Source organism: Elaeis guineensis, chromosome 5 (assembly GCF_000442705.2).
Source record: "Elaeis guineensis isolate ETL-2024a chromosome 5, EG11, whole genome shotgun sequence".
Taxonomy (NCBI): Eukaryota; Viridiplantae; Streptophyta; class Magnoliopsida; order Arecales; family Arecaceae; genus Elaeis; species Elaeis guineensis.
Genome location: NC_025997.2, coordinates 111130992 through 111200136, shown reverse-complemented (window position 1 = coordinate 111200136; position 69145 = coordinate 111130992). Strand labels below are relative to the sequence as shown.

The 69145-nt window shown below is 37.1% G+C and overlaps 1 protein-coding gene and 1 pseudogene across 1 annotated transcript; both read left to right on the top strand.

Moving 5' to 3' along the window:
• Positions 1–17789: 17789 nt before the first annotated feature.
• On the top strand, positions 17790–19627 carry LOC105034043 (uncharacterized). Its single transcript, XM_010909066.4, has 2 exons — positions 17790–18394; positions 18765–19627. The coding sequence occupies exon 2, from the start codon at positions 18800–18802 to the stop codon at positions 19526–19528; it is 729 nt and encodes a 242-aa protein (XP_010907368.2). The 5' UTR covers positions 17790–18394; positions 18765–18799; the 3' UTR covers positions 19529–19627.
• Positions 19628–58417: 38790 nt separating this feature from the next.
• LOC140858031 (probable E3 ubiquitin-protein ligase LUL4) lies at positions 58418–62120 on the top strand (annotated as a pseudogene).
• The last annotated feature ends 7025 nt before the right edge of the window (positions 62121–69145 follow it).

The following is a 69145-nucleotide window of genomic DNA, read 5'->3' as shown; positions in this document are numbered from 1 at the left end:
CATCAAATCCCATCTCCTTTTTGTCACCATCCTTCAAAATGAGAACCTTTTGTCCCACCATTATCAACTTTTGTCAAATCCCAACAACTTTATCAAGCCCTAAAGCATCAACTATCTATAAAGATAAATCATCTACCCAGCTTTAGCAAAAGAAAGGCTATATGCTAGACAGCGGATGCATCGAAAGCATAAAGCTCCTGCATGCTAGACAATGAAAGCACTGACCCTTGCCAAAAAAAAAGCATGTCGGACAACGCATGCAAAATAGCTCCCAGACTTGAATCCAAATCAAGTCTACAAAATCTTCTATAAGAGCCTCAGAAGGGAAGAGAACCTTAGAGGTTGGAAAGAGCTTCACCAGTCTAAAAGTCTCTCCTAAAGATCCTTGTAGCTCCCTTTTATATCAAAAATCTCTTATCCTTCACCTAAAACCTCAAAATCCAATCTTGTAGACCCAAGCTTGTAGCATCAATCATCCAGTCTGGACAACCTCAAATTGTGAAGGATTGAGTGTATCTTTTCATAATTTCAAAAAAAATTCAATTTTATCAATTTCATGTGTTAACATCTCTCTCTTTTTTTTTTAACTACAGCATCTAGTTAGCTATCAAGCTTCTTTAATCTCATAAGAAAATGTTTTAAATTTTAATTTTTTTTTGCAATCTTTCAATACTCTTTATGCAATGCAATTTTGCTTTTTCAATTTTATTTCAAATATAAATAAAATTTAAATAATCAATCTAATCTGTGTTCTAAATCAATACCTTTGGGCTCTAGCTTATAGGTTTTAGCTTATAACTAGCTTATATTTAAATCCTATCACCTTATCCAGGTCCCTCACTTCTCGCCTCTAAATTAGGGGTGGCAGTCGGTCGGGTCAGATCATAAATGGATCGGGTCAGATGTCGATTAGATCAAAAAATATCAAAACTGAATCCGACCTATTTATTAAATAGTTAGATTTTTAAATTTGAAAATCTTTATTATCTATTTAATAAATAGATCACCTGATCTGATCATTTAACTCATTTATTAAATAGATAACTTGTTTAACCATCCCGATCTAACCCATTTAACCTATTTAAAATAAATCTGTTAGTCCAATCCAATATTCCAACCCAACCCAACCTGATCCAACCTATTTAATCTATTTAAAATAGAATTGTTGCCTAATCCAACCTAACCCGATCTAACTTGTTTAATCAGCATACATAATTACTAAATAATGAGAACAACAAAGAAGGGAAGAGGAAGAGGAGGCTCAGATTTATTATTTAATCTACAGCTAAATCAAATGACTACAATTGGTCGGTCTGTAGAAGCAGACCGTCCAAGATGTTGCATTTGAAAGTAATTGAATCAGCAAAATTTAATCCAAAATCATCACTGCCTCTTTAACCCAAATCTTAAAATAAAAAATTTGAAGACAAGTATTAAAATTTAAATCCTGGCATACTACAAAATTATCTCAAGTTGGGCTACCACATAATGAATAGGAAATGCTTGCTGCCAGCATTCATGGGAGTTCAAAGAGGATAGAGGATACGGAAAATCTGAGGATCAAAAGTTCAAAAATCCTTCATCTCCCAATTCTTTTCAATCCTATCTAACATTTTGAAAAGCAACGAAACATGCATCAAAGGGTAGGTAAGAGAAATATCTAAATTCTCGATCTCCAAATAATAAGATTTTCATTATAAAAACAAAATCAAAATGGATTGTCGGCATGAAATCACTTAAGACTTATGATTTAAGACAATTAAAGAAAATCAAAGAAAAAAAAATCTAAAAATAGATTTTTCATTGCAAAAATAAAACCACAAATAGATTGTAGGTGTGAAATCACTTGGACTCCATGATTTAAAATGATAAAAAAAAATCAAACAAAAAGATCCAAAAATAGATTTTCTCATTACAAAACAACAAACCACAAACCAAATTGTAGGCATGAAATCACAAAAATAGATTTCTCAAATTTAGTATTTAATCTGTAACTAATCAAAAAGAGAGAGAGGGGAAGAAAGTGACATAAGATGATAAAAAAATTCAAAAAAAAATAGATTAACAACATATAAGATTCTTTTTTTGAAAAGATCTCATAGTTTTTTGGTTGGGGAAGAAAGTGTCGACCACCAAAAGAGGAAAAGGGGGAAGAGAAAAAAACCCTAGTTTTTTGATGACCGACGATGAAGGAGGATCGGTGACGGTCAGGGTGATAATAAGCCCTTCTCTCAAGGATGGGCGATGAAGGAGGACCAAAGGAGGAAACTGGCCATCCCTTGGGAGGAAGTCGAGAGCTCCAGCTAGGCGGCTACCGAAGGAGCCAAAGAGCAGTAGAGGAGCCTCAATGTCGTTGAGAGCAAGCTAGAAGTACTAAGGAGGAGTGGAGCTATGGAGGAGTGAAGGAAGAAATCAAGAAACGAAACCCTAGAAGATGGGCAAGAGGATGGGAGGAGGAAGACTGAAAGAGTTGAAAGACCATAAAAAAATTGCTGAGAGATTGAGAAGGAAGATCGAAATTGAAAGAGAGAGGAATATCAAATATATATGGGAGCCTAAAGGGTTTAAGCTATGTAGGTTTATGAGTTATAATCCAATCTTACCCAACTTGTTCCAACCATTTATTAAATAGGTTAAATAGGTTAAACAGGTTAGCCATCCGAACCTAAACCAAAATTGTTTATTAAACAGGTCAAACAGATCAACCTATTTACAATTCGAACTTGTTTGGCTAAAATCCAAACTATTTATGATGGATCGAATATGGATCAGATTGGGTGGGTCGGATCATATTTTGCCACCCCTAACCTTCCTAGATTTTCAATGGTAATAGGAGGCATCACTGCTGATATCACCATCACTGGCACCATTGTCATCACCGGAGCCACCACATCAACCTAACACTCACTATCAGAGTGTTAGCCCGAGCAATAGCACAAACATATCAAAACTCATATATTTCAAATATTTCAATTGTCCAAGCAACAACAATACCACCAGCAATTTCAGAAGAACAACAGCTCAACCTGACTAGCACTAACCAGTTCCAAAGTTCCAACTCATCCTTAAAAGCATCCTCACCAGCCTATCCAAAATCATCAATTCCACCTGGGTTCGAGATTATCTACAGAAAGAGGCCACAAGGCTGTTTTGGAACCCACTAGAGCCAAAACAATTGAAAAAGAATCAGGTCTATCCAAGGGGAAAAAGCCAGCATCACCAGTAAGGACCGACTCAACAACCCCAAGCAAGCTCTGGAGCGCCAGTTTTTTCTATGGGATATGGGTATCTACAAAATTTCAAAGAGGAATCTTCAGAGTCCTCATAAAGGGACAAGAAAAGGCACCATCCATCAAATCCCATCTCCTTTATATCACCATCCATCAAAAGGACACTACAACAAAACAAGATATTAGCGATGAAAAAATTCATCGCTAACAACGAATTTTCGTCGCTAATAGTTATTAGCAATGAAATTATCATTGCTAATATTTAGTCATAAATAATGATGTTATTGATAATTTTTTACGATGAAAAAAAATTTTCATCGTCAATAATCGATATTACCAATGAAAAATTTTTATCGTTAAAAAAATATTTTTTTGAAGACTATTTATGATGAAAATTTTTGTCATACAAAAAGATAATTGATGCCAAAATATTACATCATTAATAAAAAATAATTATTTATGATAAATTTTATTCATCGCTATTAATTTAATTAAAAATTTTTATAAAAATTAAATTTAAAAAAGTATTAGCGACGTAAATTTTTTATCGCAAATATGATAATTTTTGACATAATTTTTTATCATTAATTAATAGTGATAAAAATATTTCTTCTCTATTATTTTAATTAAAAATTTTTATAAAAATTTAATTTAAAAAAATATTAGTGACGTAAATTTTTCACCATAGATATGATAATTTTGGATGTAAATTTTCATCGATAATACTTATTTACAACTAAAATATTTTATCACTATTAATTTAATTAAAATTTTTTATAAAAATTAAATTTAAAAAATATTAGTGATGTAAATTTTTACATTAAAAATATTATAATTTTTGACATAAATTTTTATTGGTAATAAATTTTAATTATTTATGATGAAAATATTTTTATCACTATTAATTTAATATAAAATTTTGATATATTTAAATTTATTAAAAATTTATTTATGATCAATTTTTCATTGCTAATATATTTTTGGTGATTAATATTTTATCAAAAATAATTCCATCAGTAATAATTTATATATTTTTTTAAAAATAATTTATGAATATATATATTTAATTTATATTATAATATTTTTTATAAATTAAAAATAAAAAATAAAAATAAAAAATTTATATAATAAACTTATAAATAAATTTTATCATTTTATTATATTAAATTAAAATTATAAGATGTCTAAACTAAAAGCTACACAAATAGGCCATCAAGTGTCGGCATTTGCAGAAGGAGAACGGGTTGGGAAAGGAGAGCACTCAAATGAGCTCAGACCGGGCTGCTGCTGCTTATCAGCTGCATCATCTGCTTTATCTATGCTATCTGCTCCATCATCTAGATCTGGAGCCACTGGTACTCGTTGATGCATGCAGTCGACTCATCGCCTACCTCTACACCTTCGCCAGTCGAGCATCGCAAGCATCATGGATGTTAACCCTGGATGAGTGTGAGGATGAGGGAGCAGGGATTCAATGCCCTAGACCCCTAACATAATAGGATCTCGTACTAAGCATCTGATCACAAATCTCATCATCTGTGGGTGTGGTCGAGCCTTCAGGGATAGGTTGGGATCTGATATCTATCATATGATCTTGAAAATTAAAGTTATAGCTATTTTAATTTATACTAAAATCAAACTATGAATAAAAAAATAATTAAAAAAACTTACAAAAGGTTTTCTAACTCCCTATCATCCACTCCCCTGATCGTCACTGGTGGATCCGCTGGTAGATATCGATCCTACCAGAAGCTCGCCACTCTCAGCATCTCTCTACAATTTGAGAATAATTAATTAAAATTTTTTTAAATAGTTAGAGACTTAAAATATATTAATTAAAAATTACTTACGATCTACTCTATGTGACGAGCGAACGACCTCGAACCTCCATAATGCGATAAGATCTATCTCGCCCGATTTGCGGCGTTCTAGTTACATTTTCTCTGTACAGTTAGTAGTCAAATTAATAGGTAATAAACTGAATTTAAGAATAAATGATTCAATCATTAAACTCTAAAGAAAAAGTTTGGATGTGTAACCTGATATATCGGATCCTCGTAATACCAGCATATAAGAGCCCAATCATCCATAGTGATGCTGTCATAGGGCCGCTGCCATGCTGCTCCACCCCATGATCCTGCATCACATGGTACCAATGCTAATGGATACAGTGGGATACTTCTTGAAATGCAAAGATAAATGAGCATCCACAGCTCGTCACACGTGATCTCCTCAAAATCAATAATATCAAATACATCCTTCCAATAACAAATATTAGAAGAACATCGTGCTAATTAAATATTCATAGTATAATTTATTTTATCTGTAACTGGGTATAGAAAATTTTTCTCTGAGCTGGTACAATGTGACGTCAATTGAAAAGTATCACAGGGGCATAGCTGCGGCATATGATGCCTAGCTCGATCTGCCATGGCTCGCACCATCCCCTAATGGGCCTGATGTAGCTATGTGTATCTCGATACGAAGATGCTGTCCCAGGTGCTCGCATCTCCAATGCTCTAGAGCGTGGTTCTTTGATGGACCTCGCCCTCACCTCACTACTAGTAGAGACTAGCTTGAAACAACAATAAATAAATCATTAGTATGATAGCTATTCAAATAAAAAAATCAAATTTTATTATATAAAAGGTATAAATATACCACTTGAACCTGCCTCACTCGGACCCACCTCACTCAGACCTACTATTGCAGGACCCTCTAGTGATGGAGCTAATGCGACAGTGAAAATCGATGAAGGTGCCTCAACCTCTGGGGTAGATTGCGAATGCGAATGTCATCATTTGTCTCTTGGTGCATACCTGTAATTCTTAATATATAAATGAATATAATATTGAACAATAATAATGAAAATAAATTATATTCTAATAAATAGAATTATATCGCATACCATTATTGCAAGAGAAGATTGAACAAAGAATATAGATTTACTCATTAATATTCATATCTTCCTCGATGTGTAGATCCTTCTCCGAATCACAATAATCGACATATGTGTCGTCTTCTATCTCATCGTCATTTATGAACTGATCGTCATCCTCTGACTCATCAAGATTAAATACAAAATCAGCTTCAACTTCGTTGGATGGCAGATCAGCCCTATTCAAAGGAGCTGTTATAAGTTCTTCATCAACAAGAAGCTCAGCTAATATTTGTTCTTCCTCTTGAAAAGTTTCTTCTTCATGTAAATCCAAATTTTCATCCATCTCTAATCGGATTGGTGTGTCATATATACCTCTAGGTGTTATTTTTTATACAACTTGCCAATTACCTCGATACTTTAGATCCTTCAAATATATTACTTGTTTTGCTTGAGTTGCTAATATATGGCTCATTTTGATATCATGTTCGTGCAAAATTTACACTGATAAAATATGGATCGATATGAATACCGATCTTTTTATTGCTAATATCCCACCATTCACACTGAAATAAGATTACAGAATTACTGGACCCATACTTCAGTTATATAATATCTATCAGTACACCATAATATTTAATCTCTTTTTCTCTTTCATATCCTATCATAGCAATCTCACTATTCTCGGTCCGTCATTGCATCTCAAGCTTGCTTATGTGAAATCTCATTCCTCCAATGATACAAGATGCATAGTGGTTAACTCTTCGATCAAGATCATATGCTAAATAATATAATTCATCGATCGCACTCTTTTCTTTATTGAAATACTTAAATTTCATCTATATCATAACATAAAAAATTATATTGATTCAAATAATTATTTTTATAATTATTAAAAATAATATATTACTAGTGCAACTTACAAGATCATCAAACTATTTTGCAAATTTTTTTCTATGTCGATCATCAACATCCATATTATTCTTTCTGCATAGTATACTCTTGTGCTCACTGCAACAAGTCATGATTTTTAATTTTACATCGACATAAAAAAATTACTTAAGACATTAAACAATATGCTAAGATGGTACTTAATAAAATCTTTAATTTCTTCATAATTATTTAGAATGTAGAAGTGTGCCCTAGATAGCTCATTCACGTTCATATCTCCTTCCACCAATAGGTCGAACCGTTTGTTTAGATATAGACAGCATCGGTTCATTGTCACCCCATTCATGGTCTGTATTACGATTTGTACGATTGAATCTTGTTTCGATATCATTAAGATACATCGAGCAGAATATGACACACTCTATAGCTACGTATGTTTCCGCTATAAACCCTTCAGGTTGTGCTTTATTGCGCACATATTTTTTTAAGATACACAAGAATCTATAAATAAAATAAATTTAAATTTTAAAAATATATTTATATTTTATAACTGATATGACAAAGCGCATACAATTTTTTTACCTTTCAATAGGATACATCTACCGATAATGTACCGATCCGGCCAAAAGAGCTTCCTTTGGAAGATGAATAGCCAAATGCACCATAACATCAAAAAATGATGGTGAATTTTTTTTTTTAACTTACAAAGAATGAGTACAATATCCTTCTCAAACTTCTCAAGTAAGTTAATCTTCAATTTTTAGCAACACAGTTTTTGAAAGAACACTCCCAAATCAATCATTAAACATCACCATCCAAATAGTCACACATGACTACAGAAAGCAAGCGTTGCATCATCATATGAGAGTCATGACTTTTCATGTCAGAGATATTACCATCATTGTTTCCAACACACCGTGATATATTTGAAGCGTATGCGTCAGAAAACTTAATAGTTTTGAACCATCTATAGAAACTCTTTTTTTTTCTCATCAAATAGTGAATAACATGCAGGTGGCATCAAAAATCTATCACCTCGATGAACTAAATACAACTTCAGTCGGATTCTCATTTTTTGTAAATCAAGGTAAGCTTTTGTACTATCTTTTATTTTTTCTGAGATATTCAATACAGTACTGATAATATTATCACAAATATTTTTCTCAATGTGTATTACATCCAGATTATGATGAAGTAGTCGCTGCTTCCAATATGGTAGTTTGAAAAAAATACTTCGCTTCATCCAATTTAGCTCAGCTTCAGTACGCTTTCGCTTGTGAGTACTCGATGTTTTCTCAAATTAGATGTTTCCAATGACTTCAAGTTATTCTAAAACTTCTGCTCCACTTAACTCCTTAGGTGGTGGATGTCGGTCGGACTTACCATCAAATTATTGGTTGTAACGGGTCCTCCAAGAATGATTACTAAGTTGAAATCGTCGATGATCCATAAATCATATTTTTTATCCATGCTTTAAATATAAGGAGGATGCATCCTTGTTGCATATTGGACATGCTAGATATCCTTTGGTGCTCCACTCAGATAAGTTTTTATATGCAGAAAAATCATTTATTATCCACAAAATCGAAGCATGCAACTTAAAATTTCTTCGACTCACAGAATCATATGTCTGTACTCTATATTTTTGTAGCCCTTTCAGATCGATGCTTTCAGACTCAAAATCAACAGTGATATAAAAATAAATGATTCTTTCATACACTTCCAATGTGACACATTATATACAACTAGCATCACAGGCCACATGCTGTAGGAAGTATTCAAATTGCCAAAGGGATTAAATCCATCTGTTGCTAGACCAAGTCAGATATTATATGGGTCACTCGCAAAATATGGATGCTTTGCATCAAAGTCCTTCCACACTACAGAATCGATCGAGTGGCTAAGTATGTTTTTCTTTGAAATCCACTGCTCATGATGCCATCTCATTTCTTCTGCTATCTTTGTGGATATATACAGCCTTCGAAGTCTTGGAATCAATGAAAAATACCTCAAAATCTTTTGAGATATCTTTTTTTTCTTTTCTGTTATCGATTTTATACCTAGGCTCACTGTATTTCAAACATTCAGTTGCCTTTTCATTATTCTTATAAAATAATATATAGTTATTTTTGCAAGCATGTATATGAATATAGCCCAATCCCAATTCTCGCATGCATATTTTTGCTTCAGAATATGATTTCGAAAGTCTCTCTCCATCGAAAAGAGCTGTTTTAATCAATATCAAATTTTGATCAAATAATTTCTAACTCTATTGATTCACGATTTTAATATAAGATAATTTTATCAAAAACTCTAACTTAGAAAACTTTGCACAATTTGGATAGAGTGGATCTCATGCATCCCTTATAAGCTTTACAAACTGTTCAGAAGTCCCTTCTATCTCAAGCCAGATATTGTGTTCATGATCAGAATTACCTTCAGATGCACTAGTACTCATGCATACATTTGAACAAATACCCTGATGTAAATCATCCAATAGTTCTCCTATACCACTATGTTTGATAGATTCAGCAGCATCACTATCATCTTCAGTGCCGTCATCATCGTGCATAACTTCATTCGGATCATCTTTTCCATGCCATATCCAGCAAGTATACTTCTTATCCATACCACAACGTAGCAGATGCTCCTCAACAAGTGTTATGTGATGATATACTATATTGATATATCCCTTGCATGGACACTTTATCCGACTAGAACTGTCAGCCTTATGCCGTGCAAAGTCAATAAAATCTCGAACATCTTTTTGATATTCAGGCAAAAAAATATCTTTAGCATTCATCCAATTTTTGTTGATATCCATCTAACAACAAACATGAAAATCATGAACAACAAAGAAATTTTCAGTGGTATTCATCCGAACCAGTTCTCGATCCGAATTTCGGATCGAATCCCAACTCGAATTTTGGATCGAATCCCAACCCAAATTTCGGACCAAATTCCAATCTAGATCCAAACATGGATAATTTTATACAAAACAACATGCATTAAAGAATACAAACTGAATAGTAATACAAAAATTCTCTTTCTATCAATTTAATAAAGAAAAAATACATGATCCTATCTATTTCAAATCATTACTAACAGGTGTGGCCTTATTCCTTTCAAAAAAATAATAATCTTATTATTGTTATTGATCGATATTTTATTTTATTATTTAAAAATTTGAGCAGCATGTCTCTATGGTTCTTCAAGTATACGATGTGAATATGGTGCCTACGCACCCTATCTACCATATATCTGGAGAACAGTGGATAGATAACTGCTGAATACCACATAATGAAATAAAATATTAATTATTAATAATAATAATATTATTATTTTTTCAAAAAATTCGAATACGGGATATCCAAGAGTCGATCTCGATCAAGATCGACTCTTGAACGAAAATCTATGGCTCAATATAATTTAACTACCATTTTTGAACATACATTCAAAGATGGAGTTGTAAATCATCAAAAAAAGAGTAACTATATATTAAAATTTTTTAATAAAAAAATTTAATAGAGTTTTTTTTAAAATAAAAATATTTTTTATATTTAATAATAATAAGCAAAAGTATACAAAATAGTATATAAAATAATTAAATTGTAATAAGCAAAAGCAATGTGTATTGTGCTAGTGGAACAAAAAAATTTATAAATTTCAGCAGTAACACTAAAAAAAATATACAATAAATATAAAATAATTATAAGTAGTTGAGCATGCAAAATAATATTAACGCAAAATAATAACATGAAACCTAATCCCAAGGACTCGATGGTTTTTTATTTTTCTTTCTAAAATATTTTTTACCTAAAAATAATAAATGATTTTTTATTTTTTTAAAATATTTTTTACCTAAAAATATTTTTTTTCTAAATATTTTTTCCCTAAATGAGCTTCGGACTCGACCGCCCACAGCCCCTGCTCCCACGGTGCCGGCACCATCACCCACCCCACGCCGTCCGGACTCGGCCCCCATGACCCCCACTCTCACGATGTCACCATCGTCACCCACCCCTCGCGACCCACCCCTCGCGGCACTGCCATCCTCTCCAACCCCCCGCAACCCAGATCCCAATTCGGATCCTGATCAGATCTCGATCTGGATCCCAATCTGAATCGAGATCTTGATCCGGATCTTGACCTCGATCCAATTTAGATCATGTCTAGATTTTATTTTTATTAATCAAACAATAAAATATATGATTAATATTTTATTTTTTTCACATTTTTTTATTTTTTTTCTTTTTCCCCCCTCATTTTTCTCTTCCCTTCCTCTCTCCCAGCCGTCACCCATCTCTCCCCAACCGACTCCCTCCCCGATTGACCCCCTTCGCTAGCCGACCCCCTCCCCATCCCTACCCCATGTCGCCACCATGTCCATCCCTACCCCGTGTCACCCCCGGCTGCCCACCCCCACCCTGCAACCCCCTCCACTGGCCGAACGACCTCCTCGGCCCTGTGGCACCACTGACCGCCCACGACCCCCTCTCCGCCCCCGTGTCACCCCCAACTGCCCTCGGACCCCATCTCCACCCTCGTGTTGCCCCCGACCACCCACCCCCACCTTGCAACCCACTCCACTGGCTGACCCCCTACCCGGCCCCATGGCATCGCTGGCCACCCACGGCCCCCTGCAACCCCCTCTGCCCCCCGACTTCATCCCCGCCCCCATGTCGCTCTCGATTGCCCACCCCCACTTTACAACCCCCTCTGCCGACCGACCCCCTCCCCAGCCCCATCGCACCGTTGACCACCCACGGCCCCCCCCGCAACCCCCTCCACCCCTCGATGGCCTGATCAATCCAAAAAAAAAGGATTGGAAGAACCCTTACCTCCAATGGACGGCAACTACGGTGCGGCAACGGTGCGGACGGCGAATGATGGCGGCGACAGTGGAGATGGGCTCATCAGTAGGAAGAGAGAAGGGGGAGAGCTCGGAGAGGGAGAGAGGAAAGGGAGAGGGGAGAGGGAGAGAGGAAAGGGAGAGAGGAAAGGAGAGGAGAGAGGGGAAAAGGAAGTGGGTTTCACATGAAGGGACATCGAGTTGACATGCATTGAATGCAGAACTATTAACGACATAAATTTTCATCGCTAATTCTATTATTAGTGGTGAAAAATTATTTTTGTCACCAATAATTTTTGCCAAAAAAATTTTTTGCTAAAAAAAATTTTTCTACAAAAAAAATTATTGGCGATGAAAAAAAAGAATTTCATCGTTAATAATCTTAATAGCAATGAAAATTTAATTTTCATCACCAATAATTCCTGTCAAAAAAATTTTCCCACTTAAAAAATTTTTCCTGTAAAAAATATTATTGATGATGAAAAAAAAGAATTTCATCATTAATAACCTTATTAGTAATGAAAATTTGATTTTTGTCACCAATAATTTCGATCAAAAAAATTTTTCTACTAAAAAATTTTTCTTCTAAAAAAATTTCATCCAAAAATAAATTATTGACGATGAAAAAAAAATTTCATCATTAATAAATTTATTAGCAATAAAAATTTGATTTCCATCACTAATAAATACCATAAAAAATTTTTTTTCTCTCTAACAATTTTCTCTTCAAAAAAATTAAAAAAATTATTTTTAAAATAGTTTTTTCAATGAAAATAATTTTTGTCACTAATAATTTTTTTTTTAATTAACAAATTTTTTGTTCACAAAAATAGATTAAAATAATATTTTTAAAATATGTTTGTCAATAAAAAATATATTTACATCATAAATATATTTTTTTAAAAAATTGATAAAAAATTTAAAGACTATTTACGATGAAAATTTAATTTACATCGTTAATAATAAATATATTTCTAATATCAATTTCAAAATTAATTTGATTTACATTGTTAATAATTTATGTTGCTAATAAAATTAATTTTTTTTAATCTAAAAATTTTTGGTCTAAAAAATTTTTCAAAATAATTTCATCAAAAAAAATATTTTTTTACTAATCAAAAAAATTTATATAAATAGTTAAGTTATGATTTTTTCTTCAAAAAAGGTTTTTTCTTTTAAAAAAATTAGCACATAAAAAATATAATTGTAATAAAAAATTCAATTTACATCGCTAATAATTGTTATAAGAACAGCTCTTCGATTTCCGTAATGGAATGGGCACTATGAGAGATTGATAGCTTTAAGATCTTCGATCTTCATTGAGCTCGTCTTCTTTTTAGAGTCTTCATTCTGAAAGTCAGAGTATGAGAATATCATGGTGATTGTGAGATCATGAAAGAAATCTATCAAGATTGAGATTTGAAGGATATGGTAGGGACAGAAAGTTAAAGGTTCAAAAGCTCGTATATTGTATGCATGTAAAGATTGAGCTTGAGAAATTTGTTAGAAATTATATGAGTATCAAAGATCTAGTAATTAACTAGAATCAAAGCAGACCTGTGGATAGTGCAAGCTGTGTTATAAAGCACAAGCTCATATTTATGCTTTGTATTGTTAGGAAGATAAGTGCTCATATTGTTTGTCTTTTCATGATTGAAACTCCTACAGAGATATATTTGAGTGTTGATCGATGCAAAAAGTGCGGTACCTTTTGAGATTGTAGAAGTCGTGCTAGAATGCACTGCTTAACTATATAGTTTTCGTATGAAAAGAGTCTCCTTTCTACAACTTAAGAAAGATACTCCATCAGAAAGATTCATTGATATCACTAGTAACAGTGATAGCGATGAACAGATGAACTTTACGTTGTAAATAAATATATAGCTTATTTTATTCAAAAAGATCTATTCATTCTAATTCACAAATAATAATCAACTTTTATTTTTTTAAAAATTTTTGATTTTTTTAACTACTGGTGATGAAATTTTTTTGTCAGAAATAATTAAGTATTTATGATGAAAATTATAGTTTCATCGTAAAAACTGCTTATTTATGATGAAAAATTTTTATCACAAATAATAATCAACTTTTGATTTTTTAAATTATTAATTTTTTTTAAAATATTGATGATGAAAATATTTTCTTCATAAATAAGCTATTATTTATGATGAAAATTTTTTTCATCATAAAAAGAAATTATTTACAATAAAAATTTTTCATCACAAACAGTGAGCAATTTTTATTTTTTTAAATTTTTGATTTTTTAACTATTGGCAATGAAAATATTTTTGTTATAAATAATTTAGTATTTAGGATGAAAATTATTTTTCATCATGAATACCAATTATTTATGATGAAAAAGTTTCATCGTAAATAATTTATAATTTTTAAATTTTTTATTTTTTCAAAATATTGGTGATGAAAATATTTTCATCATAAATAATTGAGTATTTATGATAGAAATCATTTTTCATTATAAATACTCAATTATTTATGACATAATATTTTTATTACAAATAATATATAATTTTTTAATTTTAAATTTCTTATTTTTTTTGAAATATTGGTAATAAAAAATTTTCATTGTAAATAATCAAGTATTTATGGTAGAAATAACTTTTTATTGTAAATACTTAATTATTTATGATGCAATATTTTCATCATAAATAATCTATAATTTTTGAATTTTTTAAATTTCTCATTTTTTTAAATATTGGTGATAAAATATTTTCATTGGGAATAATCTTATTTTTGATGAAAAATATTTTTCATTATAAATACTTAAATTATTTATGATGAAAATATTTTTATCAAGAATATTTAAAAATTTAAAATTAAAATAAATGATGTATTATTTATGATGAAAATATTCATCATAAATAATACATATTTATGATGAAACTTTTTTTTCCATCCCTGATAGTAAACTATTTGTGATGAAAAATTATTTTCATCATAAATATTTTATTATTTATGATGAATTTATTTTTTCATCATAAATGCTATTGTTGGCGATGAAAATAATTTTTATTGTAAATAATTTCATCGTAAAAATATTCTTTTTTTGTAGTGGGAGAACCTTTTATCCCATCATTATCAGCTTTTGTCAAATTCCAGCAACTTTATTAAGCCCTAAAGCATCAACTTTCTACAAAGATAAAGCATCTACCCAGCTTTAGCGAAGGCTATGTACCAAACAATGCATGCACCAAAAGCATAAAGCTCCCTATATGCCAAACAATGAAAGAGCTGACCCTCTGCCAAAAGAAAAAGCATACCAGACAATGCATGCAAAACAGCTCCTAGACTTGAATCCAAATCAAGTCCACAAAATCTTCTATAAGAGCCTTAAAAGGGAAGAGAACCTCAGAGGTTGGAAAGAGCTTCTCCAGTCTAAAAAGTCTCTCTTGAGAAATCTTTGTAGCTCCCCTTTATATAAAAAAACTCTTATCCTTCACCCAAAATCTCAAAATCCAATTTTGTAGCTTCAAACTTGGAGACCCAAGCTTGTAGCATCAATTGTCCAGTCTGAACAACCTCAAAATTCAATTTTATCAATTTCATATGGTAACATCTCTCTCTTTTTTTTTAATTGCAGCATCTAGTTAGCTGGTATCAAGCTTCTTCAATCTTGTAAGAAAATGTTTTAAATTTTTTCAAATTTTATTTTTTTGCAATCTTTCAATACTCTTTATGTACTGTAATTTTACTTTTTCAATTTTATTTTAAATATAAAAAAATTTAAATAATCAATCTAATCTGTGGTCTAAATCAATATCTTATCAAGCTTTAGCTTATAACTAGCTTATATTTAAATCCTGTCACCTCATCCAGGACCCTCGCTTCTCGCCTCCAAACTAGGGATGGCAATCGGGTTGTGTCGGATCATAAACTGATTGGATCAGATGTGGGTCAGATCAGAAAATATCAAAACTAAATCCGACCTGTTTATTAAACGATCAATTTTTAAGCCTGAATCTGATTCATTTAATAAACAGATCATTCGACCCAACCCATTTAACCTATTTATTAAATAGATAATCTATTTAATCGACACGATCCAATCTGTTTAACCTGTTTAAAATAGAATCTGTGAGTCTAATCCAATTTTCCAACTCAACCCAATGCAACTTTTGACCCAACCTGTTTCATCTGTTTAAAATAGAATCTATTAGCCCAACCCAGTCCAACCTGATCAACCTGTTTAATCAGCATATATAATTACTAAATAATCAGAACAACAAAGAAGAGAAGAGGAAGAGGAGGCTCAAATTTATTATCTAATCTATAGCTAAATCAAAAGGACTGCAATCAGTCGGTCTGTAGAAGCAGACCATCCAAGATTGTTGCCATTTGAAATAATTGAATTAGTAAAATTTAATCCAAAATCATCACAGCCTCTTCATACAAACCTTAAAACAAAAATCTGAAGATAGGTATTAAAATTTAAATCCCGACATGCTACAAAACTATAGCAAGTTGGGCTACCACATAATGAATAGGAAATGCTTGCTACCAGCATTCATGGAGTTTGAAGAGGGAGAGGATAGGAGAATCTGAGGATCAAAAGTTCAGAAAACCCTTCATCCCCAATTCTTTTCAATCCCATGTAACATTTTGAAAAAACAAAGAAACATGCATCGAAGGGAAGGTAAGAGAAATACCTAAATCCTTGATCTCCAAACAATAGATTTCTCATTGTAAAAACAAAACCACAAATGGATTGTCGGCGTGAAATCACTTAAGACTCATGATTTAAGACAATAAAAAAAATCAAACAAAAAAATTTCAAAAATAGATTTTTCATTGCAAAAATAAAATCACAGACAGATTGTAGGCGTAAAATCACTTGGGACTCATGATTTAAGATGATAAATAAAAATCAAACAAAAAAGATCTAAACATAGATTTCTCATTGCAAAAATAAAATCACAAATAGATTGCAGGCATGAAATTATAAACATAGATTTCTTAGATTTAGTATTTAAACTGCAACTAAATCAAAAAAGGGAAAAGGGGAAGAAAGCGACATAAGATGATAAAAAAATCCAAAAAAAAAAAGATCAACAATATATAAGATTCTTATTTGAAAAGATCTTATAGTTTTTGGTTGGAGAAGAAAGCATCGGCAACGGAAAGAGAAAAAGGGGAAAAGAAAAAAAATTTTAGATCTCGAGGACCGACGATGAAGGAGGACTAGCGACAGTCAGGTGACGACAAGCCCTTCTCTCAAAGATGGGTGATGAAGAAGGACCGAAGAAGAAAACTGGCCATCGTTGGGAAGAAGTTGGGAGCACCAGCTAGGCAGCTATCGAAAGAGCTCAGGAGGAGTAGAGGAGCCTCGATCATCGTTGAGAGCAAGTTGGAAGCATTGGAGGAGGAGTGGAGTTGCGGAGGAGTGAAAGAAGAAATCAAGAAACCAAACCCTAGAAGATGGACTGGAGGATGGGAGGAGGAAAGACCGAAAGAGTCGAAAGGCCATAAAAAAACTGTCTGAGAGACCGAGAGTGAGAGATCGAAACCGAAAGAAAGAGAAATATCAAATATATATGGGAGCCTAATGGATTTAAGCTACGGGAGTTTATGGGTTATAACCTGATCCAACCCAACTTATTCTAACTTATTTATTAAATGGGTTAAACGGGTTAAACAGATTAGTCATATGAAACCTGAATCCGACTTGTTTATTAAACAGGTCAAACTGGTCGATCTGTTTATAACTTGAATCTGTTTAGCCCAAATCCAAATCTATTTATGATAAGTCGAATATAGATCAGATGGATGGATCGGATCATATTTTGCTATCCCTACTCCGAACCTCCTCCTCCCTCCTCCCTGGCCTTCCCTCGTCCCACCTCCCCCTCCCCTCCTTCTCCCAATGCCCTGGTCGTCCCCTGTCCCACCTCCCCCTCCCTTCTGCCTCCTCCCACCCACCTCCCCTCCCCCTCCCTCCTCCTCCTCCTCCTCCTCCTCCTCCTCCTCCTTCCGCCCCAGTCCGGTCCCATCCCGTCCTCCCTCCCACTGCCCGGCCCCCATCCTACCTCCCCCTCCCTTCCTCCCAATGCCCCAGTCGCCCCCCATCCCACCTAAACGCCCCTCCCCCTCCTCTCCTCCTCCTGCTCCTGCTCCTCCTCCTCCCCAACAGTACGGTCCCACCCCGTCCAACCTCCCACCGCCCCCCGTCCCACCTCCTCCTCCCCCTCCCCCACCTCCCACCTCCTCCCATCGCCTTGGCGGTCCCCTGTCCCACCTCCCCCTCCACTTGTCTTCCCTCTGCCCCAGCCATCCCCCATCCCACTTCCTCCTCCTCCTCCCACTGCTCCAGTCGTCCTCTATTTGTACTTGTGTTTGTTCTTGGGCTTTGAAAGCCGAACGTACGTGGAAGGGATTTGGTTTTTGGGTTTCTGTTTGTGTGAAGCCATGGCTGCCTTTCGATTCACTTGCTGTGTCCCAGATCTCTGAAGAGCTGTTCGGAACACATTCCTGGGTTGGCCGTACTATACGGTGAAGAGAATGAGTCAAGAAGATGGCATGAACAAAGCGGTACTTCCTTTTCTTCCTTTCTCATCCTCTCTCTCTTTCCTTCTTCTGAACTCAATGTCATCAAGTGCCTGTTTCCTTGTTCTCTCTCTATCTCGGTGTTAGTTTTTTTTTATTTCCACTATAATTGTGTTTCATGGTTTTTGTGCTTGGTGTGCGTGCTTAGTTTTTATTTCCACTATAAGATTGAAGATATTTCCGCTCGTGCTTGGTGAGAAATTAGTTTCTGTGCTTGTCTAAATTATTAGTTTATTTATTCTTTATGCTAGTATGGTACGGGCTTTTTGTCCAACATCTTGTTTTAAAAATCAACCCGGTCTTCTCTCTGTGTGTCTCTAATTCTTTCTGTTTTCTTTTTGCTGTTGGCTTTCAGGGGTCGACCAGGTCGACATAGATGCAGAGGAGAAGATGGTGACTGTCTCAGGCAATGTTGATCCTGCCATCCTTCTGCAAACGCTAAAAAAGGCTGGTAACTGTGCAGAGCTCTGGGGCTCAGAGGATGGAAAGAACGACGACCAGCTTAAGGATGGGAAAGGGCAGCAGGAAGACAATGGCAAGCCCAAAAAGGGTGGTGGAGGAAGATGTAAAAATATGAAGCTCCCCCACCTGCAGGGCCCGAAGTTGCCCTTCGGCCGAAAGGATAAGAAGTCAGTCAAGTTCGACCTTCCTCCCGAGAATAATGCCGATGAAGAGAGAGGCAGCGATGAGGAGAGAGACCACAATGAGGAGGCTGATGACATCCATGGAGACAACGAGGACAACCAAAACCAGGATGATGACATTGACGGCGACAATGAGGACAACCAAAACCAGGGTGATGACGTTGACGATGACAGTGAGGACAACCCAAACCAGGGTGGTGGTGGTGAAAATGGAGGAGGAAACAATAACAAGGCGGCCCAGCCATATGGGGAATATTCCGGCTGGTGCAGTGCCGGCTGGTTACTTTCATGGAGGCATGGCGGCACCAGAGATGTCTGCTCCTTCTACCAACCCCTACCGGCAGCAATACATGGCTGTCATGATGGAGCAGCAGAGGATGATGATGAGCGGTCAAACTGGCGGCGCTGCAAACCCGCCACTGCCAAATGGTTACGGGACGCCGTACGCGCCACGTCATGTGGACGAAGAAAATGAACCTACTGACGGAGCTGCTGCTCTGCTAGCTTTCATAGACATGTTAATATGTCTTTATAAAGTTGAAGATTATTATAATTATGAAAGCATGTTCCTCTATGATGAGCAAACACTCTGGTGGTCATCCATTTTTCTTTCTATCCTTTTCTTCTTTAAACTGCTAGTCGGGCTTTCATCCTGAATTGGAGTGCAGAAGGTGATTGTGATGCATTGGCGATGTTCTCTGTATTAGACTGAGAGGGATTGGTTGTGCTTGTGGCTGCTATATATGATGATTGGTAATGAAATCTAATATATATATATATATATATTAAAATGGAAATTTCTCAATGGATGAGTCTCTGTTTGACACATGGTATTTTGAAAAGAGTGAGAGAGAGCCACATGGCCAAGCTCGCATGGAAGAAACATTGCATACGAAAGCTTAGACGATGGTTGGGCTTTTGTGTTGGGTATTTCCTTCTTTCCGTTCGTGGAAGTGGATGCCTCCATGTTGATAGAATCTGACTATGATCCGTCCGCCACCAACCACCATGATGACCCATCGGAGTCATCCACCTCCTCATTGGGTCTAGTTCCTCTGCAGGGGGTCATGAGAATAGAACTCCATTGAATATTTGAATGCTCGACCTGCATTGCCCTAGTACGCCGTTGCAAAACCCCCGCTCCAATCTCCCCTACTGCGACCATGGAAGTGGATGCCACCATGTCGACAGAATCCATCCACGATCCAGCCGCAGCCAACCACCATAACAACCCGTCAGAGTCCTCTGCCTCCTTGTTGGGGCTGGTTCCTTCGGAGGGGCTGCCGTCTTAGCAGACCTACTTCATGGTGAATGCGGTCATCGAGAAGGAGGATGGGCTGGGATGGCGGTGTAGGCATTTGCTCACCACCGTCACTACTGTTGGGGAGGAAGGCTTGCCCGGGATAGGGATTCTGTGAAATCTTCTAAAGATTTAATTGGTAGAGGTAATGGAACTGGGTTGAATGTAATCTCCTAAAATAAAGTTTGACTCAAATTCAAAGGTTGGTTTATATCTTTAGTCCAAGGCTAAAACATGTTTGGACAGCTATCCAGCTTTTGCAATTTAAGTCTTAACATATGGTACCATTGCCTTCCCCTGATTCAAGACCTAACTGATGTGATGAGTACTGAAAACTTGTAATATCATTTAAAAGTCCTCTAAATATTACCTTATATAATTAGCTTGTTGAAACCTATAATAAGACTCGGAGCAATTATCAGGAGTATAGATAAATAGCAACATCATTAGCATACCTTGGCACGAGCACGGACATAGAACTGACGACCTATATTTGGACCTTTCTTCATGGACCTTGCAACACAAGGTTCATGATGACCTTTGCAGAGTGGTAAGCTCTTCTTCATTTTCTCTTGAATCCTTCGCGATCCAATATTGCAACACTATCCTTATCTTTTTTATCAGAAAAGGATGGATCTGAATAGCCCTGTTCTTGAACATGTGAACTTATGCTAAAGTCATTCCATTCAGAACTATCTTCGATATTTTCAGTAAATTTTTTACATGGCTCTTCTGTTGCATGGGATAAATCATCTTTCGGTTGTTCGATATCCTTTGGAATAGATGAGCTACCGGTATTCATAGGCTCCTTGCCAATGGTCCTAACTATATTAGGTTTTTGAGAAAAGGAGGCCAGTGTCAGTTGAGAACTGGTACCATGTCCATCCTTTTTCTTTAATTTCAATTTGCAGTGAGATAGAGATCTTGCTGTCTTGATCTTCAGCCTAAGTGATGTGTTTTGAGTACCATCAACAGTGATACTTGAATCTTGAACTACATTTGAGTTGAGAGAAAAATTAGTCGGAAAGAGACTAGAGAGATGACATCGAGTAGGCAAGTCGGGGACCAACAGAGTGCTCTACTTTCAGTTAGAATTTCTGAAACCAGGGTTTTATATAATTGTAGAAAAAATATATTTTTTTCATAGTGGGTTTGATTTTCTATACATTTTAAAGATTCTTTTTGAAAATTTCGAATAAAGTAGAGCTTTCTCTCTTCTATGTATTCAATAGATATAGAGATTGTTATTATAATTCTAAGCACGCCGCATGTAAATAAAAGTGTTTTGAGAATATTTTCACATAAAGGGGGTTCAAAGCAAAAAAAGAAAAAAAAAAAAAACTTCGCACATTGCGTGGGTTAATATGCTAGTAATATTAAACTTGGTGTGTACTTTAACAAAGGGAGTCAAGAACATATCACTGGAAAAGTATAGTGGATATCATGATTTAAGCTATCTTTTTCGGGTGGATATCATTTACGTAATCATTTTATTAAAGAAGACAATCAAATGAAGTTACTCCCCAGTTTTCCTCCCTTTAATTTTGTGGGGTGTGGGAGCGTACACTGAATGATAAGTGCAGTTGTGGTGTATCAACCACACTTGACATTACTTAAACATCAAAGGAGTGGTTTTTCCAGAGTGTAAAATTTGATTTGGGCGATGGAAAACAAATTAGCTTTTGGGACGATACATGGATGGGAAACATTCCGTTAAAAAACTGGTTTCCGATGCTTTATTCAATCACGAAAAATAACTAACTATCACAAATTCTACAGAACACACACTTGAACAGGATCACATAGCATGGAAGTGGAACACAGCCAAAGGATTCACGGTCAGAGACAGTTACAGACTTTTTAGTAATAGAGGAAAATTATCACAGTTTACAAAGATTAACTGGCTCCTACCTCTCCCAGAGAAAACCAAAGTCTTCAACTAGTTAGCTGTTTACGATAAAATTCTAACAAAGGTAAATATGAGGAAAAGGAAATGGTGCCATTCCGCTACATGCGTAATGTGTGGAGAAATGGATGAAACGACAGACCATATTTTCATCGCATGTGCTTACACAAGGATAATATGGGTTCAAATATAGACATGGTTATCAATTACAGCACTCCCAGATACCCTTTTGCATATGTGGAATTCATGGAGAACAAGTACTCCACAACACCTGATGAATGGGAAGCGAGTTCTCTATGGGAAACCTAAAAAAGACAGTCAACCTACTAGAAAGTTAGACCGAAGGATTCAAGGATATACTGGAACACTGAAAACAAGCATCCTAAATCTTATTCGGATGCTCTCCAATTAACCAGACAACGCCGAGTTTCAAGACAAACTTCACAATGGCGACCTCACTGATCCATTACATCTTCTAATTTCTATTTCCTCTAACTTTCTGTACATCCGTATGTGCAATCCCTACCAAAGTCTGAAATCTTGCGTATAGAGTCTGTACAGAACTCTCTCATCAATAAAATTGGGTGGTTATACTCAACCTCCCAACACTTACATCAAAAAAATAAGTGGTAGATACTAAGTAGGATCTTCACACTTCATATTAAGGCAAAAATATTTGCATGGCCCAATTACTCGACGCCTTCAATCTCCTTTATAAACAATTCTATTGTGACAGGCAGGGATAAAAACTAAACAAGAAGGAAAAATAGAGAAAAGAATACATAAAGAACAAAAGCATATAATTTTTATGTAGTTCGGTCTATTGACCTACATCTACTGACAAAGACAATATAAAAGCTTCACCATACAAAAATGAAGATTATAGATTATAAACTTCACAAACTCTAGCTTTCAATATACTCTTCCTTTAAGGTTAAAAGGGATAATGAAATAAAGTTGATTTAGACTCAGCGTCCTAAGTTGATATGGATTTGAATTACTATCCAATATAGACCTTCTAGAAGTTGATATGAACTTGTCCTACTACACTATTAGAAATCAGCCTTTCAATGAGGGACAAAATCCCTTTGTGAAAGTCAAAAATCCCTTAGTGAAGAGATTCATTGAGGGATTTCCAAGGGGAATTTGTTCTTTGAAATATCTGATGTTAGTGAAAGCCTCCCTTAGAAATGCCTAGATAATTATCGAGGGATCGAAAACTTTCAGCGAGAAAATTTTTCTTGGTGAAACTGTAGGCTATTTGCCAAGAATTGACCATTTTTTAAGGGATTCACTAACCAAAATGCACTTGGATATCTCTCAATAATTGCCAAGAGATTCATCGAGGAAATATCTCTCACTAAAAATTAGCCAGCTGAATGATTTATGAGAAAATTATCCCTCGTAGATCCCTCAATGATAACCCCTTATGGTCCCTCGATGATGGTTTGAGGTTTGTTAAAAAATCCTTTGGTAATCCTTTGGTAAGGTTCCATCTAGCATTCTATTTTCCTTGCAAACCCCTTAATAAACTTCACTTAGAAGGCTATTTTGCAAATATAATAGCATGCCTGTATATATCCTAATTCTCAACATATCAACCATAACCTAATATTTTATAATACAAAACAACATAATGACACATTTGAGCAAATGTTAACCGGTCTAATTAGGTCTATAATTAAATAAGTTTAGCATCCATCAAAGTTTCAATCCATAAGTAAATACTATATACATCAAAATATTAAATAATTCAACTCTAGTTAGTACGTACCTAGCATTAAACATAAGACTGCACTTAATAAGTTCATAATCAAACATCAATCACATGGAGGATCAGTTAGAGGATTATCTGACTTGGTTTCTTTTTATAGAGGAGGTGACAACTACTCAGAAAATGTAAAATCAAGACTAGAAATAAGAGATCACAGCATCTCCCGATGTTGAAGATTCATCAAAACTTCCATAATATGTTCTTGTATCATCTCCATTGCTCTTTCGGCAATAGAATATGTAGTGGATGCACTCCCTGAAGGGCCATCTGGTTAAGAAGTAGAGCATGATGTAGGAGTTCTTGCGAGTACCCTAGATGAATATGCATGCGGCCCGAAATAGTACACCTTGTTCTTAGAAACATCTTCTGTGGCTTCTATTCACATAGCAGCATCAAATGAACATTGTGATTTAATCTCCAAGTCATACTTTTCTGCAAGAACAACCTTATATACCTCCTACAACCATACATTGAAAAGGTTCGGACGTTTAAAAAAATTGAATAAGCAAATATGTCTATTTTATGGATGACATGCATAAAAACAAGACAAACAACATAATAATAATTTATTTGTTAATATAATACTCCAACTCTACAAATCTGAATATCTAAAATCTACTAGACATTTCTCAAAAATCATGCAGAGTTTATTCTAAAACTATGATTTTTTAAATAGCAAACACACAACCTGTTAATAAGACGAACCAATCATTTAATTTAATATTCAACCACAACTATAACAACACATCCAAGAATAATTCTCAACCAATATTAGAATAACTTCAAATCTACATTCAAGGCATTTTTAATAGGAAATCTCCATATTAATACAAATAGATATACTTATAAGATATCTCAAAAGAACTTTTCTTGAATGTGGATATACTTATAGATATGCTTATGGATATACGTATGCTAATACATATTAACATATTGATATACTTAGATATAAAATTGAAAACCTATGCTAACTTTTTAGGATTTTACATCCATGAACTCTCCTGTCCCTTTTTTCTTATGGGTGTGGTCATAAAGCCTTGCCATAATAGGTTTTGCATCATTCTCTTGTATCTGTAATAAGTTATTATATTATCAATATATGATTGAACATAAACATCAATAACAATTGCAAAATACTTAATAAATCACCATGCTCCTCTTGTGCATCATGAAAGGAATGGAACCCTCTGAATGCTTGGTGATTGATCCCTCCTTTTGCTTCATTCAATTTTTTCAAGTAGCTTTAGATTTTTACTATCACTTATCCTTAAGCTAATGCTTCTAACACAACTCATCCCATATCTCTTGCTTCATTCAATTTGGATGAACTTTATCGATCGTATCTGCCAGTATGGCTCATGGATTCATCTCCTTTAACTCATCAACACACACTACAACAAAACAGGATATTAACGATGAAAAAATTTTATCGCTAATAATCAATTTTCATCGCTAATATTTAGTCATAGATGATACCGTCATTGATAATTTTTTACAACAAAAAAATTTTCATCGTAAATAATAAATATTATCGATGAAAAATTTTTATCGTTAAAAAAATTATTTTTTTGAAAACTATTTATGATGAAAAATTTTAATCATAAAAAAGATAATTTGTAATGAAATTAATTATTTATGATGAATTTTATTTGTCGCTATTAATTTAATTAAAACTTTTTATAAAAATAAAATTTAAAAAAGTATTAGCGATGTAAATTTTTCATCGCAAATATCATAATTTTGATGCAAATTTTCATCACTAATAAATATTAAATTAATAGTGATGAAAATATTAAATACTTATGCTCATGTGAGGGATGGTAAGCTTGAGCCGAGGGCAAAGAAATGAATATTTCTAGGGTATGCATCTAGAGTGAAAGGCTATAGGTTGTGGTGCAATGATATAAAGTCTCCAGGATTAATAATCAGCAGGGATGTGACATTTAATGAGTCTGCTTTATTGGATAGTCAGAGGAAGAAGTCAATATCACAATCAGATCACGGTATCAGAGAACAGGTGAAGCTTGAGATTGATACTTCAGCAGTTTAGTCCAGTGATCCAGATGATGAGGTACAGGATCCTAATCAAGAAGAGGATGCACCTGAACAACAGCAACAAGAACCATATAGCATTGCAACTGGTAGGAAGAGAAGACAAATCAGACCCCCGCAGAGATATGCATATGCTAGTTGCGTATGCATTATCAGTTGTTGAGATAGTTGATGTGCATGGACCAAGCAATTATAGGGAAGCTATTTCTTGTTCAAATGCAAATCAATGGGTGGGTGCTATGAGTGAAGAAATTGAATCGCTTCACAAGAATCAAACTTGAGAGCTTGTGACATTGCCTAAGGGACAGAAAGTGGTAGGCTGCAAGTGGGTTTTCAAGAAAAAGGAAGGCACTCCAGGGATAGAAGCACCTCGTTACAAGGCACGGTTGGTAGCTAAAGGCTTTACTCAGAGAGAAGGGATTGACTTCAATGAAGTGTTCTCTTCAGTTGTGAAGCACAGTTCCATCAAAGTCCTTCTTGTTATGGTTGCTCTTCATAATCTAGAGCTTGAGCAATTAGATGTGAAGATAATATTTTTGCATGGTGAGTTGGAGGAGCAAATTTATATGACTCAGCCTGAAAGATTTGTCATTCCGAGTATGGAAAATCATGTTTGCTTGCTTAAAAAATCTTTATATGGTTTGAAACAGTCGCCTAGGCAGTGATACAAAAGATTTGATACATTCATGGTTTGTAATGGCTTTATCCGTAGCTCATATGATAGTTGTGTGTATCACAGAAAGCTTTCACATGATTCCTTTATCTATTTATTGTTGTATGTGGATGACATGCTTATTGCCGCTAAAAGCATGTCACAAGTTAATATACTGAAAAAGCAGTTGAGTGATGAATTTGATTTGAAAGATTTGGATACTGCAAAGAAGATTTTGGGATGGAGATTACTCAGGATAGAAGTGTTGGAAAGCTTTTCTTGTCTCAGCAGACTTATGTTGAAAAAGTGCTTCAGCATTTCAATATGAATAATGCTAAGCCTGTAACTATTTCATTTGCTACCCATTTCAAGTTATCTACAGATATGTCACCTAAAACAAATGAGGAGATGGAGCACATGTCCAATGTTCCTTATTCTAGTGCTGTGGGTAGCATCATGTATGCTATGGTTTGCACTCGACTTGACATTTCACATGTAGTCAGTATTGTGAGTAGATACATGGCGTTTCCTAGGAGAGAGCATTGGCAAGTAGTGAAATAGATTCTAAGATATTTAAAGGGTACTATAGATGTTGGTCTGACATTCGATAGGGCCAAGATGAGTGATTCAGTTGTTGGCTATGTAGATTCAGATTTTGCAAGGGACTTAGACAAGAGGAGATCTCTGACAGGTTATTTGTTTACTCTTTCTGATAGTGTTATCAGTTGGAAGGCAATATTGCAAACTACAGTTGCTTTGTCTACCATAGAAGCTGAATATATGGCTCTAACAAAAGCAGTAAAGGAAGCTATATGGTTACAGGATTTGGTGAGTGATCTTGGATTGATGCAGAACAAGCCAATAGTATTTTATGACAGTCAGAATGCCATTCATCTCACAAAGAACTAGATGTACCATGAGCGAACAAAATACATTGATGTCAGATATTACTTCATTCGGGACATTGTATCACAAGGGACTGTAATTGTGCAGAAAGTCTCTACACATGATAATCCGGCAGATATGATGACCAAGACAGTCTCAGTTAGCAAGTTTAGGCATTGCCTAGACTTGGTTGGTGTCTATAGTGCTCAGTAGTGCCCTTGCAAGGGCATTTGGCGAGACAGAGTGTTGAGATGATTTTATTGATGATAGTGAAAATTTAAGCCAAGAGGAAGATTTGTTAATGTGGCTTGAATTTTGGATATTTTTTATGGGCTCGAATTATGATCCGACCTAAAAAGCCCGCATTGCGATCTGAATGAAATTTTTTGGGAGGTCTGTAGTGGTAGCAAAGGGCATGGGCTGATAGGCCCATGCCCGAAGCCCACCACTGACCTCATTGGGGGGTGCAGAGGGCAACGACCCCCATGATACGGACCAGTATAAATATTGTACTTCTGCCAATCTCGATAGTTTTTTGGTGAGAGATTTGGGAAATCAAACTACGGCTAGGATTTGGAGAGTTCTGAGTGATTGTATCTCTCTTTTTCATCATAATAAATTTTTTTCTCTTATGTCTTGCTCGTGGACGTAGGCTTTACAGCCGAACCAAGTAAATCCTGTATCCATTTTTGCTTCTCTTTTCTATTCTATGTGATTGTACGAGTCTGTGTGTGCCCTATTTTTGTACTTGCTGTAACAGCTTTTTTGTCTCCCTTAGCAAAAACAACATCAGATCATGTCCCCGTTAAACTTGAGGTTCAAGCAAAACCTCTGGGTAACAAGGTGATTCCACTTCGAGAATTTTTGGTTTACAGTCTCTGGCTTCGACAGCACGATAAAACACAATGGCCCCAATAGCGAGTGAGGCAGCATCAAATCTGGGGAACAAATTAGGATATCTCAGACAATCTAAAAAGATGGAACCGATCAACAAACAGAAATATCATCAAAAAAAAAGGAAGAGATTAAGAAACAAATTTTTCGGCTTGATGCACAAGAGGACAGCAACACCCTCTCCATTGCTGAAAAGAACAAACGCGAACAGCTGAAACTAGAATTACAGAAACTCCTTCTTCAAGAAAACTAATTTGGAAACAAAGATCCAGAGTCGAATGGTTAAGGTATGGAGACAAAAACACTAAATTCTTCCAGAGTACAGCATCAGCCAGGAAAAGGAAAGATTCGATCGTCTGGATCGAGGACCAAGGAAAATTAATTGACAGTCAAGAGCAGATAGAAGAAACATTCTTCAAGTTTTTTCAGAACTTGCTGGGGATCAATGGCAGTTAAAACATTCAGCTTAACTGGGAAGCTCTATTTTCAGATTCCCATGAAAATCTCGTAGATCTCAAAGTACCTTCTCAGAGCATGAGATTAAGAACGCCCTCTTTTGCCTGGCAGAAGGAAAATCTCCTGGGTCAGATGGGTTCTCAATTTCATTCTATCAACATTTCTGGAAAACTTCTAAGGAAGATTTGATCAGGCTGTTCACAGACATGTACAACGGGAAAAGTAATCTCAGCAGTCTAATTAAACTACTCTTATGTTGCTTTGGTCCCCAAAACATGGAAAGCAAACAGGTCAGTGATTTCAGTCCTGTAAGCTTATTACATGGAATTATCAAAATCTTCACCAAAACTCTAGCTATCAGATTAGCAAGATTTATGGACCACCTTGTTATGGACTCATAATCAGCCTTTATCAAGGGTAGACAAATCACTGACTGGTACTTACCTGCAATGAAGATCATTTCGCACTGCCACAAAACAAAACAGAGGGGCCTACTCTTTAAAATTGATTTTGAAAAGGCATTCGACAAGATCAACGGGTCATTCCTCCTTACTCTGCTAGAATCCAGAGGCTTTGGCCCTAGATGGCGGTCTTGGATTCAGAAAATTTTAATAACTAGTAAGATGGCTCTGCTCGTTAATGGAAAGCTAACAAAATGGATACGAATCAAAAGAGGTCTAAAACAGAAAGATCCAATTTCCCCACTGCTGTTTGTTCTTGCTGTTGACACTCTTAGTCGGCTACTCAAAATGGCGGCCTCAAACCACCTTATATCTGGAATGGATCTCCAGAAAAAAATAGGTAATTTATTGTGCACTCAGTTTGCGGAGGACACCTTACTGATGACCAAAGCAAGCAGACATCACGCCTCAGTTTTGAAGTTCATCCTTTATGCCTTCGAGATGTCTTCAGGTCTAAACATCAACTACCACAAAAGTAATCTATATACTATTGTAATGCCTAAAAGAGAAAGCACAATCATTGCCCAAATTATTGGCTGCGTCTCCTCAAAGCTTCCAATGACTTACTTGGGATTTCAGCTCTACCACCGCAAACCATCGGCAAGTGATTGGAGATTTCTAGAGGAGAAAATAGAGAGAAAGCTGGCAGCTTGGAAAGGGAAGGTTCTTTCACTCGGCGGACGCTTTACTCTTGTCAACTCGGTGCTCAGTTCAATCCCCATCTACTGGATGTCATCACTGTTAATACCACAAGAAGTATTAAACAGAATGGATAAGAAAAGGAGGAGTGTTTTGTGGAGGGGAGACAACAAATGCAAAGGAATCTACTGTCTGCTCAATTGGAAACACGTTTGCAGACCAAAAATCTTTGGTGGGCTAGGAGTTATAAACCTTAAACTCCTAAACAAATGTCTATTGCTGAAACGTTGGTGGAGATTCTATAAGGAATAGAATAAAGGGTGGAGGATTTTATTACAAAGTCTGTATTAGCAAAATGACATCCCGAGCCGGAAGGATGAAAGGCTTCTGAAATTTGCTTCACCAATCTGGAAAAGATTTGCGGAAGGGAGTAGCTTCTTCCACCAGAGTATTCTGTTCGAGCTTGGAGATGGGAAATAAGTTTCGCTTTGGCACGGTGAATGGTTTGAAGACAGGCCCGTCAAACACATCTACCCGGTGCGATTCAAGCTCACCTCACTTCCAAATCTGTCTGTACAAGATTTTAAATATTTTCTGGACATCAACAGCAATTTCAAGGATGAAGCAATTGCACATCTGGAAGAAGATTTACATGACTTTAGGCACCGTATAGACAATATAAAACTCTCGAGCCATCCGGACAGAGCAAAATGGAAATGGAGTGTAAATGGCCAGTTCATGGTAAGAGAATGCGACCTTTTCCTAAGCAATGCGACCTTTTGGTCATCAGTGGCACGGAAAATTTGGAGAACCCCCGTATCTGAGAAAATGAAGGTTTTCAATTGGTTGCTGTTCCACAACAAAATTCTAACAGCAGAAAATTTAATGCGGTGGAATGTCCATCTCAATCACGACTGCCCAGTGTGCTGCTCTGACCTTGAATCTACATCCCATGTATTTATTACCTGCTCATATAGTTCTTTTATTTGCCAGAAAATGAGTACTAAACTACAGATACCGTCCATGCCTTCTTCGATTGAAGAAGTTTGGGATAGCTGGCATGAACACCTGCCTTTAAGAATCTCTAGGAAAGCCTGGGATGTCAGCGCTTCTATCACCCGTTGGCTGATTTGGAAAGAACGGAACAGAAGGCTCTTTCAATTTGAAGCTCTATCAGTAGCTGCCCTTCTTCAAAGAATCTACCACACACTATAGAGCTGGATGGCTATTACAGACACTACAAGAAATTCATGTATTAGCGACGGCAAAAAAGCCATCGCTAATAGTGCTCTTCACCAATAAAATATTATGATCGAAAATTTTTCCGTCACTAAAAATCGACAAACTATTAGCGACGGCTTAATTGATTATTAGCGATAGAAAAGCCGTCGCTAATAAGTTATTAGCGACGACTTTAGAGATGGAGTACATGCCGTCATTAATAACTAGTAATTTTTTTTTTTAAATTTGACCGTAACTTTAGTAGTGACGGAAAATTTTATTAGCGACATCATTTTGCAGTCGCTAATACTATTAGCAATGGCTTTAGTGTTGGCAAAATAGCGATGATAATTTTACCATTGCTAATACTACCCCTATGTCACCCCCCCACCCAATTCCTAACTTTTTACTTTCCCTCTTCCCCTACTTTCCCCCACCTCCGGTCCCTTTCTTTTTCGCCCCGTCGGATCCCACCTCCTTGAGCCTTTGGCCGTTGGATCCCGCTTTCTCAAGCCCCCGACCGCCTCCCCGAGCCCCTGGCCGCCTCCCGCCTCCCCGAGCCTTCGATCGCCTATCGCCTCTCCGATCGCCCAACCGTGAGCCCCCGGCCTTCTCCTACCTCCCCGAGCCCCCGACCGCCTCCTCGAGCCCCTAGCCTGCCTTCCCTCGGCTGCCTCCAGTCCCCCTCTTTCTCCCACCATCAGATTCGGCTTCCACAAGCTGCCAGCCGCCTCCCCAAGCCTTGAGCCCCAAGCCTGCCTCCACCCTGCCACCTCCCAAGCCGCTAGGCCTCCCTGAGCCCCCGGCCCCCCTCCCCTTTCTTCCCCCCCCGCCTTTTTCTTTCCTCCCCCTTACCTTCTTCTCCCATCGTGCAGCGCTGCCTCCGTGCCGCAGTATCGTCTTTGTGGGTTTGATGAGTATTAGCGACGGCGATGGCGATAACTGCATAGCGATCGTCAAATACCATTGTTTTAAATTTTTTAATATGTATAAATTAATATTTATAAGATTTAGTTAAATTAAATTTAATATTTAAATTAAATTAATAATATTTAAGTAAATTTAGTTAAATTAGTTTTAAATTAATAATATTTAATTAATTTAAATTAATAATATTATTCTCGAGAGATGAAACCATTTTGAGAAGCTATCTAGCGAGCCTAGGTCAGGGCATGGTTCGGGTGTGGTTTTTTCTAAAATCATCAGGCCTAAGCCCACCTTAGAGCTCGAAAAGAATTTTCTAGCTAAGCTCGGTAGGGGTGAGGGGCTTAGGGAGGCTATGATAATTGCTTGTGCGAGATGCATCTAAAGAGTCTAGAGAGAAATCGATAGAGGTGATGCATTTTTGTTCTTGTTATTGTAGTTGCAGGGCAAGCTTGGATGGTCTGTTACATCGCAGACAATCGCTTGTAGCTACCTCATGGTTAAAGGTGCAGAGAAACTTGCAATGTCTTATTTTTCAATGGCAGATCCGAGCCTTCTTCTTTTCCTCTTTTCCTTATTTACTTTGTTGGTCTCTGATTTAAGTACTATTTTTAAGTTTCTATTTTATTTTTTTAAAAAATTTCTACTCCTAGTTTGTAGCCTTCTTACTTTGCAGCCACTTCATAGTTCGAGCCCACCCAAATGGATTCAGGCCGGGCTCTGGCCTAGGCCAGGGCATGATTCGAGCCTGATTTTTTTAAAATCATCAAGCCTAAGCCCACCTCAAAGCTCAAAAAAAAAAATTTGGACTAGGCTCGGGTAGGCGACTGGAGGCTCGGGGAGGCTGTGATGACTGTCTATGCAAGATGCACCTAAAGAGTCTAGAAAGAGATCGATGGAGGTGATGTATTTCTGTTCTTATTGTTGTAGTTACAGGACAAGCTTGGATGGTTTGTTACATTCCAGACAACTGCTTGTAATCACCTCATAGTTAAAAGTACAGAAGAACTTGCAATGCCTTATTTTCCAATGGCAGATTTGAGCCTTCTTTTTTTTCTCTTTCCCTTGTTTACTTTGTTGGTCTCTGATTTAAGTACTGATTTTAAGTTTTTATTTTATTTTTTTAAAAAATTTTCAATAGGTTCGGGCCAGGCTCGGGCCTTCCAGAGTCATAATACTTTAGCTGAAGCATTTGAAAGATGTGATTTCAAATTACTACAGATAAACTACTTTTAAGTAAACATAATGAATACAAGTCTAACATACCTTTGGAGGTGGCAAGATCTGGATATCAACTGAGCAAGCTGATTTCTAACCATGATTTCAAACTCTTTAGCATACTTATAATGAGGAAATCTATAATATTTGGACTCGTGATGCACACTTGAAAGACAGAATCAAATCAAGAAATGAGAATGATTCAAACCTCCAAGATATTGCGCTCACTATCTTGAGGGCGTTCACATGTAAAGGTTAATATTTCAGTTACTTATTGCTCATTCAGCTGAGCTCATTATCACAGCCATCACAGTAGATAAGTCAAAAAGCTAAGCTCATTGTCGCTTATTCAGCATTAAATTTTTATATTTAGAAGTTTCACATAGTTAGATTTGAGTTGGAGGAATGAAATCTATGTTAGATGTGTGCCCTAGATGTCAGATCAGCTGACACATTCCTGTACAGAACTAAGGGCAAATTTATAATTTTGATTATAAATGAATAAAAGGGTTATTCTTCTATCACATTGTGTACATTGTGTCAGTGATACATCCTTTGAGTTAGTGGGAATGTAAATTCATATTTTCAAGAGTTAAAAATTTAAGGCATGAATTTACATAACTAACTCATAAACTGCTCCTGACCATAGGATCATCACGAGAATGATGATCGATCCGGAAGGTTGGTGTACGATCGCTTTCTTAGGGTAGATGAGTCTTGAGTCTACGGTGTAGAGACACTGGAGTGAGAGTACAGATATTCGTTGAGAATGAGAGTACTAAGCGTGACCACCTCGAGCAGTCATAAGGAAGTCTACCTTCTCGTCGATGACTAGCTCGATGCTGCAGTTGTGTGTCTAGTTCTTTGACCTGAGGTACATCGATGGTTCACCTTGAGTGTGTTATAGTTTGACTACACCATAACTCGATCTCCTAGCCATTCAAAATTCTGAGGTGTATGTTGGCTGTAGCATATCCATTGTAGGAACCAGATCGCATCAAGATGAGATCTATCAACCTTGGTAGATGAGAGAAGTAGTCCTATGATGATCAAAAGATCGAGTCCTTAAACCCATAGCCATGGAAGAGTGAAATAATGGAAAAAAGTTTTCATTGGGTTTCACTTCAGACTCAGATCGATCGATTGATTCATATGACTGATGTTGGGTTTGATGAGTTCACCTTAACCCTAATTCAGTTGGGACTCATGATAGAGGAACTCAATTACACAGGTAGCTGCACCAAGAGGTTCATCTTCAGTTCTGATGGGTTGCCACCATATACTGCTAGGTGTCATTGGTAGATTTTGAGAGCAATTAGAATGATTTTGATGATCGATCATTCTAATTGTCTGAATCAAAAGAGTTCTGGTCCACCGAAAGGAGTTTTGATGATGTCGATGATGAGATCATGACATGTCTCATTACCATATAGAATTGAACCTAACTGGGTCACACAAACAAGGGTTAGGGTCTGGATGTCATCAATTGGGCTATCCCAATTGATTTGGATAAGATCCAATTAGGTTCAAGAAAATCGTGCTAGCACTCGATTGAGCCTAACTTTCTCCTCGTGTAATCTTTTCTGTCTCTACTGAACCTTGGAAAGGTTTCTCTCAGTCTAATTGAAGCTTGTCCAGCTCAAAAAAGGCTTGTCTTAATTCATGAGATGAATTTAAGACAACACCTGCTAATTTCTAGCACCTGCCAATTTCATTTTAGGACATCTGTCAAAAGTTGACATATGGGTCTTAAACTGAAGAGGATTCATTGGAGGATTTTTGTGGAGTATCCACATGTCCAAACCACTTCAAATTGGGTGCCATAATCAGATTATGATATGAGCTCAATTGGATTTAAGTGGGCACCCCAAATGGATAAGAACCAAAGAGTCCTAATAAACTTGGACTCTTTGGCACCACATTATTTGTGCTTATCCAATGTTGGCGCCAACATAGAAGAGAGCATGGAGATTCTTATCTGATGTGATCAGATGACATCACTCCATCAATTAAAATTTTTTCAAAATTTATTGGAATTTTTTGATTGGTCGAATGATGTGGCACTGCGCAGCATATAGGATCTATATAAACCCTGCTGCACCTAGGGTTTTGAGATAGAACTTGTTTTATGCAAAAAACCCATTATCTGCCACCCCCTCCCCTCTTCTCTATGTCCTCCCTACTCTCCTTTCTCCCCTCTTCATGTCTAAGAAGTTGGATGTTCATCTGAAAAAGGTACAAGGCGTGGTGATGCCTGGAACAGAAGGCTACAGGACATCTTCGACAGGCTGCTGTTCCAACTTCAGAAGGAGTTCTGAACTACTTCCAAATCAGATATTGATTTGATTTTTGGAGCACAGAATTGTGAGGAGAAGATGTTCTAGATCCTACCTGAGTAGATATTGGTAGAGGCCAGGTACTTGCGTGGCTACATCAGAACCTCAGGCAGTGCTGTGATCATCTACAGGATAATTAGATTACCCTTGAGGTATGTCTATATTTCTTATACTTTTAGATTTAATTTTAGATTTTAAATATCAGATAATAAAATTAAATCTAATAGATATTAGATCTAAAATAGTGTAGGATAAAAATTTTTAATTTATTTCGCCTCAGATTTGACGAAATCTGGAAGATCCTACACAGAAAAAAGACGGTTTTTCCTTTCAAGTGGTATCAGAGCCAGGTTGTTGGCTCTATTTCAGATCTATTTTAGATCTGATTTTAATTTTAATTTATCTGATATTAAATAATTTTAAATATTACATCAGATGTGATAGGATCTGAAATCAAAATATTTAAAATTAAATCTAAGAAGATCTAACATGCATGAGATGCATAACTAGACTAGAATTAATTGAATCCATGAATAGTCTTAAGTTTTATATTTTAATGAGATTAAAATATGAATTAAATATAATTTATTCTTTATTTTTTTTAATATTATAATTATTATAATCAGATCAAAAAATAGAAAATAAAATTTTAATTATTTCATAAAATTGATCTGTTGCATGCCTAGACTAGTTGTAGAATTGTTTTAATAACTTATCTAGAATAGTTTTTATTTTGAATAGTTTAATTTAAATTTTATTTTTTAGATATTACATGTGATGTATCAGATCTGAAAGCATGTTAATTAGATTAATTTTTGATACATGAGATGTATGCAAAGCATGTATTAGTTAGATCTTAAATTGTATATGTGATATGTTAATTTAGATCTAACTAGTTTTGTAGTTAAATTTATATTTTTGATTAAGGTATTCCTCATGGCCGTCCGATCATAAGAACAAAGTAAGATTTTAAGACCCTCTCTTTTCATTCAATGGAGTGTTCATATGACGTGTAGGGGTGCCACGCGTTCATTCTTAATCAAAAAATAAAATTTATTTTTCTGCAAAACCCTAGATCCTGAAATCCTAGGATTTATTTTATATGCTTTGTTTATGAATCCAAACTTAATTAATGTATTGAGCTTATGAAATTAAATTAGATCTAAAATTGAGAATTTCAGATCTAAGATATTTTCATAAGATTGGGTTCGGGCTTGGGTAGCTCAATTAGGTCTAGCGGTTGATCAAACCGAATCAAGAGTTGGTTAGGTGAGATTATGAAAGCTAATAATTGACCAGTCTAATAGGATTAAGTCTGGGTCAAAGTCGAATCACATTTAGATGTGACTCGATCAAGTTAAGACCTAATTTGGCTCAGTAGTTAGAGCCCGGATTGTAGACTAACTCAATTAGTTCTGGTTCGATAATTTGGTGTCTAAGGTAAGTTGGACAGATGCGATCGACTGATTTTTAATTAGGAGCTACTCGACTCGAATGCATTCTTGTCGAGTTAATGGTATATCCCTCCCACTGGTCTCACTTACCTGGCCATATGTGTTGACCCAGTTCTGATTTGAGGTGGCTAACAATTCGAGCTAACCCATGCCACTAGGTTAGTCATAATTGTTATGACTATGTCAAGTCAAGTTTAAAGAGACCTAAATCAAATCTTTCTAAGAAAATATTAAGTCTAGATCTTCTACCATTGTGGATGTGCGGGCTCTTTCCGGGGTTGATTGTTCTCGACTGGTTACAGTGGCTCAGTTGCATCGGAAAGATACAACCATGTCCATTAGGCATTGGATGCTACGGACTAGAGGATGGGTTGGGCTCAATATTTCGGATATGGTGAGGGATCCAATCAGGAATCTAGTTCGTGCAAATGGTGGGTTTGGCTTAACTAAGGATTGGAGCAATATCTCGGATACGATGAGCTTCATGAATTAAAGATCAAGTTTTGGGTGCACCATGATTAGAGAATCATTGGACAAGAGTTGTCCACTCATCGGTTAACCCATCACCAATAACTATTAGGTGAGGTGATGAGCCAGTCGGTGAGACTGCACCACCTACTAGAAATCACTAATCACAAAGATTTTCACATCTCTACCAAGGGAGTGTAGGGATCTAAGAAAATAGTGGGAGTCTAATTTATTTAAAAATAAAAACCTTAAATAAATTGGTTGAGCCTGATTACAAAATCTAATTAGAAACTTTTGACTCTCTACAGGAAACATGTCTGCCTCAAACCCCCTGACCAAAATTCTAGACACTCATAGACTGACTGGACCAAATTTTAAGGACTAGTTGAGGAACTACAGAATTATTCTGGGTTTCAAAAAATTGACTCATGTCTTGGACTAGGACCCACCTGCCATGCCAGCACGTCTGACTGCTGAACAGAGAGCGTCTCTGAAAAAATGGATGGATGATGATAACAAAGCCAGGTACTACATGTTGGGTGCAATGTCTGATAATTTGCAACACCAACATGAAAATATTTTGACTACCTGCCAAATGTTGGCTCACCTACAAGAGTTGTTTGGTGAACAGAGTTGCGCGACCAAGTATCAAGTCTGTCCAAGACTTTTTAAGGCCAAGATGCGTGATGGGCAGTCAGTCCAAGATCATTGTTTGACAACGATCAAGGATCTTGAGAAGCTTGAGAAGCTCGGTATCATCTTAGACAAGGATTTTCAGATTGATGTGATCCTTCAGTCCTTTGTCTGATGCATATGGTCAGTTTATCATGAACTTTCATATGCATAAGATGCAATGTACCTTGGCCGAGTTAATGAATATGTTGGTTATGGCTAAGCTTTCTATGAAAGGTTCAAAAGGCTCAGTTCTTATTGTGGAGCGGACTTCTTCCAAGAAAAAATCTTTTGGAAAGAAAAAGAAGTCCATGAAGAAGCAGAAGGTGGATGGCAAGATCAAGAAGACAGGACCGAAGAAGAAGGCTTCTGAAAAGGGAAAGTATTTTCACTGTCAGTCAGAAGGCCATTGGAAGCGGAACTGTCCTCAGTACCTGGCCACCCTGAAGAATAAGAAGGATGGTCGTTCTGGAGGTATGCTCATTATTGAATCTAATCTTACAGTTTCTTCTGCATCCAATTGGGTGCTTGACTCTGGTTCTAGTGCTCATTTGTGCACTTCTATACAGGGTCTTGAGGAGAGCAGGAGGCTGAGGGATGGGGAGATGATTCTATGTGTCGGGAATGGAGCAAGAGTTGCTGCTGTGGCCGTAGGAACCTACCCTCTGCAATTATCGTTAGGATTAGATTTAATTTTAAGAGACTGTTATTATGTGCCTACAGCAAGTAGGAATTTAATTTCTGTTTCATGTTTAGCACAAGAAGGCTATGTGATTAGCTTTCATAAGGACTATTGTAATATATTTTATGAAAATAATAAAGTTGTAAATGGTTTTGTTATTAATGGTCTCTATCAGTTCCATGTTAATGTATCTGTTTTTAATATTGAGTAAAATGTGAATGCCATAGAAATTAAAAGGCCTAGAGATAGTCTAAATGATAAGTATCTATGGCACCTAAGGCTAGGTCATATAGCGGAAGACAGGGTTAACAAATTGGAGAAATCTAGACTATTGAGTTCGTTGACTTTCGAGTCATATCCAGTTTGTGAATCATGCTTTCAAGGCAAATTGACCAAGCTCCCTTTTGTGGGACATGGGGAATGGGCCACAGACCTACTTGCCCTAGTACATACGGATGTGTGCGGCCCATTTGATGTGCCGGCTAGAGGCAACTTTATCTACTTCATTACCTTTACCGATGATATGTCTAGGTACGGGTATGTGTTTCTAATGAAACACAAGTCTGAAGCCTTTGAAAGGTTCAAAGAATTCAGACATGAGGTAAAAAAATAAACAGAAAAGCCCATTAAGGTTCTTCGATCAGATCGAGAAGGTGAATACCTTAATCGAAAATTCTTAGACTATCTTAAGGATAATGGTATAGTCTCTTAATGGACTCCACCTGGAACGCCTCAACTCAACAGGATTTCAGAACGGAGAACTCGAACCCTATTAGATATGGTCCATTCCATGATGAGCTTCACAGACCTCCCAGAATTTCTTTGAAAATATTGTCTCATGATAGCAATTTATGTATTGAATAGGATTTCCTCTAAAACCGTTCCTACCACATCGTATGAGATATGGCATGATAAGAAGCTAAGTCTGAATCATCTCAGAATTTGAGGTTGTCCGGCTCATGTCAAGAGACAGCAGACGGACAAGTTAGAGTTTAGGTCTTTTAGAGCTCGGTTCATAGGATATCCTAAAGAGTCATTAGGATATTATTTTTATATTTTGGAAGACCATAATGTGATTGTGAGTCGAAATGCTATTTTTCTTGAAAAATAGTTTATTCAAGATGGTGGCATTGGAAGAATAATTAAGCTCAAGGAGAATGTCTCCCAAGAGCAACGAGCTAAAGAACTTGAGGAACCTAATCAATCAGAACCAGTCCTAACACAACCTCTTCCACCTCGTAGATCGACTAGGATTTTTCGTCCTCCTGAAAGGTACTTAGGTACCATACAAGAGGATGTAGAGAAAATGTTCCTCACGGAAAATGGGGTTCATGGTGATGATCCCAAGACCTATGACGAGGCGATATCAGATATCGACTCCAAAAAATGGTTAGAGGCAATGAGATCAGAAATTGACTCGATGCACTCCAATCAAGTCTGGACCTTGGTAGATTCACCTGAAGATATTGTACCTATTGGGTGTAAATGGATCTTCAAAAGAAAGATAGGTCCAGATGGGAATGTGGAGACATTCAAGGCTAGGCTCGTAGCGAAAGATTATAGTCAGCATGAAGGCATTGACTATCAGGATACTTTCTCGTCCGTAGCCATGCTAAAATCCATCCGCACATTGCTTGTTATTGCAGCCTATTTCGATTATGAAATATGGTAGATGGACGTGAAAACAACGTTCTTAAATAGATATCTTGAGGAAGATATCTATATGGAACAACTGCTTGGTTTCATATCCAGTGATGATGATCACAAGGTCTACAAACTACAAAAGTTCATTTATGGACTTAAGCAAGCATCTCGAAGTTGGAATACTCGTTTCAATGATGTGATCAAAATATTTGATTTCATCAAGAACGAGGAGGAACCATATGTGTTCAAAAGGGTCAGTGGGAGCGCAGTTGTCTTCCTCGTATTGTACGTGGATGACATCCTCCTAATTAGGAATGACATTTTCATGTTGACCTCAGTCAAAGTATGGTTGTCTAAGGAGTTCTCTATGAAAGATCTAGGAGAGGCATCCTTTATACTAGGTATTAAGGTCTATAGAGATAGACCAAATAGGATGCTGGGACTTTCACAGAAGATGTACATAGAGGAGGTGCTAAAAAGATTTAGCATGGATAACTCCAAAAGAGGTTTATGGCCTTTTAGACATGGCATTCATCTCTCCAAGAAGATGTGCCCTAGCACACCTGAGGAGATTGAGCGCATGAGCAAGATCCCTTATGCTTCGGTAATAGGGAGTCTCATGTATGCCATGCTATGTATACGACCTGATATAGCCCATGCTGTGAGTGTCACAAGCAGATATCAGTCGAATCCAAGCGAAGAGCACTAGACTTTTGTGAAATGTATCCTTAAGTACTTGAGAAGGACTAAGGATATGTTTCTAGTCTTTGGGAATGGAGAATTCCAGATTCAGAGATTTACAGACTCAGACTTTATGTCTGATATAGATGATCGAAAGTTGACATCTGGGAGTTTGTTCATTTGCAATGGTGGTGTAGTTAGCTGGAAGAGTTTCAAGCAAATGGTAATTGCAGATTCCACCATGGAGGCAGAGTATATTACTGCATCGGAAGGTGCAAAGGAGGTATTTTGGTACAAGAAGTTTGCCGCAGAGCTTGGAGTAATGTCATCGGATGCCATCCCTCTTTACTACGATAATAATGGCTCCATAGCCCTAGCTAAGGAGCCAAGGTCTCACCAAAAGTCCAAGCACATCGAGCGGCGATTCCATCTGATCCGTGATTATCTCAAAAAAGACTATTTCGAGGTCAAGAGAGTCGACTCCACAGACAATGTGGTAGATCCGCTGACTAAGCCATTGGGCCAACAGAAGATCAAAGCCCACCTTGAGAAGATGGGACTTAGATATGTAGCCAATTGGCATTAGGTCAAGTGGAAGTTTGTTAGATGTGTGTCCTAGATGCCAGATCGACTGACACATTCCTGTACAGAACTAAGGGCAAATTTATAATTTTGACTATAAATGAATAAAAAGATTATTCTTCTATCACATTGTGTACATTGTGTCTGTGATATATCCTTTGAGTTAGTGAAAATGTAAATCCATATTTTCAAGAGTTGAAAATTTAATGCATGAATTTACATAACTAACTCATAAACTGCTCCTGACCATAGGATCATCACGAGGATGGTGATCGATCCAGAAGGTTGGTGTACGATCACTTTCTTAGGATAGATGAGTCTTGAGTCTATAATGTGGAGACATCGGAGTGAGAGTACAGGTATTCGTTGAGAATGAGAGTACTGAGCGTGACCACCTTGAGCAGTCATAAGGAAGTCTACCTTCTCATCGATGACTAGCTCGATGCTGCAATTGTGTGTCTAATTCTTTGACTTGAGATGCATTGATGGTTCACCTTGAGTGTGTTATAGTTTGACTACACCATAACTCGATCTCCTAGCCATTCGAAACCCTGAGGTGTATGTTGGCTGTAGCATATCCATTGTAGGAATCAGATCGCATCAAGATGGGATCTATCAACCTCGGTAGATGAGAGGAGTAGTCTTATGATGATCGAAAGATCGAGTCCTTAAGCCCATGGCCATGGCAGAGTAAAATAATGAAAAAAAATTTTCCATTGGGTTTCACATCGGACTTGAATCGATCGATTGATTCATATGACTGATGTTGGGTTTAACGAGTTCACCTTAATCCTAATTCAGTCGGGACTCATGATTGAGGAACTCAATCATACAGGTAGCTGCACCAAGAGGTTCATCTTTCATTCTGATGGGTTGCCACCATATACTGCTAGGTGTCACTAGTGGATTTTGGGAGCAATTAGAATGATTTTGATGATCGATCATTCTAATTGTCTGAATCAGAAGAGTTCTGGTCCATCGAAAGGAGTTTCGATGATGTCGATGATGAGATCACGACATGTCTCATTATCATACAGAATTGAACCTAACTGGATCACACAAACAAGAGTTAGGGTCTGGATGTCATCAATTGGGCTACCCCAATTGATTTGGATAAGATCCAATTAGGTTCAAGAAAATCGTGCTAGCACTCGATTGAGCCTAACTTTTTCCTCGTATAATCTTTTCTGTCTCTACTGGGCCAAATATGATCTGGCTCATCCAGAGAATCTTGAGAAGGTTTTTCTTAGTCTAATTGAAGCTTGTCCAGCTCAGAAAAGGCTTGTTTTAATTCATGAGATGAATTTAAGACAACACCTGCTAATTTCTAGCACCTGCCAATTTCATTTTAGGACATCTGTCAAAAGTTGACATATGGGTCTTAAACTGAAGAAGATTCATTGGAGGATTTTTATGGAGTGTCCACATGTCCAAATCACTTTAAATTGGGTACCATAATCAGATTATGGCGTGAGCTCAATTGGATTTAAGTGGGCGCCCCAAATGGATAAGAACCAAAGAGTCTTGATAAACTTGGACTCTTTGGTGCCACATTATTTGTGCTTATCCAATGTTGGTGCCAACATAGGAGAGAGCATGGAGATTCTTATTTGATATGATCAGATGATATCACTCCACTAATCAGAATTTTTTTAGAATTTATTGAAATTTTTTGATTGGTAGAATGATGTGGCACTGCGCAGCATACAGGATCTATATAAACCCTGTTGCACCTAGGGTTTTGAGATAGAACTTGTTTTATACAAAAAACATATTAGCTGCTGCCCCCTCCCCTCTTCTCCATGTCCTCCCTGCTCTCCTTTCTCCCCTCTTCATGTCCAAGAAGTTGGACGTTTATCTGGCAAAGGTACAAGGCGTGGTGATGCCTGGAACAGAAGGCTGCAGGACATCTTCGACAGACTACTGCTCCAACTTCAGAAGGAGTTCTGAAGTACTTCCAAATCAGATATTGATTTAATTTTTAGAGCATAGAATTTTGAGGGGAAGAAATTCCAGATCCTACCTGAGTGGATACTGGTAGAGGTCAGGTGCTTGCGTGGCTACATCAGAACCTCAGGCAGTGCTGCGATCATCTACAGGGTAATTAGATTACCCTTGAGGTATGTCTATATTTCTCATACTTTTAGATTTAATTTTAGATTTTAAATATCAGATAATAAAATTAGATCTAATAGATATTAGATCTAAAATAGCGTAGGATAAAAATTTTTAATTTATTCCACCTCAGATTTGATGAAATCTGGAAGATCCTACATAGGAAAAAGACGGTTTTTCCTTTTAATCTAGGGGTCAAAAGTCAATCTTCTTATTCGATGGATGGATGGAGATATAGATACATCCATATCATCGAATGGGACATATAGAAATAATCCATTCAAAAATTGAAGGAGTACATTGTTAAAAAAAATGCCTTGAGATTCGATCCACAATAAGCCCAGAACGAGGTCCAGAATACTGAATAGAATCCAATGAGCCTAAGAACAGTCCAAATGGAGTCCAGATAGAAGAGATACATGCGAGAGAAGGTCGGATCAAAAGGTACAGTCCATAAACCATCGGAGGGGCCCATAGGTGGTGCAGGCTGGTGGTGGAGTAGGCCAAGCCCGATGGTGGAGCAGGCATGCGGCCAAGCGAGCGGGCGTGCGTGGGCATAGCCCAGCGCGGGCAAGGCCCGCAGCAGATTTTTCACCGCAGTCCTTGGTGGATCGACGGTCCATGTGAGAGTGTGTGGATCGAGTGGCCATTTCCCTTGAGTTTTGTGTGGTCCATGGTGGACCAACGCCATTTCCCAAGGGGTTTCTCATGGTCTACGAGCTTCTCCATGGATCGACTACATGATCCAATGGCTGTAATCAATGTCGGGCATGGATCAGATGGTCCATAGCTGATCAGGAGGTTTGGACATGCGGGTGAGGCTTGATGAAGCACGATCGAATGGCCCAGGGATGAGCCAATTATGATCTGATGGTTTAGAAGCTGGTTTGAGTTGCAATCGGAGTCCTGTCTCCGATCAGGGCTCCAATTTTGGTCTTTAAGAGACCCTATGGGTAACTGAGAAGTATGGCGTAGTTCGATAGATCTCTGAGCAGCAGCAATAGATCGAGAGGAGCTGATAGAGAGCAGAAGTATAGTGGTGCTTTAGGCAGACTGTCAGGTGGTGGACAGCAATCGTTTCAGAGGATCTCCTAGAGAAAGAGCTTTTATGAGGGAGAGTTTCTTATTGAGAGAAAGGGATTAGTGTACGAGGGTTGACGGTATGATCTCCTCTTGTAAATTTTTTTCTTTTCTTATAGTGAAGTTTGCATACCCTGTGGAGGCGAGCCTTTTGGCTGATCCACATATTTAATTATGTTCTTATTTTATTTCTTCTTTCTTTCACTATAATGTGTGGTACCGGATCTTGCACAATAAATGATATCAGAGCTCGGTGGTACCAGGATGCAGGTTGTGGTGGTGGTGATCAAGATTGAAGATAGAGAAGATAGGCTCAATCAAGGTAGAGATTAACAGGTTTGATGGAAAGAGTAATTTTTTCTTATGACAAGCGAGGATGAAGGGCGTGCTCATCCAGTAAGGGTTGATCAATGCTCTCTTATGCAAGAAGAAGCCGACTACCATGGAAGTGCAGGATTAGAGGTGGCTCCAGATGCAGGTGGTGAGTATAATCTGCTTGTGCCGAGCGGATGAGGTGGTGATCCATATGCTTAGTAAGATTTTTTCGATGGTGATATGATCGAAACTCGAAGAGTTATGCATGGCGAAGTCTCTCACCAACACTCTCTTCCTCTGGAGGTAGTTCTACCAACTGCGAATAACTAAGGGGTAGAGCATGCAGGAGCATCTCAACTACTTTCAAAAAATCCTCACTGACCTCCTCAGCATTGGTAAGAAAGTTGAGGAGAAGGCTAGGGCTCTACAATTATAAAGATCTTTTCATAGCCTCTAGTAGATGGATAGTCGGCTAAGGGAACCTATCTTTCTGGTATGATAATTGGATGGTTGGTCTTGCTAATATCGCTTCTCCCTTCGTATGAGTCTTTGATGATTATTTTTCTAGTGAGAAAAGCACCATCAAGATGGATGAGGTTACCATGGCAATTCTTCAAAATGAGGTTCTTATTAGGGAGAACCCAGCTTCGAGCTCAGACAACGACAGCTCAACTTTGATGATTTCTGGAGGAGCAGGTGTTGGTAGATGGAGCGATAGGAGATTGTGACGAGGACGGTCCAAGTCTAGGATGAGGAACTTGAGCAAGATTAGATATTATCAGTACGATGAGTTAGGGTATCTAGCCAGAGATTGCCCACAACGAAGAGATCGGATGAGGACTACTGTAGCGATGGCTAGTAGCGAGTCAGAGGATGATGTTCTAATGATATCTGATGAGGTATCTATTTCTTTTTAGTAGTGAATTTTTGATTCTGTATGCACCTATCATGTATGTTGCAGAGAGGAACTGTTTGACTCTTTAAAAAGTAGTGAGGGCACTGTTCATCTATCAGATGGATCGAGCTATAGATCAGAGGTATCAGAACGGTCAGCAGAAAGATATATGATGGTGCAGTGAGGAGATTGAGGGAGATTCAATATATATCTAATTTTAGACAGAATCTTATCTCATTGAGTAGACTGGATTCGATCGACTATAGATGGAGAACTGATGGAGGAATCTTGAATGATTTGCACGGTGATAGGGTGATATTGGAGGGGAAGAAGAGGATGAGAGGACATTACTATCTGATGGAAAGCTCAGTATAAGGTACAGCTTTAGGAGCCAAAAGGAGTTTGGAGTGACATGGAGCTCCAAATGGAGGTGGATCGGGTATGAGATGTGAGACTCGAAAGGATGAGAGATGATATCATAGGGTGAAGTTCCTATTACAGTAGGAGGCTATCCGGAGTAGATCTCAGATCAGAAGGAGCACAGCATACGATGGAGATAGGATTGAGTAGTTTGGCTCGACTCTCATGTTTGTCCATCCATGATCAGTAGGCATTTGCCCTAGAGCATGGGGATGAGGAGATCCAAAAGCTCTTAGAGTTAGAAGGAGGTCGAATATTGAGTCGAGATAGAGATTGCTGAGAAAAATACCTTGAGATTCGATACATAATAAGTTCAAAACAAGGTTCAAGATGATGAATGGAGTCCAATAAGTCCAAGAATAGCCCAAATAGAGTTTAGACGGAAGAGATACATGCTATAGAAGGCCAAAGCAGAAGGTATGATCCACGGGCCGTCGGAGGGGCCAACGGGCGAAGTAGGCTGATGGTGGAGCGGGCCAGGTCTGATGGCAGAGCAGGCATGCAACCCAGCATGGGCGAGCATGAGTGAGGCCCACAGTGGATTTTTCACTGCGGTCCATGGTCGACTCATGGTCCCTACGAGAGCATGTGGACCGAACGGTCATTTTCCTTGGGTTTCATGCAATCCACAATCAATCATCGCCATTTCCCAATGGGTTTCTCACAATCTACGGGCTTCTCCATGGATCGACTGCATGATCCAATGACTATAATCAATGTCGAGCATGGATCAGCACTATTACAGAAAAGGCCTATGGCAGCATTTACTATTGCAGCGGTTTGAAAACCATTACCATAGAAGTTGCATAAAATATCAATTAGAATCTAAAAGATGCCACTTTAATTATTAGTTAAGAACTAAATAAAACTTACCCTTCAAATATGAGCTCATTCTTCTCTTACAACTTTAGTATCCATTCTTCGATGGTTCATATATACATAGTTTGGATTTTATGATCACTACCATTCAAATGATTAAATTAATAGCAAAGATTATTTATCTAAAAAATCACCTTAATCGAATGCAATTTGGTCTTTTGACCACTTATTTTTCATTTAATGACTAAAATCATCGCGTGCTAAATTGACCATGATAATGATGTCTAATTGAAGTAAAATTTTGATAGTGTGCTATAAATATCACTGAGATCATCGTTGTAAGCTTTTATATCCATCGATAGTCTCTATCTCTTCGATCATTATACAGTCGTTCGTGATCGTCAAAATTGAATTTTATTGATCGATATAGTTAGGGCTATTGGATCAAGATGATCTCTTGTCATGATACTCTAATAATAATTATTTAGATAATAAATGATAAAGATGAGCTTTAAATTTTAAATTTATATCATATTCAAAGAAAAATATGAAAAAAATTTATTTTTAGGCTCTATAGTAGCGGTTGAGTAATAACCGCTACTATAGGATATTGCAGTGGTTTCTATAGCTATATGAGATTTTATTTAAGTTTGTAATTATAGGAGCAGTTAGATGTGCTTGCGAGTGAGGGCCCGGACATCTCTGGGCCCTATGATCATTTGTCTCAAGTCTTGGGATCTAAGCACTCTGGGAGGTTTTGTTGCAGCCCTGAATATATACCGATGAGCTACTGATTTGAGATGAGCATCTCCTCACATACTTCTGAGGTCATCAGTCGAGAGCAGTTTGATGAGGCCTTGGCATAGGTAGCTCAAGCCGAAGAGTGCACATCTCAGCTACAGAGCATCATGTCCGTTATGGTGACACAGCTCTCTGCTCATTTTGGAGCTAATTTTTTGAGTATTCAGGATATGTTTGCTAGCGTTTCAGCTCCAGCCCCTCCAGCTCTTGCTACAATCCCTTTCGATTCTGCTTTAGCCCCTTCTGATGATGATGAGATGCTTGGAGAGGAGGATTTTGATTTAAAAGATTTTTGATGTATTTTATTTTTATTTAAAAAATATTATAATATAATTTGATCAGTAATATAATTTGAGTATTTGAGATATATTCCTGCATTATTATTGAGTTTTATATAAATTTTTTTTATTCTTACAAGTTTTAGTTTGAGTAATTATATACTGAACTGCATCTATCAAGTAAAAAAGGATAAATTTAAGTGGTTGAAAAGTAACTACAAGAAAGAACTATGGTAGCGGTTCACAACTGTTGCCGTAGCAAAAAATCGCTGCCATAGCCTATGGTAGTGGTTGCGCAACCGCTATTGTCTCCATACCAATCACTGTCGTGGTTCTGTGCCAACCGCTACCATAGATCTATGACAGCATTTGACAAATCACTTTTATAGATTTATAGCAGTAATTGTACAATCATTGTCGTAGTCTATGACAGCAGTTTCTTAACCACTGCTATATATTTTAAAACAGTGGTTGCCCAACCTTACTATAGAAGCTATAGCAGTGGTTGAATAACCACTGCTATACCTAAAATATGACAGTGGTTATATCAACCGCTGCAATAACCACTACCATAGACCTACGATGACGATGACAGTGGCAGTGATTTTGAAACTACTGTCGTAGGCTATGACAGTAATTTTTTTGGCTACAGTAGCAGTTGTGAACCTCCGTCGTAGCCTTTTCTTGTAGTAGTGCGAATGGTCTAGAGCTGATTAGGAGGTTTGGGTGTACGGATGAGGCTTGATGAAGCATGATCAAATGGCCTAGGGACGAGCCGATTGTGATTTGATGGTTTGGAGGCTAGTTTGAGTTGCAATCGAAGTCCCGTCTCCAATTAGAGCTCGAATTCAGGTCTTTAAGAGACCTTATGGGCAACCGAGAAGTGTGGCATGGTTTAGTAGATCTCTGAGCAGCAGCAGTAGACCGAGAGGAGTCAATAGAGAGCAGAAGTATGGGATACTTTGAGCAGACTATCAAGCACAGACAGTGATTGTTTCAAAAATTTAGGGGATCTCCTAGAGAGAGAGAGCTTTTGTGAGAGACAGCCTCTTGTTGAGAGAGAGAGATTGGTGTACGAGGGTTGAAGGTATGATCTCCTCTTATAAATTTTTTTCTTTTCTCATAGTAAAGCTTGCATGCCCCATGGAGGTGAGCCTTTTGGCTGATTTACGTATTTGATTGTATTCTTATTTTATTTCTTCTTTCTTCCTATTGCAACGTGTGGTACCAGATCCTATACAACATATATCGAAATATACTCCTCCATACCGATTTAGACTTAAGCCGGAAGAGATGGGTACAAGGGAGTCAAAATTTAATCTAACCATTCGATGGATGAGTCGGAGGTATCTATAGCTTTGTATCATCGAATCAAATATGTAAGAACAATCCATTCGAAAATCAAAGCAATATATTAAAATATATCCCTCCATATCAGTTTAAGCTTAAGGTGTATCAATTACAATAGTTTTTTTTGTTTTAATTAACTTAGTTATAGACCATTGGGTTATTGGCACCCATAATTGTATAATTAATCTATAAATCTATTTATTTTTATTTTTAGAGATTATATATCATATCTTTCCAAGGCAAGAGCCGTCATAGTTGAGGAGAGAGCTCTCATACAGCCAAATCATATGATTCTACGGCACACATACCATGCGATAAACTTTGATACTTTAGATATTCTCTTTTATATTATTTTATCTTTTATTATCTAATATAATTTCTTTATGATGTCTTGATACTCTCAGATTCGAATGATGTAGGGTCACTGGTTACCCCACACTCACATGGAGCAGCATCTGGCTCTTAGAGTCAAATGTGGTAGAGGACCCGCTCGGCTCGCGGCATTTCTGAATATGTTTAAATTTTAGCTATTTTAGAGTCTAATATTTATTGTTCAAAATAAATTTTGCAGTACATTTATAGAGCCTGGGGTGCCTCGTATGGTTACTGACATCATCCGACGATTGATGTAGAAATTGGTGAATGAGTTCTCTGGTTGACCATCAGGGGCTCGTTATGTAGGTTGGGAGATGTTCTTGATAAGTCAAAGATATTTAATTTTTAAATTCATGGTAGGTTTGTATTCTATTTATTAATACATGATTGCTTCTACTTGTAGGAGTATTATCGATTCAAGACTCCTCAAGATGAGGAGGCTGGCCGTCGGACCTTCAAGGAGATGGCCACATAGAGATTTTGGGATGGACTGTACATCCTTTGGCAGTCCGCTATAAGGCACTTTAGTTTTGAGTCACCATCAGACCGAAAATCTTACACAGATCACTGGATGCAGATGAATAAATGAAAGGCCCTCTGCGATCCATGGAGTACTGAGGAGTACTTTGGTAGGCGGTAGAGGGCATGACAAAATCGATCCATCCAGCAGCATCCGATCAAGCACACTGGCAGCTCCGTTAGTGTACATGTTGTGGCCGATAGATTGATAAAAATTTTATATTTAAATTAATTTCATATTAAATTGATTATATATATATATTTTAATTAATTTAATTTTATTATTTATTTATTATAGATATGGCAACTGCGTCGTGCATCAGGGTAGCGGTAGATTTGGGAGGCCACACACCAGTCTAGGAGGATTGGTGATTACTTAGATCCTTGATATCAATAGATCGTGGTAACAACTTAAAATATTATTTATTAAATTTTTATATATACTAATATATATGAACTAATAAATTTCTAAACTGTATAGGCAGATTACGCAGAGTATCTCGTATCACAGCACGGTGAGGATCCATCCTCTCAGCCCCTCCTTGATCTCGATGGATGGCTCAAGGCCATCAGAGGGGTAAGTAGGAGTTAGGTTATAGAATTCAGCCACAGCTTTGACTCTCTAGTAGCCTGATACTTCTCTCAGGGCTCCACGATCCAGACGTGGGCTAACGCACATGTGGAGGAGGTCATGCAGAGGCTTTGGAGCTAACGATTTTAGAGCTTCTGAGATGTCATCCGCAATACAGTCGTTGCAATTTTTTGAGATCTACATCTATGTGATCAACTAGACTTGTTATCACAGCCATCATAGTAGATAAGTCTATTAATAATTTTTTTACTTATTTTAAATTTTTATATTTAGAAGCTTCACATATTTAGGTTTGAGTCCGGAAAGAAGATATAGAGGTAAAAAAATTCAATCTAACCATCCAAACAATAGGTCGGGGATGTCTATAGCTCCGTATCATTGAATGAAATATGTAAGAATAATCTATTTGAGAATCAGAATAGTATATTAAAATATACATCTCCATATCGACATACACGTTTTCATATCAAAGCTTATTAATAATATTTATTTTTCTTCATTATAGGATACTGAGATATCTGGCTCTCATCCATCAACTGTTAGAAAAGACATACAGAAGCAAGAGGAGGATGAGAAAGATTTTATATGATTTTTTTTTATATGTATGTAATTTTGATATTTATAAAGTAATATAAATTTATAAAATTATAAAATTTATATTTTTAATATAATATAATTAATTTTATATTTATGATTGTGTTAAATAATTATTATTTTATTTATAACAAGATTTAAAAAATATTATTGCTTATTAATATGATTAAAATAAATTTTAAAATATTTAATTATAAATTCTTTAAAAAAAATCAAAAACTATTAGTGACAGTATTAATGATGGTATCTGCCACCACTAATAGTTTTTTAAAATTTTTAACTATTAGCGATGGTAGTAGCAATGACAATGGCCATCACTAATAGTTTTTTAACACTTTAATTAAAAAAATTAAAATTATTAGCAATGAATTTTTATTGCTAATACCATTGCTAATTATCATAATTAGCGATGATAGATTTGCCATCGCTAATAATAGTAATTAATGATGAGATTATTTTTGTCAGATTTTTAGCAATAGTGTACCATCGCTAATATCATTAGCAATGGCAAAATGACTATTAGTGATGGCATATAGCTATCGCTAATAGTCTGTTTTTTTGTAGTGTATACCCTCCCTGATTCTAATAGGATGGGGTAAAATCCACCTTATTTGATTCAGATTGGGTTGGATACCTAGAGGATTGATTAGAATTACTATCCCTAGGAGAAACCTCGATCATTATATATAAAGAAGAATGGTCTAAAGAATTACTTATTAGCTGACTCACTAATCCATCCAACATTGCATGATATGGTGCTAGCCCTCTATTTGATATGAAGGATGGATTTGAGGAAGGGTGAATAGAAAAAGATGGATAGATCTTTCTTATGCATTAATCTTTTGATCATATGTATAGTGAAACATGGAAAGATGGATTGGAATGATTTTTTCTTTTATTTTGTATAGGAGGAATAAAAGGGATAGATGATATTTGTATCACATTTTTGCTAAACTATCATTTGATAAAATATATTATTATTATAAATATTTTATATTTATTTATAAGTAATTTATAAACTTATAATCTTCATAATTTATAATTATTAAAAATTATTTAAATATTTAATTTAATTTAATCTTAATTTATAAATTAACTATTAATGAATTAATTTATTTATATATAATTTAATTTAAATAGTTAATTAAATTTATAAAAATGGTTAATTAAAATAGTAATTATAAATATAAAAATAGAAGATAATTATGATTATTTAATTATAATTATAAAAATTATGTACTAAAATCAAAATAATTAGTAATAAAATTTAATAGTATAGAACTAGTATTATAGATAAAATAAAAATATATACTATATAAATAAAAAAGTGAAGAAATGTTATAATTTTGTCAAAAAACTTAATAAGAGATAATTTTATTAATATAGAAATCCATCCCTTACATACTCCATCCATCCTTGTATCCTTCTAATTGTGAGGATATAAATTGGTGGATCACGATCGATAGGCAATCCTTATTTTCAAAAGGCCATCTATCCTATCTTTTATGATCTCAACCAAACACAGGACAAGCAAATGGCTAGCACCTATGAATACAGCCAATTGCCTTCTACCACTTCAAACATACGATTATCTATATAACATGGTGGCATTCTGAATCATGTTCAACAAGGGGAAAAAAAAAATTATTGCTCAGCTAAACTATCTCGATCACCAGAAACGCATTAAACCAGGAAACTCTTATCAGGCGAAGGTCCTCATGGCCGGAAACACTCAATACCCAATTCGAAGGTATTTTTGGAGTCCATGTTCACTATTTTTTTTCTTCTCTTTTCCCTTCTCCCAAGAGAGAGTATAGAAGCTCCCCAATGTTCATATCTTGCACTGTTACGAAATCATTGACATCCGTACCTCCCATCCTCCTAAAAAAAAAAGCATCCGACGGTCCAAACCCATCCTCCCACGACAACAGTAGAACCCATGTTTTTTCGAAAAACCCATGTCTTTGCGGAAAACCCATGCACTATGACCCATTTACCACCCTATAGAGCAAGTGCACGGTTAGATGTCGTAGCCGCACGCATTTATGGAAAGCAATCAAATGGCCGTAGAAAACAATTGGTAATGAATATTTTCAATTATAAGGAAAGATGAAGACCAGAAGGATTAGGAATTCCCTTCCTATCATGGCCGTTCATGATTGATGCAAGGGTCGAGATTAAATGGGAACTATGGAATCCTATGGTTTAGGGTTGAGAGTGTGATGGAGCGAATCCAGATGCCATAAGGAGTAAAAATTATAGAGCCTAACGTCTATATAAGATGAGGTTTGGGGACTGGTCGAGAGCACTGGACACGGTTAGAGGGATACGGCAAGAGATCAGGTATGGTACAGAATAATTAGTTTACTCTTCATAATTTGTAAGAATTTAATGTTTGGTATTATGATTGATAGATTTAATAATTCGGATCCAACCATGTTTCATTAAACTTTTGATCTTTGATTCTATTGCACTCACAAATTGTGGTTAATTTTACATGCATTTATTCTATTTATCTAAATTACCTAAGATCTTAAAGTTCTTTAATACTACTATTTATCATTATTGTATATTGTGTCTATTTTATGGTATTTCAAGTCATTGGCTGCTATGTAGTTTCAAAGCTACCAATGTTATCAATGTCATGCATGTTAGATATTAAATGTTATAACATATTTTCAGCCTAATGGTATGACCTTACTTTTGGGAAGATAAAGAGAAATCAAAAGTTATATTTTATTGCTAGCTTTTCTTAGAGAAATTTTTCTATTGTAGAAGCTCTTTTAAACTATGTTACAAAATATTTATTTGTAGAATACTTTTTCCATCTAAAAGTCATAAAAGTACCTTTTTTTAAATCAACACCCAATATGCTCGTCTTGACCTAGGAGCATCGGCGTCATTAGCCATTCTTCAGTTTTGTTGGGTGATATATGGTCAAAATGATGAACATTGTTTGATCTATTTGACCATTATTCTACGTTAATAATTTTTTTTAAAGGTATACAAAGGTATTGATCTGAAAATATCCCGTTATTGAAAATTGGTTCCCATGTCAAACTTATATAAAGAGATACTTTCTAAAAAAGTCATTAACTAGTGGAAAAAGATAAAAACACAATGGGTGATATTTGTGTACCAAAGTGTACAAGAGTTGGATTTTATAGCTATTGTTTTACATCTAACAATTCAAGTTATAATTTGAGCGTTATTACTACAAAAAGATATCCTTGTAAGGAAAATGATAAAATGAACTAATACATGAATCACCTAGATTGCGATGGAAGTTTAATGTCTGCATCTTGATTTAAATAAACATATATATTGTAGAATATAAATATTACACACACACACACACTTGGGCTAATTAAAATACAAATTCTATAACTCCAAGAAATATATTGAATGAAATATTTTCTTGATTTAGTTAGTTAAATACACAATGTCTTACATAAGTTAGTTGTGCCTAGGCTGGATCAAATTTGATCAGACTAACCCAAGTTTGTCCATCAGGTTACATTAGACAATGCCCATTTAACACCCACCAATTTCAGTAGTTTAAGATCAAAGCAATTCAGCAAGAGTCAATCCAAACCTGGCATAACCAAAGCCTGGCCATAAAACCCTAATTTGACACAAACTATACATGAAGTCCTCTTCTCTATTTTTTGGGAAGAAAAAAAGAAAAGAAAAGAAAAGGGAATGCTAGGATCATGTAGCTAAATTTAATTTAGCAGAATTATTTTTATTTCAATTTATAGGTAATGCTTGATGGTAACCTTCTGCTAGACTTCTCTTTGTGACGAGAGCAATGGAATGATCTAGGATTAGATTAAGACTCTTTTAGTGGTGTGATTCTTTGGAAGGACATAGTCTTAACCTAGCCAAAACTTAGATATTTGAGCTTATATTTGCTAGTTAAAATGGAGATCTAGCCCTTGTTTCTCTGTCATGAAAACAATTTTTAATCGAACAGGATGGATGTCATGCTTCTTAGAGGAATAAAGTGGCCAAAAGATTAGGTTTGAATGTCCATGATGGCCATAAAGATTTAGTTTCAAAGGGATATATAGCCTTCATTGTATTTGCATGTCGTAATGTGATCATGAAAAAATCATGCCGATGCGCCCTGGTTTTCTCACAAAGCAAAACATCATGCGTGAGCTTTTGTAAGTCATTCCATGGGTGCCAGTATCCATGGAGGCCAGAATCAATCTGAACAACAAAATTTAGAATTTCGAATTTTGTTGCCTATTAGTGAAGGCTGAAAGCAAACTTTGTTTTCCTATAAATAAGAGGCCAGAACTAATACATACCTCATATACTTACGCATGCGTGTTCATTAAGAAAACAATCTTACTATCTGATCACCCTAGAATGTGTATTGGAGTTCGTGGATGGGGAGGATCAAATCAAATGTTAGTAATGAAGTTTAATAGTTAATTTGTATGAAGCTAAAAGCATTTGTAAAGCATCACCATACGCATAATTGAAGCTAGCAGAAAAAGCTATGATCTAATGGTTGCACAGCACTTTCCTTTAAAGGATGTTTCACGTTCGAACCAAAGGCCATGTTTCTCCTAGTGTTTGACATAGATAGTAGCTTTCTTGTTTGTACGCATTAAACTCCAAAATGAAGGAAAAAAGACGGTCTTAGGTTAAATCTTAAAGCCCTCACCAATGATAATTTAGCTTTATGGACTAGATCTTAATAAATGAATAAGAGTGATTTTAGCTTAGCCTCCTTATCATTAGGATATTTGAGCCCTTGTTCATAGTTCCAGAGACTTTCCACTAGATTTGCAGCTTTAGCAGGAAACTCTTGAACTATGTCTAATAGCTTTTGTTTTAAACTACTCCATTATATGATTGACACTTTCAAGTAGATCAACTGACATTCTCTTTGGCAGACTGGCAAGAGCATAAACTATCATTCCAAAAGTCTCATAAATGTAAAGGTGAGGCAATAAAATGATGGGCTACATAAATGATCGGCCCTGTGCAATAGGCGATGTGCCACCATAGATTTTAGAAATGAATTGAGTTGAGCTTCGGAGAACAGAGCATGCTTAAATCTTGCCTTTTTGTACTATCATTTCTTTAAAATTTTTCCTCCACTATAATAACTTAAAAGCACCCAATTATAAAGACTATTGGAGGACACTGAATTTGCCAAAGTCCATTAGTTGTCTATCTTTCAAAAGCACCTCCTCTCACTTCTCTAATGCATGGATAAAAATGCATATTAGTACATGAGGCTCTGGGAAAGGGTCATATGTGCGCAACCTTACCTCCATATGTGGAGAATCTATATCTATGTTTTAGACCTGTAACACCCAAGTCACAGTAGAACATTGTGATAGAAAATTCTCCTCTCTCTCTCTCTCTCTCTAACACTCACTCTCTTTCTCCAAGAACCCTCTAACACTCACTCTCTCTCTCTCTCTCTCTCTGTCTCCCCCCCCCCCCCCCCCTCTCCCCCTATATGGAAGTAGCCATTTCTGCTTGTGTTTGTTTTTTTTTGGGGGGGCTAGGAAAGCTGCCATGGGGAAGGAATTTGGTTTGTGGGTTTCTGTTTGTGTAAAGCCGTAGCTGCCTTTTGATTCACTTGCTGTGTGTCTCAGATCTCTGAAGAGCTGTTCTTATTCTGAACACATTCCTGGGTTTGGTTGTTCTGTTTGGTGAACAGAATGAGTCAAGAAGATAGCAAACCGGTACTTCTTTTTCTTCCTCTCTCTCTCTCTCTCTATCTCTCGAGGTTAGTTTTTTTCATTTCCTCTACAATTGTTTTTCATGAATTTTGTGCTTGGTATGAGTGCTTAGTTTTCTTTTGTTTCTTTCCTCACTTGCAGACATATGTTCTCAGAGTGGGCATATACTGTGATGGATGCAAGAAGAAGGTGACCAAGGTGCTTCAAAAGATTGAAGGTATTTCAACTCGTTTCTATGTTTTTTTAATGGTTCATTACCCTTCCTTCCATATAGGGTTTTATTCTATGATTTAGAGCTTGAGTCTAAAATTACTGTTTATTTGTTCTATATGCTAGCATGGTAAGGACTTCATTGCCAACATCTTGCTTAAAAATTTCTTCCCCCCACCACCCCCTCTAATTCTTTATGTTTTCTTTTTGCTGTTGGTTTTCAAGGGTGGACGAGGTCGATGTAGATAAAGAGGAGTGGAAGGTGACTGTCTCAAGTAATGTCGATCCTGCCATCCTTATCCAAGCGCTTAAAAAAAAGGTTGGCAAGCGTGCAGAGCTCTTGGACTCAAAAGGTGGAAGCGAGGAGCCTGAATAGCTCCAGCTTGAGGATGGGAAAGGGGAGCAAGAACACAGTGACAAGCCTGAAGGTGCTGAAGCTCCCCTTCCGAAAGGACAAGAAGTCAGTCAAGAAGCTGCAATTCTGTTTTAGATTCCAACTACCGAAGGACATCCTATTACCTATTCTTCCTAAATGAATTTTGTTCTAACGCTTGATCTTCCAGGTCTTTTCCTGAATCAGTTGGACAAGCTATTATCGAAAACAGTGGCATGGGATAATCTGTTTTCCTTATTTTCTGTGCATGCAACTTCTTTTAGGGATGCTTGCAGTTAGATGTCTTTTGTTTGCAATGCAGTTAGCATTTAAATGTGTCATTGTCTTTGAGGAAAGCAATTACTTTCTACACTTGGATTTCCTCCATTGATTCAATTATCCTTTAGGCCTGTTTAAATGGTTGGACCCAAAATTCTATAAGATTTGTGGCTCAACTACTAAAAATATAAAATTATAGACTGCACTAGGTTTATTTTATAACAATCCAGGATGATCTTTTGAGTGAGCTGGCCCGAATCCCATAGGGACCCTAGGTAGTTGTAAAATAGGCCTAGTCCAACCATCTTGTATGGATAGTGGTTTTACTTAGTGTTTGCATAAAATCTTTGATAAATGAATATAACATTGGAAGCTTAGACACAACATTGTTACATTATTGACCTACTAAGTTGCTCTTATTGGAGTCAATGAAGCTTGGAGGCAAGGTTTAGGGGTGATAGGTGCATTCTAATATTGGTGCAAGAGTCTAGATAGTTGGAAAGTGATACTTATCGAAGTGGGATTGAACCTTTAACAATTAATCATTCATAGAACTAGGATTAGAGAAGGGGTCAAGGAATGTCAAACTGACCTAAACCACCAAGTTCTAGGTGACCAACCCAAACTAGTGAGGTAAAGGTCCAAATGGCCCTCCAGGTCCATAAGAGGCCCAACCTAACTGGGCGGTACTATCTGGTTCTACTTGATTTAGAGCAATTTGTGCCGGTTTGGCCCCTTATTGACCTTAATATGATGGGTTGCTTTTTTGTTGATTTTGAGCTTGAATCCAAGCTAAAGGTGTAATCCCCTCGTTTCTCTCCATTCTTCCCCTTTTTGTGTTTTTATGTCTAAGAGAAACCAAAATTTGTAACACTCTTGGTAGAGTTCTACATTAATTCAAATTAAAATTAATTTTTAAGGTATTTTGTTGGTTTGAGTGCATAGGTCATGATCCATGATTTCTCAACTAGAAAATTATAGAAAAATCAAGTGGAAACATTTGAATCCCATGGTAGAGATACTATTTGCTAATGAGGAACACAAATTTCCTACGCATCCACTAGTTTAGTTGGTTAAAGCAAGGCTTATAGTGATATTGATTGTAAATCAGGCATCAGAGAGAGATATAAGAAGGTGCAACTATATGCCTAGAAGCAAGATTAACGAAACCTATGGATGTCATGTCCATTTATGACTTCATGCTATAGAAAAGTCAAATAAGAATGACAAATATTCAAGAAAAAATTCATCTCAATGCTATTGGTAGCATGTCAATATCTATCATTTTCTATAATAAAATGCATAGGTGCATCCAGATAGTTCTTACAGTAACTAGTGTCAAGTTTGTCTTAAGAAGTATCTGACATTCTCTTTTCCAATTGAATCCTGTCATTTACAATATCAGATAATGCTATAAGAAGGGTATGGCAAGAACTTCGAAACATTTATACGAGATATGAAATAAATGGAGTATATTTGGATAAGGTCGATCGAATTTGGGCTCAGATTCGGTTAGATCAAATTTAAATAATGGGGGTCCTATATCGATGGTCCAAGCCATTAGATATGATCTACTACCTCAAAATAGCTTACATACCAAACCTCATATGATTTGAACATCTCTAGTCTATGCATCAAGTGATCAAAAAATATATCTAATTCAATTTTATTTAGGTTGTCTAATTTTTTACTATTTGATGCATAGACTAGGGACCTTTAAATCATATGATTTTTTGTGTGAAACAGTTTTGAGATATTAGATCACATTCAACAGTTTAGATCATTGATGTAGGATTCTTATTATAGAATTTTGATTTGATCGGATTTGAATCCATATCTGATCGATCTGATTCTAGCCTAGCTCCAATTCTAATGATGGACTATAAGCTAACAAAGCACCGACAGTCAAAAGGAAGATGATTTAAATATTGGTGCTTACAATTTAAAAAAAGTTAAATAATCTTAACACTAAGAAACAAAGTAGCCTAGGTTCATTCATATGTGCATGGAAGTTTGATGCATGACAATAAAAACTATCCTCCATAATTGTAGTCCTGAAGGTGAAAAAAGAATGAAAAGTTTTCCCATGTGATAGTTTAGTCTAAGATAAGTGTCAACATCATAATTTCAACATCCATAAACCTTAAAATAATATTCAAAAATAAGCAAATGAAAACAAGACAAAAATGATATGGAATTGATACTGAACTGGTACATATTTGTGTATCAGATGTCGATAAGGTATGGTTTAGTATTATACCATATTGGTACTTGATTGGCATAGTACTCGGTATCAAAATTGTAAACCTTGGATCTTGAACTACTCCCCCTACAGAAAAAAAAAAAAATATATGAGTAATCGTGATACATTCCCATCTTAGAGCAGATGATGGTCATGATATTATGTTGTTATCGGAGTGAATAAGCTTTCTTTCTAAGAGGATTTTAATGTTTTATGTATGAAATGAAATGCAAAAGTAAGACATGAGTGAGTATTTTATTTTTCTGTACTTAAACTATTTCTCTGTTACTCTATTAAAACTTGCAAGTAAAATTATTATTATTATTATTATTTGAATGAAGCAAATAAAATTATCTGAGGAACTCTAAAATGATCAGTTTGCAACTTACTTAGCAACTCATCTTTTGTATGACAGTTTTACTATATTTTGCTCTGCAAAGGATTGGTTAAATTGTTGTTTCTCCCTGTTTTATCCTGACTCATGCATGGATATAAGAATACCTCTTCAAAAAGGAGAGTATCAAAAATTTCACTAGCCTTCAGGAACTGGTATTGATGTGGGTTTCTTTGAGTTAGATGAACTTCCAAAGCTATTAGATGAATGTTTCATCTTACTAGTTGTCTATGCTGAAGATTGCCCATTGCATCTTCCAAAAGATGAACTTATATATCAGTCTGCTGCTGCTGCCCGTGCTTAGATTACTGAAGCAGTTATAAAGAATAATAATGGGCCTTTCCAAGTATATGTTGTAAAACAAATATCATAGGTAGATGGTGAATGCTATGAATTGCAAGAAATTTTTGATGTTGGGATTTTAGTAGAAGCAGGATTTGATGGTGGTGATTCTGAAAAGGAATGTGTTTTTTGTATGTCTGAATCAACGGATACTACTGTGCTTCCTTGTTGGCACATGGTGAGAATTCAATAAACTCCAAGATGTTGTTATCTTTTTTTCATCCTTTTAAGTAGTTAAAAGGTTGCTTAATGAGGCTTGAAGAATATAATCGCACCTGTCTTCTTTCCCATGTACATGGCAGAACCTCAAGTTTGGTAACTTGGTTTCATATTACAATGTATGTGGAGTGAATGTGCAAAAGCATTAAGGCTTCAATCAAATAAATGTCCTATATGTACCAACCTATTGAAACAGTAATGGAGATACCAAATAAAAGACAAGGACATAAATGGCTGCATTAGCTATCGATTTTGAGCTGCTAACATGGTAGATCCTATAATTTTCATCTTTCTCCTGGCACATCTTAGATATATACGTATTGTTGCAAGAGATTCCTGACTCCAGTCGGAGTAACTATAGATGGTCAGAAATGGTTGGTGCAGCGAGACCTACAAAACAAATTCAAGTCAGAGTTGGCTCCGATGGGGATCCTCCGACGGCCAAGTCAGGAAAATGCAACAGATGAGAAGAAGAGCAAGAAGGGTAGAGGGCACGCGTATGTACATACCTGGAGGATCTCTTTTTTATTTCTATTTATAGAGAGGTGAGAGCCATAAAGGGAAAGTGATGAGAGACCATTTCGGCCTCTCTATCCATACCACTCATGATGTCCAAGTTTGTGAATTACAAGAGTTACTATGGCATGTTATCTACCATGGGATTTGATTAGTCTACCTAGGCTAGTCCAAGTAATAATTTCTTCTGGTTTGGACTTTGATGGCGGACGTCACCTTATCCGATGCGTAGTTAGCCACTCTCAGGGATAGCTTGATTTGACATGATCTCACCTCGTGTGCAGCCAGCCGTTGGAGTGGCAAGGTCCCGCATGGAGCGATGTGACTTGATATGATGGCATGGAGGTTGACACTTCCAAATGGGGTAACCAGCGAGTGTTGAAGGGAATATAGCCTGTGGCTAGAAATAGGGATCGATGGGGGATCTTTTGATCAAAGATGCTGTTGGGCTCAAGATCCTTCTTGGATTGATATCCGATGTCTAGATGTCACCCTGAAGCCATCGGCTAAGGACTTGCAAGTGGGGCTACAATTGACAGCCAAAGCTAAGCTTAGTGGCTGAAACTGGGATTGGTGGCCAAGGCAAAGGTTGGCTGTCGAAGTCAAGATCGGCCAAATTTTCCACCAACCATTGCAGGAGCTTCATCTGAAAGGGTCAATAAGAGAATGAGGATTGATGGGATCTGAAGTGAGGTCCACTACTTCATTATATACTGAATGACTTCCTTCAGCATAGCTTTTCTCATAGTTCTAGGATAATATGTCTACCACTGGGATTGTACTCATTTACCTCCAATCGATAGTGGTGGTGTCCTTGGAGAGTGGGGATCGGATAGGTCCGAAGTTACCACAATTCTAGGATAACATATCTATCACTGGGATTGTACTCATTTACCTCCGATCCACACTAAGGTGGTGTCCTTAAAGAGTGGAGATTGGATGGGTTCGAAGTGGGATCCCCACTGCCATGTGTCTTCCACATAGATGGCATATTATCCCCGAACACATGCTCCATACTTTCGAGTTCGAATCGAAGAGAGTTCGATCGAAAAGAGTTCGAATGAAGGGAGTATGCTAATCTATGGCTACTGGAGATACGCTACCATCACAGCTAAAATGATGTGTCTGCACTTTTTTGAAGAAAGAAAGGGTCATGCCAGGGGCAAATCATAATCAAGAAAAGTAGGACGGTTTGCAGGATTTGAAGGATGGTGCACTTTGTTTTGGACATTGCCCATAATAAGCTTTCTGTTGGCTTCTACTGGCCAGTGAAGGCATGCCAAATATTGGCCAACCGCTGGCGAAGGGGGGATTTGGTATATGAAAATGACGTATTTTCTTTGTCTTTTTTTTGTAGTTGCTTATTTTTTGCAATTTGACTTTTGTAATCGAACAAGTTTATCAGTAAAGTACTTTAACTTAAAGTCTCGTGTTTCACCTATGTTGTTTTTCTCTATTTCTTGTTTTATTTGATTACCCGAACTTTATGTTCCTTGACTTCGTATTGGAGATGGTTTAGGGCTGAAGTTTTAGGTGTGGCTGATTGCGACATGAGAGAGGGTTCTCATAAGAGATGAGGGTATTTAAGAGCTCCAGAGAATCTTTTTTGAAAGTTGCTTTCACGGAATCTCGAGGACATCATGCCTTTGTCGTCGCATGCCTGGGAAATGAAAGTCCTATAAGGGCATAGGATTCAGATTTTTGATTGACGATCGAGGCAATCTCTATGACTCTTCCCTGACCGATACCCATTCTTATAAGCAGGAGTTGTTGGGTGGTGACTAACCCCATCTTCTTTTATAGAAGGGATCCTTCATCATCTCAGAGTAGAGATCCGCTCGCGATCCTTCACGGCGTGGCAGCATGATCCTTCTCTCCAGTGAACAGCGGATATCTCGTGGCTGGGGAGCTGGTTCTTCAAGCTGAACTGTCGCCAATCATGCAAACTTCGGCTTGGCATGGGAGGTGTTGGAAATTCTCCACCGCACCAGGGGAGGATTTGGACCCACGGTCATTGGGAATGTTTTCTTGCAGCACTCGAAGGGGAGGTCTTTGACTTTTTAGTGAGTCCCTCCTTCCTCTTTGGTGGGATGCTTCTTCCATATCTTTGGTGGGGCATCTGGTCAGTAGACATATCCCTTCGGATCTTTCCGTCTGTGTACCTGAGAGATACATGCTCCTGAGAGGGATGGCCACTGGCCATTGAAGTGGAGCCTGAGGGGGTTGCGACCTTTGCTGACGGGAGGATTCCGCATGGGGAGAATTAGTGGTCTATTGGTGTGGCTTGGATTACTGCATGGGAATCCTCAGTGGCCTACTGGTGCAGCTTGGATCTCGCATGGGGATCCTCAGTGGCCTATTGGTGTGCTGAGACCCGTTGATGCAATTGACTAGCGATTTCACTGTCCTTTCTCTTATTTGTATTCCCCCTTTACTATCATCTTTGTAATGATGATTTGACTTTCAAGGAGTAAATGTTCTTCTTTCTCATTTCTTTTTTTATCTTTGTCCTATATGGCTGCTGTTGATGTACCTTGTCTAATGTCTAGTAAGCCTCTAGCTCATCTTGCATCGAGCGATCTATATGTGCCGACTAAGGGAGACATTAGACCAACGGTGAACTTTCTTGGTTCGCTTATGGACGGGCGGCAGGAATCAGATCGAATCTGAAAGATGGTCCTGATAAGTTAGCCTTCCAAAGATCCTTCATGATTACATTCGTTGAGGTAGAGAAGCACTCTTCTCATGGCTATATTTGTCCGAAGATGAAGTACCTTCAAAAAATTTCTGACTATATTCATATTCGTAAATGAAGTACCCTTCTTGTGGCTATATTCATCTAGAGGTGAAGCACCTTCTAAAAACTTCTGACTATATTCGTGTTCATAAACAAAAAAACTCTTCTTGTGGCTATATTCATTCGGAGATGAAGCATCTTTGAGGAACTCCCGATTATATTTATGTTTGTAAATGAAGCATCCTTCTCGTGGCTATATTCGTCTGAAGATAAAGTATCTTTGAGAAACTTTTGGCTATATTCATGTTTATAAATAAAGCACCCTTCTCGTGGCTATATTCATCTAGAGATGAAACACCTTTGAGAAACTTCTTGGGTTTGCCTTTATTTCTTGTGCAACTTGAGTTGGTGGCTGAGTATCTTCGTGGATTTGCCCTCCGAAGGTCCTCTTGGGTTAGCCTTCATTTCTCTACGACTCAGGCCTTCTAATGCTCTACTCATTGAAGTCTAAGGAGTCAGGGGTCCTCAATGGGTTAGCCCTCGCTTCTTAGTCATCGAAGTCTTCGATCTATATGAGATCGGCGAGTGCTGGAGGTTCTTTTAGGTTTGCCCCTTTCCAAAGGTCCTCACTGGGTTAGCCTTAGCTTCTCATATGATTAAGGTCTTCTAATATCCTACTCACTGAAAAGCGAGGAGTCAGGGGTCCTTAATTGGTTGGCCTCTACTTCATAGCCATCGAGGTCTTCGTTAAAGATTGAAAAAGGAACAGATATGTCCTAAAAAAAGATCATTTTATTGAAAGATAATTAGTATATTGCTATATACATCTAAAGATTCTCTATGGTGGATTGCTGTCATCTTGGTTGGGGTCCATCTGATCCGAAGACTTCTGGTGTGTGAACCCAAGTTTGCTCAGGATCAGTTTGGAGAGTTTCGATGGTTGACTCTATCTCGATCAAGGTTGGCTCAGGAGCTCGCTCACTGGGAATCCAAACGCTAGCCTGTGGTATGCTTCGAAACTCCATCCATTGTAATAGCAATCGGGACTTCTGAGGGAATAAATTATCTCAAGTCAATCCCGAATTGCCACATGGTCGGTCAAAGAGAAACTCAAAGTGATTCACTGGCTGCTTCTTGGTAACAGGAGCATGCAGTTAATGGGTGAGGCAATTGGTGTTTTAGAATGGACACATGGTGTGATCCGATTATTGATTAGTCGGGCATGTGCCACTTGAACCTGTATAAATAGGTGGCCTCCTTATAGTAGAGGCATCTGTCAGAGAGCTCCTGCTAGTCTTCCTTGAATATTCTATAGTGATGGAGCCATCGCCATGAGTTGTGAAGGAGGTAGCAAAGAAGAAGGTTGAATACCTATGGAAGTCTCTGCCTAAGAGGGTGAAGGCTGCCTTACCAGAGCTCTGAGCATGGGCTAAGCACCGTCCCTTGAGGGCCTCAGGTGAGGGGTCCTCCATTCTTGGGGAGCGGTCCACCAAGGTACTATCATTGATGCCTTTGCGAAGGTGCGACTTCGCTGCATAGTAGGGTACAGGCTTTGAAGCCTTCAATGGGGAGCTTCCTCGATGCTTCAACGGGCGGATTCATCTAGAGATTTGAGAACTACAAAACCACGTAAAGTATCTGATGCTGTAGCTACACCTACACCACTTCCACCCAGAGAATAGTCATGAGGAGTCGGGTGTTTTCTTGGAGGATGAGGATTAGGCCCTCCTTGTTTGCCTTGTTTCTGCTCTTCCTCCACTTGTTTTTGTTGCACAGCACCTTTATTGTGCACTTTTGTAAATGTTAAAATGAATGAATGGAAGGAATTTTTGTCTGTACCTTTCCATAGTGAGTTTTTCTTATAACAGTTGTTTCTTTGAAGTCTCTGAAGTCTTCGGCAGCTCATCAATTCGCATCCATGGATGACTTTGCCTTCTGGGGTTCGGTTAGTCGATCTTATTTGACAGTGTTGGGGTGGCTACCCAAAGCATCCTTGTGGTGTTCAGAACAGCATCGAACACCTTTTCCCAGCTATCCTTGGGGATTCATTCTAGAATTGGGTCTTCATTGAGAATCGAAAGAGGGTGGCTGTATCCTAAAAAAGGATTATTTTATTAAAAAATAATTAATACATCATTAATATTACATTCATAGGTTCTCTAAATTCTATGGTCAAGGTAAGGGCGTTCTATCTAGTTTCTTCAAACGATAAATCCCGAGTCTGATGACTTTATCTACTAGATAGGGGCCTTCCAATTTTGGAGACAACTTCTCTTGCTCCGTAGGTTGTAATGCTTGACGTGTCGTAGGACTAGATCGCCGACTTTGAATTTTTTGCCACAGATGCGGGAGTTGTAGTATCGTGCCATCCGATGCTAGTAAGCTGCCATGCTCACCGATGCCTTCTCTCAAACTTTTTCAAGTAGATCTAGGTTGGCCTGGAGCAACTCCAAGTTATTTTGGTCGTTGTAGTTCTCGACCTGCAGAGATGGGAGTCCAATTTTTACTAGGATGACTACTTCCATTCGAAGGAGAGGTGAAAGAAGTCTCTCCCATGAGTATTCTCTAGATGGTTCAGTAGGCCCAAAGCATGTTATGTAGTTCATCCACCTAAGATCCCTTGGTCCGATCCAACCTAGCCTTCAGTCCCTACAAGAGTATGAAGTTAGTAACTTCAACTTCTCCATTGGCCTGTAGGTGTCCTATTGACATGAAATAATTAGAGATGTGAAGGCTTTGATAGAATTTGACAAATTTGAAACTGATGAATTGATGGCCGTCGTCTGTGATTAGCACCCATGGGAGACCGAAGCAGCAGATAATAAACTTCAGATAAAGTCCTTCACTTTGGCTTCAGTGATGTTGGCAAGAGATTCGGCTTCCATCCATTTTGTGAAGTAATCGATGGCTATGAGCAAAAATTTTTCTAGTCCGATGCTTGTGGAAAAGTCTCAAGATGTCCACCCCCATTGTATGAAAGGCCAAGAGGCATTGATCGGAGTCAGCAGAACAAAGGACCCATCAACGTGCACCACCCAAAATCCATTGATTTTTGGAGGAGACTCATTTAGTAGGTTTGGTTGTTTCCTGGACTGGTTCAGGCTTCTTTGATCTTCTGGGATGGTGCACTCTATAATGAAATCCACCAAGATCAGGGCTTTAATGGAAGATTGAGGTTTAAACTCTACTCCGAACTCTACAAACTCAATCGCCCATTTAGCCAGTCTACCAATGTGTTGGGCCGCCTTCAATGGTTGATCAGTTAAGATCATAATTGGGTGTGCTTGAAAATATGGCCGAAGCCTTCGAGCTGTAATAATGAGGGTAAAGATGAGCTTCTTTAGCCTGGTGTATCTGTCTCTACATCATAGAGGTTTTGCTGACATAATAGATTAGCCTTTGAACCTTATCTTGTTTCCTAACTAATATAGCATTTATGGCAATGGGGGAGACTGCTAGGTATAAGTAGAGCTCTTCATCTAGCTTTGGCCTGTTGAGAGTGGAGCAGAGGTGAGATAACTTTTTAGCTCCTTAAATACACATGGCATTCTTCGGTCCATCGAAAATTTCTCGATTGTTTCAGGACTTGGAAGAATGGAGGCAATATTCGATCAATCTGGAGATGAATTGGTTCAATGCTACCACTCATCAGGTGAGGTGCTAAACCTTTTTATAGACTTTGTGGGTTCATCTCTTGTATGGCCTAATCTTTTCAGGATTGGCTTCAATCCCCTGGCTTGACACCATAAACACCAGAAACTTGACCGAAGTGACTCCAAAAGTACATTTCATCGGGTTCAATTTTATCCGATACTTTCGAAGTGTGGTGAAGGTCTCCTCAAGGTTTTAACATGGATTTGCGAGGCTCTACTTTTGACAAGCATATCGTCCATGTAGACCTTCATATTTCATCCTATCTGGTTGTTGAAGATCTTGAGATGCTGATAAGTTGTACCTACATTATTTAAGCCAAAGGGCATAACCTTCTAATAAAAGAAATTTCTGTTAGTAACAA

What these genes read in the sequence shown, in the direction of transcription:
- LOC105034043 (XM_010909066.4), top strand. Translation starts at nt 18,800, where the DNA reads ATGGTGACTGTCTCAGGCAATGTTGATCCTGCCATCCTTCTGCAAACG.